Source organism: Juglans microcarpa x Juglans regia, chromosome 2D (genome assembly GCF_004785595.1).
Source record: "Juglans microcarpa x Juglans regia isolate MS1-56 chromosome 2D, Jm3101_v1.0, whole genome shotgun sequence".
Lineage (NCBI taxonomy): Eukaryota > Viridiplantae > Streptophyta > Magnoliopsida > Fagales > Juglandaceae > Juglans > Juglans microcarpa x Juglans regia.
This window is the reverse complement of record NC_054596.1, coordinates 27,156,055-27,228,143: the sequence shown is the minus strand read 5'-3', so window position 1 is coordinate 27,228,143 and position 72,089 is coordinate 27,156,055. Positions and strand designations below refer to the sequence as shown.

The 72,089-nt window shown below is 37.9% G+C and overlaps 1 protein-coding gene and 1 long non-coding RNA gene across 4 annotated transcripts; one reads left to right on the top strand and one right to left on the bottom strand.

Annotated features, from left to right (window-relative positions):
- Positions 1–33,606: 33,606 nt before the first annotated feature.
- Positions 33,607–62,475, bottom strand: LOC121248715. The gene is made up of 4 exons (XR_005937503.1): positions 62,462–62,475; positions 45,029–45,035; positions 35,564–35,568; positions 33,607–33,762 (listed from the first exon to the last, which is right to left on the bottom strand). It is a non-coding gene; the product is annotated as an uncharacterized LOC121248715 (long non-coding RNA).
- A 1,831-nt stretch (positions 62,476–64,306) lies between these two features.
- On the top strand, positions 64,307–68,395 carry LOC121250722 (two-pore potassium channel 3-like). Of its 3 annotated transcripts, none has more exons than XR_005937843.1 (3): positions 64,307–65,481; positions 67,316–67,624; positions 67,904–68,395. XR_005937843.1 is itself a non-coding variant. In XM_041149918.1 (3 exons), the coding sequence occupies exons 1-3, from the start codon at positions 64,436–64,438 to the stop codon at positions 67,458–67,460; spliced, it is 1,071 nt and encodes a 356-aa protein (XP_041005852.1). In that variant the 5' UTR covers positions 64,308–64,435; the 3' UTR covers positions 67,461–67,850. The 3 variants fall into 3 exon arrangements, 2 of the variants coding, with proteins under 2 accessions (XP_041005851.1, XP_041005852.1); XM_041149918.1 differs by lacking the exon at positions 67,904–68,395 and having other exon boundaries at positions 64,308–64,917; positions 65,038–65,481; positions 67,316–67,850; XM_041149917.1 differs by lacking the exon at positions 67,904–68,395 and having other exon boundaries at positions 67,316–67,850.
- Positions 68,396–72,089: the final 3,694 nt, after the last annotated feature.

Sequence of the window (72,089 nt, the reverse complement as noted above, 5' to 3'; positions counted from 1 at the left end):
GAGTTATTGAGATCTTTGCAAACATAGTTATAGTTAACTATCTATGCACAGTAACATTAAATTGAAATAAAAAAAGAATTCTTGAGATGACTACAGATCATGATAACCAATGCCTTCAGGTTCAAAATGGATTGAGGGCGTACAATCTACGCTGCAAGTGGGGAAACCTGTATAAATATGTTTTGAAAAGAATGGTATGGTATGGTACATGAAATTCATAAACCGATACACAAAAGATATAAGATGAAGTAGACACACTTCTTTATGATATGTTTCAGAACAAAAAAATGAGTTGAAACGCATTGTTTGGATGGAAGACTGAGTATGCAGAAAAAGAAACAAATCACAAAGATGAGAGAGATTTGGTAGTAACTACAGGTAGAGCTGGAGTAACAGTAGCATTATCTGTCCAATTTTTTTCACCCCAGTGCCATAACATACTCTCCCAGAAGCAGAAATCCTCAAAACATGTCTTCAAACGCTTGTCTTTTATCTTAATTTTCCAATGACCATCAGTGTAATTTCCTTTCTCAACTTCCTTCGATCCCACTCCAGTGCTGCCTTTTGCTTAGACCGCAGCAAACAAAACTTCTGCAATTTTTTTGGCATGGCATCATGCACCTTCCACCACCTTTTATGCGCAACATCACTGGCAAACTCCAAAGTGCATATAGAAGGGCTGAGGTACTCCTTGCGCTTCTCCAACATCTCAGACGCAGATGAGCCAATGTAAGGGGGAGGAATGTAGTCGAAATGGGGTATTTTGGGCACGAGAAAATCATCTTCTTCTTCGAGTGTGTTTTGGGTATGGTTATGGGATAGCTGGGAGAGGCAGCGAGGCCGCCGCAGCCAGAAATGTCTTTGAGATAGTGTTTTTCGGAAGATCCTCTGCATCTTCTTCTTCTTTAGTGCTACTGCAAAAGAGGAGACATAGAGCGTTTGAGATGAACAAGAAGTGCAGAGGGGAGAAATGTAGAGGGAGGAAGAAGAAGGTCAAAAACAATTGATAGAGAAAGAGAGAGGGAATGAAATGATAAGGAGTTAAAAAAATAAAATTTTTCATGAAAAGTAGCGCCGGTTGCACGGGATTCTGCAAGGGCGGTTATAAGTAGAGTTTCTGTTTTATTAATAACAAGCTGAAAAATCATATACAATACTAGTTAGAATCCTTGCTCAAGAAAAACCCTAACCAAGTGTTCATGTGTAGTATTTCTTATACCTTTCTCTTTCCAAGAAAACCAAGTTTTGAATCCTTCCCTCTTTAAATCCAAAACTTGCCTTCAATATAAACCCTAGCTACTACTTACTAGGGCCGTGACCCACTTTCCTCAAACATGAACCTTCTTCTTCTAGCTCAAGTATGCGTGTGTGAGAGCATAAGTTCTAGATGAACTTGACTCAAAACCAAGACCTCTCCTCCTTGATGCCGTGCATGTGTGTGTGGGTAACAAAAGAGAAGTTGCTTTCATACCTTCTAGGTCTTCTGCTTGCAAGTGTCCCTTCACTTTACTTACTCTCAATGGGTTGTTTGGATGGTGATAAAGTGATGGATACTTAGAAGAAAAGGAGGTGACCGAAACTTACAAGAGCAAAACACAAAGATGGCCAAAAGGGTCCTAGGTTTTCAGCTCTTCGCTTTTTGTAGGCACTCAAGGGCTTTCTTGCATGAAGCAAGCTCGTGCATGATTGCCAAGTGGCATGTAGCCCTACTATCTTCTTCCTCTAGCTCATCATTAGCTCAAGTTGGAAACCCTACAATGTCACCTAGCATGTGGCGTCCTCCTCTCCCCAACCGAACCTCACTTCCTCTTTTGCCCTCTCTTTTCTTGTCTTGATTCAATGTATCTTATGTCTAAAGGGTCTTTTACTAAACTCAAATTTCCCTCCATCTCTTACAATGGTGCATGTGTGCCAAGTGGCATGTGGAGTGTGTGTGCATTGCATGGGCTACCGAAACCCTACACTTCCCTAGAAGATTTGCTTTTCCCCACACTTTTGGACAAACAAATGATTGATCCTTTTTGGCACAAAGACCCTTGCCCTAGCCGTCCACTTGAAGGGATTTCTTACATAAAACATCCTTCTAGAAGCCTTGGGCGGGTAGCCTCACTCCAAGCTTGATCTTGCTCCTTTCCAATTAAAACTTTTTACCTACCTTCATGCATATAAGACACTTGGCAAAAAGCAACCTTTTTTGCTCCCCCATTATTGCCGTCCTTGGCCTCTTGGCCTTTCCTTGTTTCATTTTCCCATATTCCTAATCATTTCCTTTTAGGTTCTTTCCCCATAGTGACATGTGCCAAAGGCCTCATTCCACAAGCAATGATCTATATGCATGCATGACACATGGCAAAAAGGTGCTAGCTTTTCTTATGATAGGCGTGTAAGCCAAAATTAGCACCTTCTCACTTCTTTTCCCTTATTTCCATCTAGATTCATCAAGTCCTATACATGACCTCATTGGATGTCAAGTACCATGCATAAACCTCAAGTTGGGTGTGAGCCCTAGTTGCATTGGGCTTTAAGACCCTAATTTCCTACAAGGGCCGAAACTCTCTTGGGCCTTTTTTTTTTTAAATAAAAAAGCCTAGAAAGTCCTAGTCGTCACATCCTGCCCCCCTTAGTAAAATATTTTGTCCTAGAAATCGACATCATGTTTATACCAAAAGAAATTTGCAAGGGGAATTTGAATCCATCCTCTTTATTACCTCTTGCACTTGCGGCTGTGGACTCCTCAGATGAAGATGATTGGGGCACATTGCCTTCTCTGATTGTCACTGAATCTTCAAAAAAATAAAATATCATGTCCAAGTCATAGTCGTAATACATGTTTACTCGCATTTCATTCAACGTATGTTCAATTTCAAGCTAAGTGTCTTCTATAGGTTGTCCTTCTTCACAATAACGGATACGATCAACAAATGTATCTATGGTTTCAAAAGGTTCATGTCTTGGAACGCGAGTTTCTACAGCGTGATTGGATTCTGCCTCAGGATTAAGCCTAAAGAGGCGTAACCTATTAGCCTCTCTCCATAATAATGGGTCATGAGGAGGTTGCCTCTCTTTGAGGAGATATTGTTTTGAGAATCCATGTCTAACACATGAGTACGGTGATGTTCGAACTTCTCCATTTGCTACCAATTTTCTCTCATCAGTTAATCCCTTTTTATTTGTTTATTTCGGTGACTACGTTCACGTCTTCCTCTAATCTGTGCTACCGAAGATACAAACATGTGAGAGGTATTCCTATTACAAGCCATGCCCTGTGTACGAGTATGGTAGATACACACATCATTAAAAGATTCATGAATAACATAAGGAAAAACATACACAAGAGAACAAGATGCACTCATCAATCATTAATAAGCAAGACTTGTGAATACATAAGTTCTAAGTTACAAACAAAAGAGGATATTTAGTCCTCATTGCATCCTCTCTTTCCCATGTTGCCTCTTGAAAGGCTGGGTTGTTCCAAAGAACCTTTACCAATGATATCTTTCGATTCCTTAGTTCTTGTTCCTTGTTATCCACAATCTGCACAGACCATTCTTCATAAGACAAATTTGGTAGTAAATGTATGCTACCAGCATCCATTACTACAGGCTGTCTTTCACCAAAGCTCTTCTTTAAAGACGACACATGAAAGGCATTATGCACCCCTTGCATTTCAACTGGTAGATCCAAACGGTATGCGACTGCGCCGACTCTTTCCAAAACTTTGAATGGTCCTACGTACCTGGGACTCAGTTTCCCTTTCTTTCCGAACCGTATGACTCCTTTTATGGGCGATTCCTTAGCGTACACCCAATCTCCAACATTAGATTCTAAGTTCCTTAGTCGCTTGTTGGCATAACTCTTTTGAAGGCTCTAAGCTACTTTCATCCTTTCCTAAATCAATTCCACTTGCCTTTGTACATCTTGCAAGTATTTTTTTCCAAGAAACTTTCTCTCGCCTACCTCATCCCAATATAATGGAGATCTTCACTTTCTCCCATATAATGCTTCGTAAGGTGCCATTTGTATTGTAGCCTGAAAGCTATTATTGCAAGTGAATTCTATCAATGACAAGTGGCTTTCCCAGTCGCCACTTTGATCGATTACGCAAGCACGTATCATATCTTCTAGTGTCTGGATAGCTCATTCCGTCTGTCTGTGAATGATAGGCACTATTAAATTTCAGTTTTGTGCCTAACATTTTCTATAAACTTTGCCAGAAATGCGAAGTAAAATGCAGGTCTCTGTTAGACACTATGGACTTAGGTACTCCATGAAGTCTGACTATTTCCTTGACATAGACTTGCGAGAGCTTTTCCAACAAATCTGTATTAGCAATTGGTACGAAATGCGCACTCTTGGTCAATCGGTCAATTATAACCTAGATTGTATTCTTTCCTGACGACATTCTTGGCAAACCTACTACAAAATCCATAGACACATCTTCCCACTTCCACTTTGGCATTGATAATGGCTGCAACTCACCTGCTGACCTCCGGTGCTCAACTTTCACCAATTGGCAATTTGAACATTGTGTGACAAACTCCGCCACGTCCTTCTTTATTCCATCCCACCAAAATTGTCCCCTCAAATCTCAAAACATTTTGGTGCTGCTAGGATGAGCAGTATAAGGTGTACAATTGGCTTCCTTCATAGTCATTAGGAATCATTTTCCTCTCCTTATAACGTAGCATCCCATCCTTACCAATCAAAAAGTGTTGTGGTCCTTTGGACTTCAAAATTTTCTGTCGAAGCTTTTCTACTTTATCATCCTTATTCTGTCCTTCGATGATATCCTTGTCACTTAATTGTACGATCTCCTGTACTAATGTTAACCTCGTATCTCTTGGCGGCTTCCCTATTAGCCAGAAGTGACTGCATATCGATCTGGTCCTTGCGACTAAGGGCATCTGCTACCACATTGACCTTTCCTGGGTGGTACTTAATCTCGCATTGGTAGCCACTAATAAGTGTTATTTTTATGTGATTTTTATCACTATTTTATTTATGAAATGTGTCATTTTCCCTTCAATACTATTGATTTTATTTTATTTCTACATATTTTTATTTATTTTCTTGAATTTGAAGGAATGATAAGTTTTAGTGCAAAAGAAAAGCATTTTGGTACAAAAGAAGAGACTACAAATCTAGACTGATGAGAGGCAGCAAGATCTGAAGAGAGTCGATGAGATTTGGGTGAGAAGCCATGTCCTGTGGGTAGCAAAGAGATTTCTCTCGTCCAAAGGCGAGAAGACTTACCACTCGGTAGGCGAGGAAACTCGCGACCAGAAGGCGTGAAGACTTGGTGACAAGGCTCTAAGCGGTTAGATTAGGCAACTAGTCTAAATGATCAACTTAAGAGACCAACATAAATGATATCGTGTGCAACAACTAGAAAAGGCAAGATGAGTCTTTCATCTCGGTCGGGAGTCTTTCCACTCGGTAGGCAAGGAGACGCTTGTTCATTTGTGACATACATGCCCGTTCATTTGTGACCTTCACGTCAGTTATATTCAGTGCACATGGCTACCGGGTGGGACCCTTCTGAGTTCATCAATCTATTGATGACCAAATCCTCCCAAACTCCGCAATTCAAGCCGCATGTCACTGAATCTTCCATTTTAGATAATTTTGATATTCTTGGGATAATTTCCTTTTATGTTAACATCTATCTTTATAAACTATTTTTTTAGATTTTTAGACTAGTTTGTAGCCGATTTTGTTTTTGGATTTGAGTTTTGACATCTATTTAATCTCATCTTGTGGGATGAATAGGGAGTCTTGGTTCTTAATCTTAATTTTATGTTTTAGAGTTTGAGTCTGAGTTTAGAATTCCAGAATTTATTCTTTAAGTGTTCTTTCGAGAAAACGTAATTGGAGGGCAGAGGTAAAAGCTGTATGCTTCATCAACTGATTTCAGCGAAGAGCATCGGTTTTATTCTTTTTCTTTTCAATTTCATTATAAACTAATTTTATTTTCTAGAGTTTTGATGTAGCCTCCTAGCATTGAACACATAGTTTATATTCTAAATTATTTTATTTTCAATATTTCCATGATTGAGTGTTTATTCCTTATTCTTAATACTTACAATTTTCTAACCAAATATTGTTCGATCTTTTGGATTGCAATGAGACTGAGAGGTGATTTGTGATTAAATCTCTAGGATTAAACACCATTAGTTGAGCGACAGCATAAATGCTTTACCACGACTAGTGTGATTTTCAAGAAAAATCCTAAGAACTTAATGAGTCTCCAATTAGTTCAATTTATATAGAGATATGAAGTTATTAGTTGGAGATATTCTTGGTATTGTTCGAGAGAAAATATTGAATAGTTAAGGGATTTTTATCATCAACTTAGGATAATTGAGATTCTATAAAAATGAAGAATAAATTGTGTAGGATTTGCTAGGTGAAGTCGAATGCTTTAAATCCATTCTTATTATTTTTAAAATCTTAATTTTAATGTTCTTTTCTCCAGTTTAATAAACCATTCTTCACATTTTACTTTTCCAAATAGTAATTAATTTAGTTAATTTCAATACTCAATAGCATAATTATTCCATGTGGGTTCGGTATTTGTTTTCTTTACAACACTTTACTACTTGTTATGATTCTGTGCACTTGCAGATATATTTTTATGCAAACAGTCATTGATCATCTTGACCCATCTCCTTTGTCTCATATTCAAGTTCTTCTAATTTAACAAGTACTTAAGACTTCTATGGTCAATGTATATTTCACACTGTTCTCCATAAAGATAATGTCTCCAAATTTTTAATGCAAAGACTACTGCAGCAAGCTCCAAGTCATGAAGTTGGATAGTTCCGCTCGTGATCCTTAAGTTGCCGTGAGGCATAAGCTACGACTCATTCTTCTTGCATCAAAACTCACCCTAGTCCCATCTTAGAGGTGTCACTATAAACTACGTATGACTTATGTGGCTCAGGCAAAGCCAACACAGGCGTCGTGATTAATCTTCTTTTGAGTTCTTGAAAACTTCTTTCACAGTCTTCACACCATCTGAATTTGGCATTCTTCTTTATCAATGCCATTAAAGGACCTGATAATTTAGAAAATCCTTCAACAAACCTTCTGTAATAATCTGCCAAACCTAGAAAACTCCATATTTCGTGGGCATTGGCTGGTTTTTGCCACTCCATCACTGCTTGTATCTTACCGGGGTCTATTGCCACACCATCACTCGAAATGGCGTGTCCAAAAAATTTTACCTCTTTGAGCCAAAACTCACACTTGCTGAGTTTAGCGTAAAGCAAGTGTTCTTCCAAGATCTTTATTACTATCCTTAAGTGATCCTTATGCTCTTCTTCACTTCGGGAATAAATAAAAATATCGTCAATGAACACTACTACAAAACTATCTAAGTACTGCCTAAAAATTCGGTTCATCAAATCCATGAATATTGCTGGGCATTTGTTAGTCCGAAAGGCATTACTAGAAACTCGAAGTATCCATAACGAGTCCAAAAATCTGTCTTGGGTATATTTTGATCCTTAATCTTCAACTGATGATACCCTGACGGTAGATCTATCTTGGAAAATACTGATGCTCCTTACAACTGATCTAACAGATTGTCAATTCGTGGTAAAAGATAGTTATTCTTAATTGTTACTTTATTCAAGTCTCGATAGTCAATGCACATCCTCATTATCCCATCCTTTTTTTTTTCACAAAAAGGATTGGTGCACCCCAAGGGACGAACTTGGACGAATAAAACCCTTTTCAAGGAGTTCCTCGATCTGCACCTTTAGCTCCTTTAACTCAACTGGGGTCATTCAGTACGGTGCCTTGTACATTGGGGTAGCGGCTGGCTCCAATTCGATCACGAACTCCGTTTCCCGATTTGGGGGTTACCCAGGCAAATCGTTAGCAAAAACCTCAAGGAATTCTTCTATCACAGGAATCCCTTTGACTCCTTTAGCTCCCTTTGCCATACTAGTTATAAACACTAGATAAGCAATGGCTCATTCCTTCAGAGCATTCTTTACTTGTGCTACCGTTAAGGTTGACAGAGTGGTCTTCACTACTTATTCACATTGATCTTAATTAGAACTTGCCTTATCAGAACATATCACAAGATTTGCATCAAGTGATTCTTATCATATCACGAGATTTTCATCAAGTGATCCTTATCTTATGAGCTCTTATCATTATTCAAATTTTTGACACAACATGGTTCCCTTTAGCACCGCGTGTTCCTACTAGTTACCGCACCATCAATTATCCGTACACCGTGATGAATATGTCATAAACAGTGATTCATAATAACTCGACCTTACTTCGTCGGGTTACATGCCTTATGCACCCACTAGCGTTTGGCGCTTTCTCGCTTTAGCATTATTTGAAAAGAATCTTTTCGAGGCTCGTTGACGGTACTTTGTCGAGCCAGGGGTTATCACTCCATTCTTAAGCACTCTAGAGTGGACATAAGAGTTCTACTAGGACATTCCCCTGCCCTAGCACTTGGAGTCGTGATAAAATTTTTAACCATTTTCTTTGAAAACACATTTCTCCCAAATGCATGTGATATGAGACTTATAACATGCTTACTTACACTTGACATATGACATGCGAAATGCCGTGCTTGAAATAACCAAGCATAACATGTTCATTTCATAGCATGATAACATAAACTATATGAGATATCAAAACACATACATGGAGCCATGAGAACTTGCTTAGGCCGAAACTCATAGGTACAAAAAAATGAAGATTCATTACTTAAATATGTTCCAAACTTCAAGCATATAATATAGAAATCAAGACATAGTGAAACAAAGCATAAAATCATAGGTTTTTTTACCAAGGTCCGAAACTTCCAAGACATGTTCAAACTGAAACATCATGTTGCTTAAACCATCAACCTTAATCAAGTGAAAACCGAAACTTATAGAAGTATTTCATGGCATTTTCATCACAAATCCGAAGCATATAATTCATTCCATAGATTTACTCAAGATCATATTAGCATATTCAAACAAACAATCAAGAGATAGCAAACGAAGCAATCGAAACAATGAAAGGATTTACACAAATATACACAAGGATTAACCAAAAGTAAGTTAAGTGTATACTTACAAAAATCTACGAAATGAAACAAATAGCAAGTTGTAAATCGAAATATAACTAATTAGAATATGGGTTCCAAAACCCTAATCCCTATTCTTGAGTGTGTGAGGGTTTCTCGGGTTATCACTAAGGCTTAAGAAGTCCCAAACCAATCGGCTTTTAGGATTTTGAATCAAGAAACCCTTCAACTTGCTTGTATATTCGACTAATCTCGAATAAGTATGAAAATACATGAGTGCGGTCGAATGTATAGAGGATTTTTTCCTTCAAACTTCCAGTTTTCTACACTTTTAGAAAACCCTAATTCGTTTCCCATGAGCAAGTGTGGAAATTGTGTGTGTTTCACAATATTCGAACTCCTTTGAGGTTCGAATCTCATCTTGAGTTGAATATGTGATATGTGTGTGTGTAGAAACAAAAGGAAACTGAGTTCTTACTGTGGTTCCTCCTTGTAAACACCGAAATCCCTCTCTTGAAACAAGCCTCCCTTGTTTGGTATGAAGGAAAGTGTGAGAAAGTGGAGGAAATCTCTAAGTGGTCATGTTTGAGAGTGTGGAGAGAATGAGAACATGTAAAATTCAAGAATAGAAAAAGAGAAAAGCCCTTGGGCGTGTGACTCATCTCCCTTTATATAGAGTTCTCCAACAAAATCCCATTGGTTGCTAGTGACCCATTGCATGAAGGACAAGTGGTGTCTTTTCTTATGCATGTAGGACAAGTGGCATCCTTCCTGATGCATGTAGGATAAGTGGTGTCTTTTCTGATGTATGTGGGACAAGTGGCGCCTTTTCTGATGCATGTGTGACAAGTGGTGCCTTTTGCTAGAATATAGGGAACACAAAAGTATTCTTGAAAAGAATAATCTTGCCAAGTGGCATGGCTCCTTGAAAATTCGAAATCCTCTTCACTTTCGTAAGAAATCTAAGAATATCCTTGCATGGACGCCATGTGTCAAAGTCCCTCCTTTGTCTCTCCTTGGAAGATCCTCTGCATGAGTGACATGTGGCATGGCATCTTGTCAAAATTCAAAATCCGAAGAGGCTCCTTGGGTATGCTCCCCCATATGGTCCAGATTCAATGAATCTCTAGGACAAAATTGACATTTGATAAATCCTAACCCTAAGGTTGAACCTTGTAGACTTGTACATGCTTTCCAAGTGGCAAAAGGCATGTAGGATGTGGGTGCATGTTCCCCATGCTTCCTTCCCTTTCTCCATGCGCCTCTTTCTTTTCCCATGTGTCTTTTCCTTTTCCCATGCATGTCCCTTACTCTTCCCTAAGCAAGAAGCTTCTTCTTCCTATACATGTTCCCTAGGTGGCTCTCTCACTTCCTTATGCTTCTCAAGAACTCAAAACATAACATGTGGCAATGTGGTGATCAAAACCATAGGGGTACAAGGGTAATTTTCATGCATTGTCTCTTTCACTCCCTTCTAGAACCTTTTCCTCTACTTATGCATAAATGACAAATGGCAAAATGTCAAAAATTAACCTTGAGTGGGCATGTGGCTTAGGGATCCAAAAATCTCTTGGTGTTCCATTGTAAATACTTTAGATAATCTCACATTTTTCTTCCCTATGCAAAAATCTTCTTGGAACTCTTCACTAAGAACAAGTGGCGTGCACAACTCCTTGGAACTCACAAAAATCTTGTTGGTGCTTGTGTAGTCCATTGGGGTTCCCAAAACCATGTCCCCTCATGTTTCTCATCCATTTTTACATCTAGGTTCAATGGATCTAGATGTGAGGTGTGCATGTGAGACATGTGGCATGTGGGTAGGTGCAATGGGCATGTGCCCTAGGTGTGTGCCGAACCCTACATCCTCCTCCATCTCCTTAGCTTCTTCTAGAAACCTTCAAGCATGCTTGCTAAGTGGCACCAATGTGCTAACCTAGGTGCTTCTTCCCTAGGTTACACTTCCCTATGCAAGATTTTGCCCTTTCTCAAGACAAAACTCTTCACTTTTCATTTGCATAAATGACACTTGGCCAACTCCTCTAGAAAGCCGAATCCTCCCTTGCTTCTTCCATTTTTTCCTTCTAGAAATCCAATGCGTGCTTGACAAATCTTATCCTTGTCTTTTTGTAAAGTTCCAAATGAGAAGTGATTTTCCTAAAATGACCAGAAGCTCTTTCTTGAAGCCAAGTTGCACCATCTCCTTGCCTAGAGGGTAAACTTGAGTCTTTCAAAGCTAAAGTCTTTAATGGGCCGAATTCCTATGGGCCTTTTCTTCTATTTTTCTTTTGTGGGCTTTTTAAGTTAGAATTCCAAGATCCAATCCAACAAAAATAGAAAGTGGCCTAAAGAATTCTTCCAACACTTAGCCAATAACCCAAATAAATAAATAAATAAATAGATAGATAATATCCACAAGAATTACGAATGGAATCTTAACGAAAATCCAGGGCGTCACAATAATAGATCCTGTCTTTTGAGGGTAATTCGAATATCACATTTCTTCTTCGGCAGTCTATCTTAGCGTAGTGCTCAGATGGCCAATCCATTTCTAAGATCAAGTCGAATTCCATTAAATGGAAAACAATTAGATCTGCCTTTAGAGTCAATCTTGCAACTTCCAACAGACAATCCTTAACTATTCAAGTACATCCAATTACCTTCCCATTCGGAATAGTTACCAAAACCTTCTGGGAAAATGTTTTCATGCTCAACTTACACCTTCTTACGCAGTCATAAGATACAAAGGAACGCGAAGCTCTCGAATCAAAAAGGGCACAAACCAATTGTTGCATCAATTTAACATTGCCTACAAAGGTAACTAGGATTATTTAGGGTTTCTTAGCAACACAAGCTACCATCCATAGTAGGGTTAGAATGTTACCAGTAATTACTCCAGCGTCAGTAGCCTCTTCAGCTTCCAAATCTACCTCTCCTAGTGTGATCACATATACTTTAGCTTTCTCTGGGTCTTTCCCTTGTTTCTAGGTATAGATGCTCCTCCTGTTGCATGATATGGACAGTCTCTAATCATATGGCCTTTTTGACCACATCCAAAACATGCTCCAGTGGCAAATCGAATTTCACCACTGTGCTTCCATCTGCAACTACGACAGGGTGGTGGCGTAATAGGCACCACGTTTCTGATCATCGTTCCCTTTCCTTTATTTGGGGTGTAAGGGGCCTTCTTCTTTCCTATATTCCTTCCTGGTGAGTAGGGAAGTCCTCTTTTACGATCTTCTGAACTTGAGTAATTAAATTCCGTTGCTCTGCCTCTACTATTGAAGCGACATTTACTAATCCCTAAAAGCTTTCAATCTACAAGGAAGCAATCTGGTTCTGAATTCTCGGCTGCAACCCATCTTGGAATTTTCTCGCTTGCACTTTCTTCGTGCCAATCAAATGTGGGGTGAATCTGCCTAGTTCCATGAAACGGGCTGCATATTGCTCCACTGACATACTTCCTTGGGTCAAGTTTGTAAATTCAAACGCCTTCTGCTATTTGGCTGTTTTCGGGAAGAAACGACCGTTGAATTCCTTCTTAAAACATTCCCAAGTAAGAGTAGTGATATCGCCTAGTCTTGCGTTAAAACTTGTCTCTTTGTGTCCCACCATATGCCAGCCTCTCCCTAAAGTAAGTGTCCGGCATACTGGACTTTCTGACTTTCGGTACACCCACTGATGTCGAAAGTCCTGTCTAAATCGATGAGCCACTTACTGGCTTTCGAGGCTCCTTCCATTCCCATAAAATTTGGGTATTGGTACACCAAAAATTTCTCAAACGGGCATCCTCGGTTTTGGCCTTTAGGCAGCTCTTGTCTCATATTTTGCCCTTGCTCCATTTGGTGTCTTACTACCTCGGTCATTTGTCATATGGCTTCTGCAATAGCTCAGCCTCCTTCTAACGGAGGGTTCCTAGCCTCTCGTTCTAGCGACCTTGGAGATACATTGTCATGTTGTCTGTGCACCATTGGTCCTCTTCTCCTGAAATGCCCAAACCAATGCATCAACATTCACTGTTCTTGAAGCAAAGTTTTACTCTCTCTTTACTTTACAATAGTGATCAACCGCATACTCAACCTTCAACTTTCTCCTCTAAAGGTCCAAACCTATAGCTACAGAATTCAAGCCCATAACTATCAGATTCCAATCCTATCATCAGGTACCATGCATTCCTAGGACAACTTATGGTTTTACCCAGAGACGTAATCACTCTGATACCACTCGCTGTGGCGCCCCCAACCCTCGCTTAGGATTTGATGGAAACTGAAAAGCCAGGACATACAACACTAGGATTACCTGCCCCTCGTACATGACAGATTAGATGCAATGCACCTATTGATAGCTAACAGTATGCAATATATCGCAGGGGGAAGTCAATCTTAAGTCAATTATAAGGAAATATTAATAATGGTACCGAAACATAAGATCCCAATTCTTTTGCATAAACCAAAAGAGTCAACATAGTTAATATGAGTTCCTAAAGAACTCCCAAAACACAGGTCCAAATATTTGAAAAATTAAACAGATGATCCTTGCCCAAAAGTGGTCCCATTATATTATCTTGATCTTCAGTGAGACTTGAGCCTCACTCACTTTTCTAAAGTCGGTCCTTGTCCCTATTGTGGGACCTTCTAAATTTTTCTATATCTGCAGTTATCTCATCAATTGCTCTATCAATTGATTCGAGATGATCCAAAATGGAAGGCTTAGACGAGCCTATAACTATCTTAGGCACAATCCTCTCCGGAGGAAGCATTGTCTTCTTGCGTTGGCTAAACGTATCACAACTTCTATCATTCCGAATGAAGAATGATAGTGGGTAAATACAACAATGAGATTTCGAGAAATCATAGTAAGTAAACAAATAACGTGCAACATATATCATAAGCAAATGCAGCAAACTTAACAATGAATGCATGGACATGGACTTGTACATATGCATCTTGACCTTTCAAAGACTTTGTATAAAAACATGATTTGACTTTTGAAAGCCTGTTTTCATCATTTCATACTTATGAGCTCGTAACGTTTCTTGACTTATAACATATCATATCATAGCGTAACGTTGGATACCTCACGGCTTCCCTATGCATTGTGTGTTCCTCGCGTCACCTTATCTATTCATTTTGATGGAAGAGGTCTTGACCAGGTTGATAAAGAAACAGGTTGAATTAGGCAAGATTGTTCCTTTTTCTCATCCAAGAGGCACTCTTGTTATTTCACATCTCCTCTACGCGGATGATATTGTTTTGTTTTCAAATGGAGGAAAGGTGTCCTTTAGGGCAATTTCAAATGTCTTCAAGGTATATGAAGGGTGGTCAGGTTAGGGTGTAAGTAAGAGTAAGTCCTCTAACTATTTCTCTAAACAAATTTCAGCATCTCGGAAAAGAAGCCTGTTTAGAATCTTAGGATTCTCGGAAGGAAACTTTCCTTTTGTGTACTTGGGAGCTCCAATTGTTTCAGGGAGATGATTGGTCAGGCATTTTGATTTTATGATTCAAAAGGTCCGCGTAAGGTTGGAAGTGTAAGACCTAGTGAGGTGAGGCCCAGTCCCGCGATCAAGGCCCAACCTTTCTTGGAGAGCTTGATACAGAGTCGTTTTGGGTGAGCTTTTCTTCTTCATCAATCTCCTTCCCGATTGTTTCTCCCCCCTCTTTCTCTTTTCGGTTTTCTTTGTTTTTCTTTTCTAGCCGTCTCTCACTCACCCATTACCCATCTTTCCCTCCCTCGATTCTTCTCTTCCTTTCGTTTGGTTCTGTTTTGGTGAGTCCAAGTTTCATGCTTGACTATTTCTCCATCTTCTTTTCCCTCACAATCGGTTTTTCTCTCAAAGTCGACGCCCTCTCTCTTACTCCTCTGTTTTTCTGCATTTTTGCTTGGAAATTTTAGGTAATGAGCTACGATTTTTCCCTCACTGATCTCCCCTTTAGATGCTCATTCACTCTCGTTTCTCTCTTGTTCTCTCTTGTCTGCGAAGTGGATAACCTCAGTGTTGAGGGGTTGATGCCGAGCCCTGTCGAGCGAAGGTAAGACCCTCTCTTTGTTTCACCAACGCCACACACACTCTGACTTTGTTCTCCCTTTTCGTCGTCCACTCTCACTCACCTGCGATTTTTTTTTTTGTAGTTAATTCCTAGTGCTGCGTTTTTGGGTGGAAAAGAAAAATTAGACTTGTTGCCGAGAGTCCCTCGAGTCGGTAAGTTTTCTCTTTTCTCTTTTCCTCCCGAAGAAGAATGAATTGTGATTTGTGGTTTTATGCTTTGGAAATAAATAGTAGTGAATCTCGCTGGGTGCCGATTAACATTTAGAAGTGTTGGATTATCTTTTGTGGAGTTGTGAACGGAAAGAAACGTTTAATGTGTAAGGCTGTTTTGGTTAAATTATTGGTGAGTTGTTTTTGAAGAAGATTTATAAAGAGTGGCTGTTGAGTTTGACGTGGCTGTGTGGGAGGAGTTTTGTAGCTGTTCGGGGTTGTTGATGGCTGTTTTGAGTGTTTATATAGACTATTGAATTGACGTGATTTTCTTGTGGGTTATAAGTTGCGGTCTGAGTTGATATTGGTAGTCAAGACTTTTTTTTATGGCTTGTTGTGTGTGACGAAGTGTGTTTGACTTTGGTCTGGTGGATGTATCGGTCAATATTGAAGTTGGTATATGGTATTTTGGGTTGAAGTGTGGGCTGTCCAGATTATTATTTGGCTATTTGAGTTGGGTTATTTTGCTGTAATAAGGGTTGGAATCATGAGTTTTAATTATTTTGGATCAAAGTTGTGTCAATGGCCTTTCAACACTTAGTGTATATTTGTTTTCTATCAATAGGTGATGAGATTATTAGAGGTCGAATTCAAGACATAGATAATACGCTGCAGGAGTTATTAAGACTGAGGTTGATTTTCTGAAAACTTTGCATATTTTGTGATGAAATGAGAACTTGGGAAAAACCAACCTCGGTCACTTATTTGTACTACTCATGAAATCTATATGAAAAAGGAAAAATATTTTCTGACATGCATTGTGTAGACATGAGCTAAATTTTGTCATGCTGTCTCTGAAATCTGAAAAGGAGCGATATTGAGAATCTGAAAAATTGTGCATTGATTTAGAAAGATGCTCTGACTTTTGTTTTTCAGTATGTGAAAATGATCTGATTATGTTTTGGTACTCTGTTTTATTTTGATATAACATCTAAAAACCTTTGGCATGGTATACTGATTTTTGTATCTGACTCTATCTCTGCTTTGCTCTGTTATACTCTGCTCTGTTTGGGTTGGTACCAACTTCTCTGTCTCTGAGTGTACCCACTTTGGAAACAAAGTGGTCTTATTGTGGTCTTTCCTGTGTGTACACTCGGGGCTCCAAGAAGAATAAATGAAAGATTTCACCTCTGTCTTTGCCTGGTTTGGCCACCGGGGTTAGCACAACCCTACCATGGGGGTGAAACATGGTATTTGCTCTATGAGATGTTCTGTTTTGATGTGATGATGATACTCAGTTTATGTTATGCCAAAGTATTACTTGTCTTAAAACCATCGCTTGGTTACTTTTGAAAACATGTTTTGTTTTGCATGATAACTCTGGAAAATATTTTGTTCTGCATGTTGTACTTTGTAAATGCTCATGTTTTGCACACTAGCATATGTCCTCTGCTTACTGAGTTGTTGATAACTTACCCCCTTATCTTCATAATATTTTCAGATGATGTGGAGAGTCTAACTGAGGACCTGGATTAGAATGGTGAGCATGATAAAGCTGAGGAGAGGGTGTTAAAAGAAGGAATTCTGATATCTTTTAGATTTGATGTTTTTTAGATTTAATTATGTTTTTGGGTTTAGTAAGACTTATGAAATTATCAGTTTGGTATGTTATGACTACTGCGAGATTGTGGACCCCTTGGTTTATTACTATTGCAGTAATGACTTTGCGAAGTTTTTAATGTGTTTATTTAGAAGATATGAGATGGATTTTGCTTATGAAGTATTTTGGAGATTCTTTTTTCTTAGATGTGTTGGGAGACATGTTTATAAGTGACAGGTAATAATTCTCCAACCCACCCGGGTATGGGATGTTACAGGAAGGTTGGAAGGCAAAAATGCTATCAAGCGGGGCTAGGCTGTTGCTTATTAAACATGCTATCCAAAGTATGCCAATTCACTTGCTTTCGGTGTTGAACACTTAGAAACATGTCATTAATAAACTTCATTCCATAATGAGCACCTTTTTTTGGGGTAGCATTGATGGCAAGCCAAAGAGGAAATGGTACGCTTGGAGGGAAATGTGCAAACCAGTATCTGAAGGAGGCTTGGGCATCTGGAATTTATATGATGTCCAACAGTCTTTACACATGAAATTGGCCTGAAATTTGCTATCTCAATCATCTCTTTGGGCAGATTTTTTTTCAAAAAAATATGTAGTAGGTAGGCAAATAACAGAAATTGATTCGAATAAAGGAACAGATTTTTGGAGAAAGATTTTGAGATGTATTCCTTTGGTTTTGGAAAAGCCAAGATGGATGGTTAGAGATGGTAAGATCTCATTTTGGAGGGATAACTGGTCGGGTTTGGGTTCTCTGGCTGTTACGCAAGAAATCTCGTAATCGTCGAATCTGTAGTTGGAGGCATGTAAGGATGAAAGAGGATGGAATAAAGAGATGCTTTCCAGGTTGTTGGGTAATGAGCAAGCTGCAGAGATTGTTGAGAGGCTTGGCAGAGTTAAACTAGATGTTGATGCCCTATTTGGCTCCCAAACAATAGCGGTAATTTCTCAACTACTAGTGCACTAGAGTGCATTCATACTCAGGTTCCAGAGTTTGCATGGGCAAAGTGGATTTGGCATTCGGCATTACCAAAGAAAATCTCAGTTACAATGTGGAGAGCTTGGCATAATTGTTTACCAGTTGATGAGGAGGTTCGATGATTGAATATCCCCATGGTATCAAAATGCCACTGTTGTTTAATTGGGCAGGAGGAAAATATTGATCATATATTAGCTAAAGGAGGGCTGGCTGAACAGGTTTGGGCGAGATTTGTTTCAGTAGTTGGACTGCCTTCTTTGCAGGGAAAGCTATGGAGGGAGAGAGTTGAGTTCTTCCATATAGAAGGGTGAAAATGTCTTTTAAGGGGGGTCAACTGATTGGTATCTTGCCTACCATTATTTCTTGGAGATTGTGGTAGAGAAGATGTCGAGAAAGAATGGAGGATAGAAGAATTTCTCTTGATTCAGTAATTGCAGCGATTAAATATTGGCTGGTTTGGGTGGCTTTGAAAGTTAAGGAGTCCAAGAAAATAAGTGCATGCGATGAAACTGTTTTGAGGAATTTGCAAATTCCTTTTACATCTCCGATTAATAACATAGTAAAATTTGTTCAATGGAGGAGACCGGCAGTAGACTTCGTGAAATTAAATATTGATGGTTGCTCTATGGGGAATCCGGGTGAGGCTGGTGCTGGTGGGGTGATACGGAGCTCTAATAGTAAATTATTTGTGGTTTTACTAATTTCCTAGGAGAACAGTCTAATAACGCTACAGAGGTACTAAGCATCTTGCATGGACTTCGAACTGTGAATCTAATGGGGTTTAGAAAGATGGAAATAAAAATGGACTCAAAACTGGTGGTGGATTGGTTGAAGAAGAAACGTTGTAGTTTATGGTATTTGGAGGATTTTTGGAAAGAGATAATGGAGAGATTGGAGGGGATTCAGTTCTCTATTAATCATATTTTTAGAAAATCTAATGCCGTTGTGGATGTTTTAGCAAAAATGGGTGCAAAAGGTTTGAATAAGTTATGGGTCGGTAATGTTGAGATTCCAGCTTCAATCAAAGGTTTAATTAGACTTGACATAGAAAGTGTTCCTTATATTCGTGTTTGTTCATAATGATTCTTGTAATTTTTTTTTCATTGGTTGTCATTGATTATTTTAGGGGAAATAAGTTTTCCGTTGGGTTGATGTTTTTTTGGTTTTTTATTCGTAAGTCCCCAACATTGTTGAACTGTGTATATGATATTCCTTAGCCATAAGTAAGGACTTATTAATAAACTTGGGCGGGAATCACTCATGGACATGTGATCACTCTCTCTTTAATTTAAAAAAAAAAAAGTTCAAAATCAAAGGCTTCAAAAAATTGGGTATTTACAAAAATACCTCTAAACTTTCAAAAATTGTCATTTAGGCGTTAAATTTTCACTAATTGCAAACGAACTCCAAATTTAACCAAACTTCATGGACTTCATATTTTTGGCATTATAAAATCATATGTGCCCTTATATTTTCAAAATTCAAAGTGGAACTTGTCCAATTAGTCCCAACCCGTAGCATGCATCCTAGTTGATGTCTATTTGTATTTTCAACTATTGATCCCTATGAATGCATGCATACGAGATTTTCTTTAATCATTAATGATCACTAGCATCTTTAGGAACATTATGAAGTCTAATTCTTGAATAATCAAGTTCATCCCAATACTTAATCAAAGCTAAGAAATCCTTAATCCCTAATATGCTTAAAACTGATTCAAGCTTGATAATCAAAATAAGATAGATTTAAAACCTATCATGGCATGTTTCTAATCACAAATTTAACCTTCCATAATAATGTTAGGAAAATTTTAGATCATATTAGTTCATGCTTAGGACATGTCATAGCTAAATTTCTAATTAAAAACATTCAATCATTCAAACCTTCCTTTAATTGACCCGGTTTTACATTAAGCATCATAACCTTCTCAAAACTCAACCAAATTTCATAAAAACACTTGGAAACAAAGCTTGACATGCTAGCTAAGATCAAAATTAAGAAAACTTACAAATTTCGTGGTCTTCCAAGCACTCTAGACTGCCTTACACAAGAACACTAAAAAACTTATCAAAACTCACTCGGTTTGCACTCTTTTGATCTCTAAGAGGGGGAAATGCTCTCAAGGCTCAAGATGATGCTTGGAGCTGTGGTGTGGGTGAAATGAGAAGGTGAGGGAAGAATTTATAGGTGGCCAAGGGGTGAGGGATATTGGCTTGGGTGCTTGTCGATTGGGTGAAGTGGGAGATGCTCAAATCTGGAAAATTTTCAGATTTGCTTGCATGAGCTTAGTTCACTTGTGCGGAATGAAATAGTACCCTAAACCACCATCATTTCCTCTCCATAGTAGCTTCAAGGGTCCTATATATGACTCCAGGTCGTGGGGCATCATTTGGATGGCAGAAGATCCCTCAAACCACCCTTGAAAACAGGTGGGTGAAGGTGGTTTTGTGGTGGCAGAAAATCAGTTAGATTTTGGATGTTTTTGGGCAGCAAAAATGAGTCAAAATCCTCTATGATGGTCATGGAACTTCTTGGTGATTGGGTGGAGAAGGAGGTGGCATTAGGTGGTGGTGCAAACCATGGCAGGAGGCTGGTTCAAACTCAATCCAAATGGTTCCTACACAAACTAGACCAAGGTGCACCTAGTTTGGTTCTTTGAGTTGGTTGATTCAACCAATTTCATCCAAGGATCAAACTGAGTTTGGGAGGGTCTCATGAGGTATTTAAGGACCATATTACTCTTGAGGAGAAATCACAAAAATGTTGGGCCCAAGGGCAAAACAGTCCAAGCATTACAAAGGGCAATGCACAAAACCGATTGAAGCATGGTTTGAGCTTGTTATGTCATTTTTCTTAGTGACATGTGGGATGGTTTAGCTAGGATATTAACATGGTCTAATCATGGTTTATGAGAGTATTAATTCAAGAAAAAATTGAATTAAAAAGTTTAAGAAAAGATTGAGCATGACTAAGCTTCAAAGCATGGCTTAAAGTGCACTAACCTCAAGTATGATGGTTAATAGCCTTAGCAAATTTTCAAAACTTAATTTGGGTACTTTGAGTGTGATTTGGGTTTTTGGAAACCAATGGTATGGTATAGTGGGCCTTTGGTCTTTGAATGGTAAAATGAGTCTAAACATGGCTTTGGGCCATATGGGCTTGAAAAGGGCCAAGGATCCAATCTATTCCGAAGGCCTTATGCCTTCCTATACTTGGGTCAAGACTAGCCTTGATTTCCTAAGGGCTTGGCTCAAGGTTTTCTTGGGCTAGACCCATGAATGCACTTGGGTCCTAAACAGTCTAACCAAAATTACTAATGGACTTGCCTCTCTAATTCTTAGCTCATTAACTCTAAGCACCAACATTAATGCTAATCCCACTATCAACCTTAATGAAAGTGATTAACCTATAATTAAAAGCCTAATTTAGAGTACTTAAGGGTTAATTATGCAGGGTGTTACAATCTTGAATCAATTGATAGAGCAATCACCGAGATAATTGAAGATATAGAAAAGTTTAGAAGGTCCCACAGTAGGGACAAGGATCGAGCTTTAGAGAAGCGAGTGAGGCTCGAGTTTCACTTAAGATCGAGACAATATTATGGGACCACTTTTGGTAAAGGATCGTTTGTTTAAGTTTTTAAAATGTTTGGTCCCGTGTTTCGGGAGTTCTTTAGAAACTCATATTAACTATGTTGACTCTTTTGGTTTTATGCAAAAGTATTGGGATCTTATGTTTCAGTACCATGATTAAGATTTCATTATAATTGACTTAAGTTGACTTTCTGCTACGATATACTGCGTATTGTTAGCTATCAGTAGGTGCATTACATCTTATCTGTCATGTACGAGGGGTAGGTAACCCTGGTGTTGCATGTCCCGGCGTTTCAGTTTTCGTTAAATCCCAAGCGGGGGCTGGGGGCGCTACACTAGCCCTATCAATTTCTTTCTCAGAAAACAAATAAAAAAGTGACTAATTGTGGAGGCAAAAGCAAGGGACGGGGGTATAGATGAAGGGTTGAATTGGTAGGTGGGGGAATGACCATTTGATACGAGGTTGTGTAACATACTAAACGTATATTTGGAACATATAAAATTAAATCATTTAGTTATTATTATTATTATTATTATTATTATTATTATTAAGGTTTTATTTATTGAATACTATTATAAATATTTAACCCAAAATCTATATTAATTTTATCGAATGTAAACACTATAGACTGAGTCTCTAGTAAATTACCAAATCCTCTGTAAATGTGGAAAGCGTGTCTAAGTCAATTTTAACTACACCGAAATTCATTGCAAATAAACCACTCTTCACTTCATATCACCCTTTCGTTATCCCTCTACCGATCACACCAAAAATTGGACTTGGTTAATATTTAAGTGGGTTGGTGTTATTTGAATAATTATGTTAACCCAAAAACTTATAAATGACAGAAAATATGAGAAAATTATCTATGTTATTAATTATTAATTTTTATAGTGGAAGTTCATTAGTAACTAATAAAGAGTTTAAATTTATTTTGAATGCTTTAAGTAAAGTAAGTCTATTTTTATGAAATGAGTTTCCACTATTATTTAATATATTTAAATACAATACGATTTTTATGAAGCGAGCCAGCATTCACCTCCACGCTTCTTGCCACACTTTCTACAAACGAGTAGTGGAATGAGCATTTGTCCTCTAGTCATGATGCCCTTTCCTTTGTCTGCTCTAGTCCTCACCCTCTTATTATCTATGTTTCCACTGCCAATGAATGGGCTATCTCTCTTTCTTGTTGAGCTGGTAAAAGTAGTTGAGCCCCCATACATGGCTTCTGCAATAATTGCCACATTAACCATTTCCTAGAAGTCCTTGATTTGAAGATGGTTCACCATGAGGTGAATCCTTGGCTATAAATTGCCTTAAAACTTTAGTGCCTGCATATCCTTTTTGGCAGTCAAATGAGGCGCAAATCCTTCAAGTTCCATGAACTGGATAGCATATTGTTCAACCGTCGCATCTCCTTGCACTAAAGACTCAAATTCTAGTGCCTTCTGTCATATTACCGATTCTGGGAAAAATCGACTTCCTAACCTTGCTTTGGATCCTTTCCTGATTTGAACAATTATGTTTCCTAATTCTCTTGTCAATAGATGTAGTTGCTGACTTTGGATTAGCTCTTGCTGCAACTTCATCGTTTCTAACAGTTGATGAACAGCCTCTGATACATCATACCCTCTAACCATAGAAAAGTGTTGTCCCCCCGATTATCCCCTTCGATTGGATTTCCTGTCAGGCTATTATGAGCCATTTGCTTCGTCCAACGAAAATAGAGTCATGTGTGTCAGACTAAGAATTTAATATAGCTGCTCCACCATTCAAGCTGATAAAAGCACTAGTAGTTCCATTTAATAATTGATTCACACAATCTTGTCTAAAGTGAGTAACACATCTAAAAGGTTCGAAACCACCTTGACCAACAAATAATGCGCATCTACTCACATCCATCCGATCATACTCTTAGCCTGGCTTAATCATATTCGACACGACCAAAATCAGTAAGTCTTTCCTTAAAGCTAGTTGTACTCCCGTTCCTTGATTTGACAAAATAATCCTCTAAGGTTTACACAATCTATAGCCTTGAATCTTATTAGCTCCATCCTCCTTACTTGTGCTCTTACTAAGATGTCACCTTGTATTAAAGGCATGTGGGTCTGATGCCTTCAACTCTTGTGAAGCTTTGTCTCCTAATGTCTCCTAATGTCACCCATTCAAAAAGTAAATTCAATCTAAGCTCCATTTGCTTAAAGCCATAGACCCATAACTTCAGGTTTGGGTACAAGCACTTGTTGTTGCTGATGTCTAGGCACGTCAGTCAGTAGGCGTATTTGTAACACCCGGATCCAACCAAGCTCTATTTTTATCTATTTATTTATTTTTAGTTTATTTATTTTATTATATTTTCTTCAGATATTTTTTTTCCCGCATATTTTATTTTGTTTTCTTTTCTTTCCGTTTTTATTTTTCTTTTCCCCCTAGGTCTTCCTCTCGTCCGCAGCATGCACGCACACACACGGCTTAGCCTTTCATCCTCACACACGTCTCTCTTATCTCTAAGGTTTCACCTCATATATATATATATATATATATATATATATATATAGACACTCAAAGGTTTTTCCCATGCTATTAAAACCACCCAAACACTAGCCGCCACACCACCTTAGAATCACATGCTCAGCGTCCATCCCCTTGGTCTCATGCACTCCCATACCGAGAGTCACCCCACGTAAGCCAGCCCTCCGTCGTCCATACTGCCGCCACCAGTGCACCCCCCTCGTAAGCCTCTGATCAACCAACCCATCTCCACCGTGCACTGACCAAAATTCACGCTGCCCTCCATACAAATCAACGCAACCGTGCATGCATTGCATCTCCACGGATCACAACTCCACCTCGCCGTGCGTCACCTCCACTTGACCATCACTGGTAGTCCAACTCCTCCGCCGTTCACCGCTGCACCACCACCATAGTGTCGAGAACAACCATCTATGGAGTGATCCGAAACTCCTCTATTTTGCGTCTGAAAAACAGAGCAGTCCTTGCTCAGGCCGTTGCACTGAGCTCCTCCGCCAGCCTCTCCCTCTCCTTGTGCCCCTCAATTTTTCAGCCACGTTACACGACGGAAACCACTGCATGTAGCTCCCGATCACTTGTACACCTTATCGCTATCCCACGGTGAGTTCTCTCCCCTTCCGTACGCCATAGTCTCTCTGTCTCTCACTCATACCTTCACTGTGTTTCTTTCTCTCACTCTCCCTCGCTTCCAGTGCTCTGCCGAGATCACCCCCGCTACGTTGCTAAGCCTCTAGCCCCTCGCTGCTGCCGCGTGATTTCCTCTGTGAGTAAGCCCTGCCGTGCATGTTCTGTTGATTTACGTAGGTTTTTGTTTAGTCTTCAAAGAATTAATTGAAATTACCATAATGCCCTCTAATACATGATATATTAATGGGCTTTTAATTTATATTATGTAATACTACACTCTTATATATTTAGGACTACAGAAAATCACTTAAGTATTTTTTTAACATGTTATTAAGTAAAAATTTATTTTAAGAGTAAATAATATTGGAGTAATGTTGTTTTTACACTTTAGATATGATTTTGTCTATTTAAAAATAGTTATGTTTATTTTAAAATATTTTGGGATAATTATATTTTTTAGTATTAAACTTTATAGTTTGTTTTCAATAATAAATAGATCAAACTTTTAAATGTTTTAATCATAGTTATTAAATCAACAGTGACGATTTTAGAAAGTGATTATTTGAATTTTAGGTTTTGAGGAATTTAATAGGCTATTTTAGAAGTGTAGGATTGAATATTGAAATATGAGATTAATTAGAAATTTACGAGAATTATGTGATTATTTTATAAGTGACGATTAATTATTGTTCGACATTTTTTAAGAAAATTCTGAAAATGCTAAGAAGTCCAGGTAAGTGAAGTTCCTATGCTAGACTTTGCATTAAAATAAAATGAATTGAGGTCCTTTTTGAAAAATGTGCATGTTTTGTTATGAAAAGAAATTTGAAACGACTTCAGTTATTTATTCTGCACTACTAATGAGATTCTGTTTAAGAAGAAAGTATTTTCTGTCATGACTGGTATAGACATGAGCTTATTTTTGACATTCTGGTTCTGAACTTTGAAAAAGAGAGCGAATATAAAGATTTGTGCATAAATATTGTAAATATGCTTTGGATCTGTTTTGATTACGAAGATAGTATGATTTTGTTCAGTACTCTGTTTGGATAAAATGTGATCTCTGAAAACCTTTGGCATGACTCTTTGATTCTGAATTTGATTCTGTTTCCGTTCTGTTCAGTACGGCCCTGCCACGGGTTATAATAGTGGATACGGCCCAACCACGGGTAATAATAGTGGATACGGCCCAACCACGGGTTACAATAGTGGATACGGCCCAACCACGAGTAATAATAGTGGATACGGCCCAACCACGGGTTATAATAGTGGATACGGCCCTACCACGGGTTATAGTAGTGGTCTCTGTTTTGAGTGCACACCTTGGTGACAGAGTGATTTATGTTTTGCTTGGTTATCCGCAGATTGGACAACCCTACCACGGGGGTTATACATGACTTCTGTTCTGATATGATGTTCTAATGATGATGATGATCATTTATGCTATGCCAAAAAGGATATTTTTGAATGAAATTATTTCTAAATTTTCGCTCTAATATTTTAATAACATATTTTGCTTCCGCACTCTGAAAATGAAAATGTTTTGTTCTGCATTCTGATTTCTGTAAATGCTCATGTTTACACACTAGTATATGTCTTCTGCTTACTGAGTTGTTGATATCTCACCCCTTATCTCCAATTATTTTTCAGATGATTTTGAAAAATTCAGCTAAGGATCTCAATTATGGAGCATTGGTGAGATGATTATTTTAAGCATGGTGGATTACTCATAGAGGATTTTTGAGAATCGGCTGATTTTATTAAAAGATTTTTGTAGTATTCTGATGTCTTTATATTTTTAGAGTCTGTAAATATATTGAAGAATTGTGAGTTTTAAGTTATAGGGAGTAACTCTTCGATCCCTGCGGGAACGGGGCATTACAGTATTGCTTCAGCTAATCCTCTATCCACTGGGGGGATTCTAATTTTCCTAATTAAGATCTCCCTTAGGGTTCTGAGGTATCCTACCACAAGTCATGTGTCACTTCCTAAAATACACGAGCGTACGTATCGCCACCACGTACAATCCCTTATACTTCAAGAAACTCAAGCCTAATGTTTGGTGCATTTTCTAAGGACATGTGAATTTATAACCCAGAGATGTATTGCTCTGATACCACCTTGTGACGCCCCTAGATTCCATTTGGAATCAACGAAAATCTAAAGCGTCGGGACATACAACACAAGGTTACTTGCCCCTGTTCATGACATATAAGATGCAATATTCACAACGGATTTTTTTTTCTTGGGCAATACTATTCACCAAGCTGATAATATCCCAAATAATTAAAATATAATTTATGCATACTTGACAAAATAAACATCCATGATTACAGTACGAGTCCCAGAAAACTGTAATCTCAAAACATGGGAGACTAAACTCCCTAATTACATTACCAAAATACACTATTAAGCCAGATTGTCGAGTAACTTGCGTAACTCGATTAACGAGGTTAAAATACTGTCCAAAAACTTAACTATGGAAGTTGTAAGCGCCGCATCGCATCTGCGGCGTTTAGTCAACCTCCTTCAGTCTGCTAGTGTTCGCTCCCTGCTCTGATCATGACATATCGCCTATCATTAGGGGGATGGTAGTTGAGACTACCACGGTGATATTTGATTACAAATCTCAACAAATTAACAGTTAACTTCCATACATGTTAATGATGCATGCATAGCAGTAAAGACATGAATGCATAATCGAAGTCAATAACAAGCATAACATAACTTAACATAACTTGATATGAAATAATAAGCACAACGTGACTTGATATAACATGGCATGAGCTGACATAACTTGAACTGAAACTAAAACTTGGCTTGACGTGACATGAACTTAAAACATAACATGGACGCGAACTTATGGCTTGACATGAACTTAAACTTGAACATAACATAACATGAGACATGACTTGAACGTGAAATACATGAACTTGAAATCTTGTTCAATAGACTTAATTAATAAAGTGACCATACGGGTTCTACACAGGTCCCCTTGAGTCGTGTGTCCCTGCCGATTACCGCATCACAACACAAGTATCTACATTAGCTGTGAGTGCGTTAATACGTACTCCATAGTTGTTATGGTTTCACGTATTCTACGTGTCATAATCAATGTGTCTCATGTAGTATATGCTCCACAGTTTTTGTGGCCTCATACTTCATGCTCCACAGTTGTTGTGGTCCCATGAATTATTTATGTAAAATAAAATATGGCTCAATCGGCGTTAAGGCCTGGCGCGCTACGGTGACCAGCTAGTTAGGCCCCATTCATAACCTATTGATTGTATTTCGTCAACCCAGGAGATTTCATACCTAGTTAGACACTCCAGCGTGAATAAAGGAGTTCCACTAGGATATTACCCAATCCTAGCATTTAGGGTCATGATGACATGAATAATTTGACATGACTATTCTAGAATACACATACTGTATCTGAGACGAAATGTGACATGAATACAAAAGGACAGAAGTCCTGATGTAGTGTAACATGACATGAACGTAAGTTGACAGACATGACGTACTTGACAGAAAATATTTCGTAGCATAGCATAATATGTAATAGCCAATATTTCATATCATGACATAACAATATAACAGACAATATTTTGTAACATGGTATAACATGTAATAGTGAATAGTACGTGACATGACATACATGTAACATATGGCATATGTAACATGACATACTTGCAACAAATAGTACTATGTGACAAAATATATTATGTAACAGATAAGTATTTCATGACAATATACATCATGTATAAAAGATAAACATGTAATAACGTGGCATGACATGACATATAAGATAACATATAACATAATTGTAGTTCCTTTACCCATCACAGATACACAGTAAACTGCTAGTAAGTTAAGAGCTAACTTACCTAAGTCTTCGCGTTTTTAAGCAAAATCTCAAGCGCGATTACGAAGAAATGAAATTAGTGATTTCTAAAAGTTAGAACTTAATCACTAACAATTAAAAACGTGAAAAAGAGACGACTTAGAGTCAAATTACCATTTTACCATTTACATGTGAAAAATGACCATTTTACCTCTAACTTAAGGATTTAGCATCCTAACTCGAAAAATCACCAAAATTTACATTTCTCATGTAAATTTTATCCTAAACTCAAATATCAACTTAGAAAAATTTAACTCACTATAACCGAAACATCCATAGGCCATTTCTCTTGATTTTTATGGCAATTTCTTCCCACTTCAAAACTCATGATTAAAACAAAATTTTACAACAAAGATCTTTCTATCCTAAGTTTAAAAACATACTTAAAAGATCCTTTAAGAAAAATCTAATCATCAACACCCAACTTTTTGTAATGACCCAAACTTTCTAACAAAAAGGCAAACCATTGAATTACAAGTTTTGATCTTAATTAAAACATCTCCAAAAATTCCAAAAAATCAAATCTTACAACAAACATATTCATAACAGCATCCTAAGATCAGCCATGCTTTAAATCATCAAACAAAAGTCACCAAAAATCACAAAACAACACTTAGAGTTTTCTATTCTACACTTAGTCCAAAAATAGAAACTTTTCCTTAACTAGTTTTGATCAATCTCTTGATCCATGGTTTAAAATGATGAGATCTTCAAAGTAAAATATCACATGGTTTAAAAAATGTGTTCTAAAGAAGATCCAACCATCAAAATTAAAATCACATGGCTAAAAATCAATAAAACATGGATCTAACCTAAAATATCAAATTTTAGGTCTAACTGAAATCCTCTTGTATAGAAAAAATCATATCTTTGAAACTAATACTAAATATCTTCAAAAGAACATCCTAATATTCATATAAGAGGTTTAAGATCATTAAATAAAAATATCATAGCCATTGGAGTAAGATTAAACCACAAAATACTCAAATTTCTTAAAACAAAAACTGTTTTTTCACTTCCAATTTCTAAGTTTCTATACCTACGAAAATATTTCATCAAAAGCTTTAGTCATGCAACAAATCCTCAACTAACATTCATAAACACATGTTAACAACACTCCATAAAATTTTCGGACCAAGACATGTCCATTAATTTGGTCAAAAACTCCAAAATATAACACACTCTCCAATTTAACTCGCAAAATGACATTTACATGGTTAAAACCACTTTTGACCAACATTCATGAAGGAGTCATTGCGAGAAAATACTTAAAAATGGTTGAAATGTGCCAAGCAAAATGACTCAGAAAATTATTCGAGAGAGCTCTTTTGGGTTTCTTTCTAAGAGCGGGGTGAGGAAGTGATAAAATAAAGTGAAGTGTCTTGCCCAACTTTAGACATCTACAGGGGGGAGGTATGGGCTTGAATGACCTTTGATTGGAGGTGCCTATGTCACATAATTTGAAAAATAGTGAGAGGCAAGGCCTACCTGTTGCTGCCTTGTGATATGGAGGGTGATGAGATAGATTTCCCCTCTCACATCAAGGCACAATTGGATGCAGCCAAAGGCAGTGGATGGCCTGCCATGTGGGGGAGGAAAACTTTTCAAGAAGTTTTGCAAGGTGGCCAAATTCGTGGGCCTTGGTGGGCCTCATCCAAGTGGGTTTCAATTTGGGGTTTGGGATGTTATTAAGCCCAAATCTGATTTTTCTTGACCCAATCAAAATTCCAAGGTTTAAAGGGTTGGCTCATGATGTCATAATATTAATTTGAGGAATTAATAGCCTGTGGAAGTGATTTAATTAAGTAATTAAACACAATGCTAGAAATTGGATAAAAAAGGGCTTGTAGGCCAACTTTAGAGTTTGGAGAAACTGTTTAGGGTTTCAGTTTTCAGCCAAACTTTTGAGATTTCAATTGGATTCCAAACATTTAGGGTTTTACTAGGGTTGAAACCCTCTTTGGTCTGACACAATTTGGTTGATCAAATGGAAAACATGGTTTTGCTTATGTGACATGCTCTCACACCTTGATTCCTTCACAAACTACCTCATTTTTTCTCTTTGTGTTAAGTGTCCAATACTATTCACTAAATGTGGCTAAGATCTTGCCAAGTGTCTAAATAAAACTTCTCTAACCTAATTTGGACAATCCAAACTGTGATTTTGAAAACACTGCACTAGATGCTACTATAGAGGTTACTATTTATTCCGGGAAAGTGAAATATAAATTTTGCACTGTAAAATCCTAAATATGCATACAAACTTAACTGTGCAATTCGTTTTCAAACAAGCATTTCGTCTAAAAACTTAAAATAAGATTATTGAGCCATAAAATCCTAAATAATTAACTGAGTCTAATGGTGCAGACCAAAACTCAATCTGACTCTTCTAACTACATTAAATAAATAAAAAATTACACTTCTGGTACCATAGTGAGTGATAACTCTAGCTATGCTGATAAACTTTAAAACCTAAGTGATTGGTCGAATCGTGAAAACTTACGGTATTTTCACGAGATTCCTAAACCCTATAGAAACTCTACCATTGAATTTCTAGTGGATTGTTACACATATGATCATGTCATTCCACATCATGTTCAGATTTAGAAATTATAATTATGTACGTATTATGTCATGCATCTCACGTCGCATAAGATAATGTTTAATTTGATGGCCATTTAGATGGATGGTACCAATGTAGTTTCAAAGTGAATGTTAATTATGATAAATCTATTATGCATAGCACAAATATCAGCATGAATAGTCATGAATTTTAAGCTCTCAGCATGAAATTTTTTATGAAAAATCCTATATTTCTTATGTTTACGTTGTGATGGATGATGAATACGAGCAAACATGCCAGGATTAGAAGGAGCAGAAGAAGTAATTGTTTTAATTTCAAACTTCCTAAAATAAAATTTTCTATTATGATAAAGATTTTATTTAGTTTATTCATTTAAAATTTTTGGAAGATATTTAGGGCTTGCTTGGATGTTAGAATGCACTCAATTGAGCTGAATTTGGTTCACATTTAAACCACTTCTAACATCTAAACATAGAGTTTGCATCCGTAAAGCACTCAGCTGAGTTTACACTGTTGCGATGTATCCCATCCCTGACATTGCAGGATTTCTGACTTCTCTACTTTTTGCAAAATTAATTACTTTTCGTTATAACTCCTCGCTCTCTCTCCCCCTCTCTCTTTCCCATCATTCTTCTTCCCCCAACCCGTTTGTAACCAAGCCCAAAATTCCATTTCCATCACCGTGCCATCTTGAATGCTAACAGAGGCATCTTCACCGTACCCACTGAAATTGGCATCGCAATCGGCACCCAATTAAACCACTCTTCGCAATCGGAGCCAATTTCTGACTTCGATCATCCCCCACAGTCGAGTGCTTTGATTTGAGGGCCATACTGTCTGTTACTGCTGGTGTTTTGTGTCAAGGAAAACACTTTCGATCGTCAACCCCTCCATCGTCTGCAACCCTCGAACTCCAACAGTGCCTGAAGTTTTTACAGAGTAATTGTCGTCTGAACCGCTGCAGCCCTCTGGCTTCTGCAATCGACGTGCTAAATATATAGTAGGTATCTAAGTAAGTCTAATTTGGTCAAACTGATCTCTGCCCATCTGCATGCAACTTTATTTCCAATCTCTCAACTCATAGGTGCTAGTATAAACCTGCATCTCCTCTACAGGTCTAGACTGTGGTGCCCCTATTTGTTTCTTTTGTATTGAATATCCTATATAATTCCACCATGCCGAAATCAAGATGCCCTACTGTAACATCCCATTCCTGCAGGATAGAGATGTTACTAACATTTATAACATAATGCCCGGTAAAAAGATTCATATCCTGAAATACCTCATTTATTGAAAAGCATTACAATGTTAAAACTGAATTGAACACAATTGTCTCGAAAACTGAAGGTAAAGTAAAAGAATATAAACTAACCCTATGAACCTGCATCTATAAACCTGCATCTCCTCTACAGGTCTAGACTGTGGTGCCCCTATTTGTTTCTTTTGTATTGAATATCCTATATAATTCCACCATGCCGAAATCAAGATGCCCTATTGTAACACCCCATTTCTGCAGGATAGAGATGTTACTAACATTTATAACATAATGCCCGGTAAAAAGATTCATATCCTGAAATACCTCATTTATTGAAAAGCATTACAATGTTAAAACTGAATTGAACACAATTGTCTCGAAAACTGAAGGTAAAGTAAAAGAATATAAACTAACCCTATGAATGACATAAAAGAGATCTAATTCTTGTGTGAATATCACTTATTCCTTCCTAATTCTTTGTACTAAATCTACTCCTGACCATCCAGCTCTGCGTCATCATAATCACCATCTATGAGAATTAAACATAGAAGAAAACAAGAAGACAAACAAAAATGAGTCGAATACTCAATAAGTAGCACATCATACTGTAAAATATAATTTAGCCTAGCATGGACTTAATTTCTGAAGACTCTTCACAACATACTTACAGCATCACAGATTCACAATCATACACGTAACATAACTTTCTGAGAACTTTACATTCATACATATATCGTCACAGATTCACATATCATATATATATATATATATTCATCGTTAACATGAATGGAAGCATACATAATCATGGCAAATGTGTAACATGAATGCGTGATAACCTGTTTATCTTGTCTTAACATGGAGTGAAACACACTTGAGTCTGTGTTTCACCTAACTTGCATTACATGGAGTGAAACACGCTTGAGTTCATGTTTAACTTGTATAACATGGAATGAAACACGCTTGGGTCTGTGTTTCACTTAACTTGCATAACATGAAGTGAAACATGCTTGAGTCCATGTTTCACTTAATTGGACTAGTCAATGATACAATTGGAGCCTCATTGGAACCCTATAAAGAGTAAGAACTTCTCCTTCCCAAGCAATGTGGGGTTCCATACATCACCTACCCTTATCCATATCATATGGGGTATCACAATCTAACCCCCTTAAATTCCTGGCGTCCTCGTCGGGCCTGTCCATTGTAGGTGACACAACTCAAGTCCCACATTTCTGGTTGGGATAGGCTCTGATACCATTTGTAATGCCCCAATGGAAGGCCCAAACCACATGGCCTATACTCCAAAAAGACTAGTCAATGATACAATTGGAACCTCATTGGAACATTATAAAGAGCAAGAACTTCTCATTCTCAAGCAATGTGGGATCTCATACACCACCTACCTTTATCCATAACATATGGGGGTATCACACCCACTAGCATCTTACTATGGAAGCAGAGCTCCTCCACAGTCAAGCTTCACGACTGAAGGCTTACCATTAAGAGATCACCAATCAAAGCTCCAAGGACGCGCTCTTACCGGGTAAGCAACGATCTCAACTTCTTGTTCTCATTTCACCATACATGCATTTCATAAGAATTTTGTCAAACATGTGGAGTGCATTTCGAGTCACTGCCCCCTTTTTAATTGCTAATCAAATTTTGAGTTGTTAACTATGTAAAGTGTGTTGGCTTGTGTTTAATGAAAGTGCTCTTACTATGTTGGCTTGATTATTAGAGGCATTCTACTTTAACCTTTGGGACTCGGTGACTGACCATAAACAGGCACCAAGATTCCCACACTCCATTATAGAAAAAAGCGTTATTTTAAACTCTGGGAGAGAGATATTCACTAAAACCATGTAGCTTTGGCAGACAAACAACCAATTAAAAGGGGCTTTATGCTGATATAAATGCCTTTGTCAGCTCCACCTCTAAATGATGGGCAAGTTGGGGCTTAGGAGTTGGTGTGAGTGAAGGGAAAAAATGGTAACATAAACTGCTGTAAAAGATTTGAGTTGTGGTGACAAGAATGGTTGTATGTATGCATGTATTTCCTAGAATTAAAAAGAACAAAAAGGTAAGATTGACAAGTGGAATGTGAATGAGACGACACACCAAGCAGAGGCCATGTTGCTGAAAAAATTTCCCTCACTTCATTTTCATAAGCTGAATGATCATTTCATGCTTCATGCCTAATTTAGCTTTACAACAATGCTTGGCCTGTCTTCAAGTGCATGCTCTTCCATCTTCACCATTGAATTATGGGTCAACAACATCAACCTTTTTTTTTCCCCCCCTCAATTGTTGTCATTATGTTTGCCAAACTGTTCTTAAAAAAAAATCTTATATTCTCAACCACCCTTTTAAAAAGTTCTTTTTGTGGGTATAAAACTTGGGTGATGAGTTCAGGTGCGTGAAGAGGTAATAACTAGATGTCTTATCACCATTTTAAAATTTGAATATGTGCTTTCTTGGGTTTCAACATTCGTGAAACACATATATCTAGTTTCATGTTAGTTCTGGAAACCCTTTGTGAATTTAAGGGGGTATATTATGGGCAACATCTATGGGAGGATGATGCCACATAATGTAACATCCAGACTCCAAAAGTGTAATTTTAATTATTATCACTATTACTAAATTTAAGATCTGTTTTAAAATAATGATTTTATTAGAATGGGTGAGTTTCTTCCACTGTCTTCACCCATAAGCCTCAGTGTTTATCTCCTAGTTGAATAAGTTTCCAATGGGAAGCCAAACTCCCAACTCCAAACTCTATCCAATCTCCTTATGATCCATGATACCCCTTCTCCTTGTCTATAAAACCCACCCCAACACCTCCAGAAATAAATACAAGAAACCTTATACACATAGCCACCGTAGCAGCTTCTACAAACCGAGAACCCACCTCCCTCAACCAAGTCAGCCACCTCATTGAAAACTATAATAGAAGCTGCCGACGGTGAGCTTTTCCCCCACCTCGATGTACGTCGTTGCCGTTTGAGCCCAACCCGTCGATTTCTCTCTCCCTCTTTATCGGTAGTGACTCTTTGGCCGTGTGCTTGTGCTGCTGTCGCCAACCACGTCGAGGGATTTCGGAGTACCACTCTCAGAGCCAGAAATCACTGACCAGCCCAACCCAAGTAAACCAACTTCCTTCCGGTAAGTCCTCGACGGGATCCCTCTCTCCCTGTGATTTTCAGTTCTTAGCTTAGCAGATCCTCTCTCTCTAACTCTCTCTTCCTCTCTTGGTGTTGCACCACCATAAGGACCTCCCAGTAGTGCCACCGAAAACACCCAGCCACCCAGAGCTGTCATCGCAGCTGATCTTCCTCTCGGTGAGTATTGCATGACACCTCCCCTCTCACAAACATCTCTCAGACTGTGTATTTTGCCCTTGATATTAAAGTGGGCCATGGGCCTTAAGCCCATTCAGCCAGAAGCCTTATAAAATGCTACTCTTCCATAAAAGGCTTTTATCCTTGAAATTAGAGTGGGCCTTGGGCCTTAAGCCCATTTGGCTAGTGCTTCCTTGAGTTGATATTGGGCTTATTTTTTTAAATGAACGTGTTGGGCTTATTTTAGAAACTATAATAATTTAGTGGGTTAATTTTGGGTTGACAGAAACTGTTTTATTGTTTTAAAGTGGGTTGTTGGTGCTTTACAAAGAACAATGGCTTAGTGATTTTAATTCGACTATTTCCTTTAATAGGAGCTGGGCTGGAATTTAAGCTAGCCCAAAGTTTTTATATGAATAATTATGAACCCAAAGACACGATTTTTATAAAAAAAGTATTTAAGGGATTTTAAAGAATATTTTTAAAGTATATTATGGAGCCTATTATTTTAGTTAAATTCCATTAAACGTATTTAATTACGTTGAGTATTATGACACGTTTTGCTAGGAAATTAGTAACATCTAGTACCACGTATAGGTAATGCGCTATAGGTTGGAAATCATGAAGCAACACTAAGAGGTAAATAGTATGATCATATAAATGCATGAGTACTGTGAATATTATTGTTATGTATGAAAATATGATGTGCTTATTATGGTTATCTACGCTACGCTAAGAGATAAGTTAAGGTTAGATTTCCTTTCACGATCTTTGATGAAATATGAGATTATGCTCGAATGAATGAATTTGTTGTTTGATTGATTGAATGTTACTAAAATCATATGGAAGCCATGGGATGCTCACGTAGTAATTCAAGTCAAGTATGCCATGCAATAGAATAGCCAGATTATGCAAGCCATGTCCATGTAATACTTAGATTATGTATGCCATGTTATGTAGTACGTAGATCATGTATGCAATGTTCATGTAGTACTCAGATCATGTATGCCATGGAATTTCATAGAATGTTCAGATCAGGTTATGTCATGTCATGTTATGATATGTCATGTTATGCTATACCATGTACAAGAATATGCCATGTTATGTCATGTCATGTAATGCTAGACCATGTACAAGAATATGCCATGTTATGCCATGTCATGTACAAGAATGTGCCATGTTATGCTATGCCATGTACAAGAATGTGCTATGTTATGCTATGCCATCTACAAGAATATGCCATGTTAGAAATGTTCATGAAGCCTAATAAATTCTCATGCATTAAGAAAGATAAGAAGTTTTAACACAGTGCCACGGACTCAAGTGTAATATCCCGTATTTTTAGTGTATTTTTTTTAGTGAAGGTTTATTTTAATTAATTTAAATATTATTTTTCTTGTTTTAAAATTTATCGGATTTCTCGTTGGATTTATTTTATAATTCTTAAGTTGTGAAATTTACTTTGATCTGCTTTCTTGAAATTAATTAGTATTTGCATTTAAATTACTCTTTGCTTTAATGTATAATTTTATGGTTGCACTATAATTAGTATTATTTTATTTGTCCAATTTTATTTTCCCACGCACGTCACTACCATGCACGTCTTTCCCTTTTCAATCTTTAGGGTTCACTTATCACCCATATAAGATACACTCATCTTATACCATTGAAAACTGCCCTATATTGCTGCAACTAGCCGCAAGAAGCACCCAGCCCTCCTAGTTCGACGCCAACCTCCTTTTCCACGTAAAAACCGACGCCCATCCTTCTACCGTAGGCGGCCATCACCTAGGCTCAATACCTCACAGTGCGCCATCACCTCCTTCACGGCCTCAACCGCAGCAACAGGCCATTACCGTGAGAACGTCCCGCTCTTATGTGAAGATCAGCAACCATTGACAGCCCAACTCCAAGGAAGCAAGACCCTCCGTTGCACCACGTCTAGCCACCATCGCCTGCCCACTGCCCCCACCTTGCACTTCTGCAGTGCACCACCCACAACCAGCAGAGGAAGATCATCAGCACGGGTAGCATCACGTGAGACACTGAGCACGCGGATCGCATGGCAAGAGACTCACCCACGCACGGCCAAAAGCCAGCCTACACCGTTACGATTTTACCCAACCATCTCATGGAAAACGCCGCTTCTCAAGGAAGTCAAGTCGCCGCATGCTCCTCCTCAACGCTGCCATATGCCACCACCGTGACCCAGCCGTGAACCCACCAGTGTAGCCACCGATAGCCTTTCTGCAAAACCTCTATTCCTCATTCCCGAAACAGAGGATGTGTTTCCTCCTACTTTGAGCCACTACAACCATCCCCACCAAGAGCTCCTTCACGTTGCCGCCCCACAGAAATCGCCGACAAAGACTTCTGTCACCCTAGGTCTGCCTCAGGCCTCGCTGCCTCACGAAAATCTCCCTCTCTGTTTCTCTCTCGTGCACCTCTCACTCTCCATTCTCTCTTTCTCGCTCATCACTCTCCTTCTCTCTCACCGTGCACAGCTCGCCAGAGTTTCCACCCCAGCCGCCGTGCCCAGTCGCTTCCCGCCGCTCAAAACTTCTCTCGGTAGGTTCTCCGTTATTGTCCAACCGCGCGACGTTGCTTTGTTTCTAGTATGATTTTAATTGTTCCTGTAAACTTTCGTAGGATTAGGAAATATTTTGATTGATAATTACAGTTTTTCCCCTTAGTATGATACAGTTGTCTGATATGTGGTTTCGTGGTTTTATTTTTAATGGGTTTATGTTTTAATGATTGGGCTTGGATTTTAGTATACATAAAGAAAAAAATGATTATATTGTTAATTTGAACTATTTAGTTTTCAACTGAACTCATTTTCTTTAAGTTGGCCTTATTTTATGGGATTTTTAAGTAGCCATAGTATTCTATTAATCTATAATACGTTATGGGTACTTCAGTATTTTAAAAACACCAGTATTCTTTTATCATAATATTTGTTTGATTACTCTCTTCGATATGGATTCGTTTAAGTGGATACTGATGAAATTAGAAAGTGATGATATTTAGAGTTAAGAGAATTTTAAGTATTGAGGAATTAAAATAGGTACTTCAGGTGTAATATGAGATTTATTTGTTCACTGGAGATTTATTTAAGTTACATGAATTTTTATAGGTGACGAGTGACAATTGTTCAGTACTATTGTGGAGAATTTCTGAATAAGCTAAGAAGTCTAGGTAAGCAGGGTTCATATGCTAAACTTTGCATAAAATAAAATGAACTGAGGTCCTTTTTGAAAAATAAGCATGTTTTATTATGAAAGGAAATCTGAAAACAACCTCAGATATTTGTTCTGCATTACTCATGAGATTCTATTTAAGAAGAAAGTATTTTCTGTCGTGACTGGTGTAGACATGAGTTTATTTTTGACATTCTGTTTTTGAACTTTGAAAAGAGAGCGAATATGAAATTTTGTGCATAAATTATGTTGTGATATGATTTTGTTCTACTCTGAAGATTTTCTGTACTTTGATATGATCTGATGTGATTTCTTAAAAACCTTTGGCATGACCTTCTGATTCTGTTTTTGATATGGTGATTATGATTCTGTTTTGCTCTGATGTCTGGCCCTGTCACGGGATACAATAGTGACCTCTGGCCCGCCATGGGATATAATAGTGGTTTTCTGTTTTGAGTGCAATTGCTTTGTTAACATAGTGATTTATGTTCTGCTTGGCTTTCAGCAGGATGCACAACCCTACCACGGGGGTTAAACATAGTTTCTGTTCTGATATGATGCTCTGATATGATATGATAAGATGAAGATGTTCAGTCATATTGTGCCAAAGAAGTCTTTGAATATGAAAAGTTGGTTTCTGAATATAAAATGTTTGAAAAGTCGCTCTGATTTTCTGATAATGTGTATTTTTGAGATTTGCATATTGATACTGAAATGTTTTGTTCCTGCATTCTGAACTCTGTGAAAATGCTCGTGTTTACACACTAGTATATATCCTCTGCTTACTGAGTTGTTGATAACTCACCCCTTATCTTCATATATTTTTCAAATGATTTTGAATAGTTTAGCTAAGGATTTAGAGTATGGAGCATCGGCGAGATGATTATTTAAGCATAGTGGATTACTTATAGAAGATTTATGAGAATCAGCAGATTTTATTAAGAGATTTTTGTAGTATTTTGATGATTTTATATTTTTGGAGTCTGTAAATGTATTGAGGAATTGTGAGTTTTAAGTTACAGGGAGTAACTCTTCGATCCCTCCGGGAACGGGGCGTTACATCAAGCGTGGTGAAACACGGACTCAAGCGCGTTTTACTCCAAGATAAGTGAAACATAGACTCAAGCGTGTTTCACTGCATATAATGCCAGTTAATTGAAACACGGACTCAAGCGTGTTTCACTCCAAGTTAAGCCAAGATAAATAAGTTATTATGCATTCGCGTTACATGTGTACCATGATTATGTATGCTTCCGCTCATGTTAATGATGAATACGTATGCTATATGAATCTATGACGATATATGTATGTAAAGTTTTTTCAGAAAGTTATGTTACGTGTATGATTGTAAATCTGTGATGCTGTATGTATGTTATGAAGAGTCTTCAGAAATTAAGTCCATGCTAGGCCAAATTATATTTTACAATATGATGTGCTACTTACTGAGTATTCGACTCATTTTTGTTTGTCTTCCTGTTTTCATCCATGTTTAATTCTCACAGATGGTGATTATGATGATGCAGAGCTGGATGGCCAAGAGTAGATTTAGTACAGAGAATAGGAAGGAATAAGTGATATTCACACAAGAATTAGATTTCTTTTATGTCATTCGTAGGATTAGTTTATGTTCTTTTACTTTACGTTTAGTTTTTGAAACAATCATGTTCAATTCAGTTTTAATATTTTGATGCTTTTCAATAAATGAGGTATTTCAGGATATGAATTTCTTTACCAGGCATTATGTTATGGATGTTAGTAACATCTCTATCCTACAGAAATGGGGTGTTACACATAACCTTTTCCCATAAAGTTCTGTATGCCAGCACCCTAGGCTAGTATTGATATCTAACAACCATGGATAGCAACAACATGAAATATATGATGAATGGGTAATTATGTAACAAAAGTCTATGTATTATGATAATTGCATGTCATGTGATTTTGTTATGTGAATGCTTTTCAGTATGGAATATGTAATGAAGCCCAAGTAGTTCGGCCATGTTGAAGGAAGAAATTGAAGTCTGAAATAAAGGCGAAACTGAGCGTTTTGGAGTAGTTTCTAAAGGCAGAAAACGTGGGATTTTAGCTTTTGTTCTAGAAGGCCATTTTGTTATTTTTATGTGATTAGTTTACCATTTTACCCTTTGTATTCAATTTTAGAATTCCAGGTGTAAGCATCTAAGTGGGGAAGTTTGTTACTTCTCTGTAAGGGAATATAGTGGGGGGGTGAGTTTTCATTATGTTTTTACTAAATATTGTCTGAAGCTTTCTCTTAGATATGGAGGTTAGGTATACCTCAAATATACTTGTTATCAATATATCCTTCCTTTACAAATTTCCCTTGTTCAATCATTCTTCATTTACTATTACCGTCCATTAAAATCGGTACATTACAAGCAGTACATTACAATTGGTATCAGTAGCACCAGTCCTCTCTACTTAGACAAATGGCTGACAATACTCGATCCAAAAATCAAGAAGTCCTACAGAGGCAGGAGGCTCAGAAGAACGTATGCTATAACAAGAGGAGAGAATGCATTCTATGCGTGCTGATATTGCTCAACTCACAAAATTGGTGAAAACCTTGGTGACCAACCAAACAGCACAGGTGGTCCACCGTGACCCCAATGGGCAGCATGACAAGGATTTCTAGGATTTCAGGCATAAAGGCCATCGAGGTGTGAAGTTGGACTTTCCCTACTCAATGGCACAAATCCAGCAGGTTGGATTTTCAAAGCCTCCCATTATTTTGACTATAACCAAACACCACCTGCACAGAAACTATTAATGGCATCATATTACATGGAGGGGGTGCCCTCATATGGTACCAAGATGCAGTTGAAATGGGTTAGTTTAATACTTGGGATATATTTTCTAGAGCTTTGTTACTATGATTTGGACCTATGGCATAGGACGACCCCATGGAAGCCCTCACATGACTCAAACAAGTGTCCACAGTAGTCCATTATAAAGCCCAATTTGAGTCTCTCTCTAATAGGTTGAAAGGACTTCCCAAAGCACACAAACTAAGTTGTTTTCTTAGTGGGTTAAAGGATGAAATCCGCCTTCTTGCGAAGATGTTCAATCCTTGACTCTTAATGTAGTGTTTGGTCTCACTAAGATCCAAGAGGGGTACCTGACCAGTTCCAAAAAATTTGTGAAAGGTTGGCCCAATTTCAAGGGCATGGACAGAAGTTGTATAAGGCAGGAAGGCAAATCTCTTCATCTTTGATGGATGAGAAGAGAAAGAGGGGACCGTATTACCATTGTGAAGAAAAATGGAACCCTAATCACGTGTGAAAATCCCCTAAAGTGTATGTGCTTCGAGGCTGTGAGGAGGAGCCGTATGACAAGGGAGAAGGACTTTATTTCGATTCTCAAGAGGTGCAGGATAATGAACTAGTAGCAAGAAAGCTGGAAATCTCACTCACTGGCATCACAAGCACTCCTAACCCCAATACCATGCGAATCTGTGGCTCCATTGGTGGAGAAATGGTGTTAGTCTTGGTGGACTCAGGGAGCAGACACAATTTCCTAGATCCTTCCATAGCTAAAATGGGACAGTTACATGTGGACCATACTCAAAGGCTAAAAGTGCAAGTGGCCAATGGTGACTTGGTGACAAGTGCAGGAGCACGTTCAGAAACAACCCTCAAATTACAAGGTAATCAGTTTCTAGTTCCATTTTATTTGTTGGCCTTGGGTGGGTGTGGTGCAGTGTTGGGGACAAGATGGCTAGAAAATCTGGGAACCATCACTTGGAATTTTCCAAGTTACTCATGCAATTCCAATGGCAAGGCAGATTGGTGGAGTTAAAAGGCCTTCAGCTAGGGAGGCCTTCATTTGAGGAGGGCAGGAGGGTGTTGTTAAACAATATGAATGGGACAAAAGGGTCTTTATCCAGCTCTGTGTAATGAACTCACACCTAAACACCAACCACAGTCCAAACACTACCCTAAACAACAACCTTAACCTCTGTTATTACAACAATATGGGAAGGTTTTTTAGGAACCAGTGGGATTGACACCCAAAAGAACCCATGATCATAAAATCACCCTCAAAGAGGGAACCCAACCTATTTCCACAAGACCATACAGATACCCATACTACCAGAAAACTAAAATAGAATGAATCTTCACTGAATTACTCAGTTCAGGGATGATTCTATCCAGTTCAAGCCATTTTTCCTCCCCTATTTTACTAGTTTGAAAGGCAGATGGTAGCTGGTGCCTTTGTGTAGACTATAGGGCCTTAAATCAAGAGAATGAAGGATAAGTTCCATATTCCCATCATTGATGAGATGTTGGATGAGCTTTTTGGCTCGGTAGTATTTTCTAAAATGGATTTGAGGTTCGGGTACCATCAAATCAGGGTGATCCTCAAGGATATTCACAAAACTGCCTTCCGTACTCATGAGGGCTATTATGAATTTTTTGTGATGCCTTTTGGGCTCACCAATGCACCCTCCACCTTTCAAGACCTTATGAATGAACTTTTTAAGCCCTTTCTAAGAAGGTTTGTTCTGTTTTTCTTTTTTACGACATCCTGGTATATAGCCGAAACATGGAGGATCATGTGGGCCATTTGAAGTAAGTGTTAGAAGTCCTAACTCACAACCATCTCTATGCTAAACTATCCAAATGCAGTTTTGGGGTTCCTGAAGTGGAGTATTTGGGACACATTGTGTCTAGTGAGGATGCTAAGGCTGATCCAAACAAGGTGGCCTCTATGGTAGAGTGGCCCTTTCCTATCAATATAAAGGCCTTGATGGGCTTTTTAGGGCTGACGGGTTACTATCGAAAGTTCATCAAAAACTATGGCCTTATAGTTGCCCCATTGACCCATTGACTGCCCTTTTGAAGAAAAATGCTTTCACATGGAATGCTGCAGCCCAAGAGGCTTTTCAGCAGTTGAAAGAGGCTGCTTCTAAACCCTCTGTTTTAAGACTTCTAGATTTTAGTAAACCATTCATCATAGAATGTGATGCTAGTGGGTGTGGCATAGGGGTAGTGCTCATGCAAGCTGGGTAGCCTATTTCATATTTTAGTAAGGCCCTGAAAGGCATGGCTTTGACCTTATCCACCTATGAGGGGGAATTCTTAGCCCTAGTGACTGCTGTACAAAGATGGAGGCCTTACTTATTGGGCAAGTCATTCACTGTTAAAATTGACTAGTAGGCTCTTAAGTACTTGTTAGAGCAGAAGGTGGGCACTACAGCTCAACAGAAATGGATAACGAAGTTAATGGGATATGATTTTAGAATTGAGTTCAAGAAGGGTAGAGAAAATAAAGTGGCAGATGCCTTTTCTAGAAAGCATGACAAACTTGAGGTAGAAGAAGGACTTCTAGCAGTCATTTCATTCCCAACGACTGACTGGATAGAAGAACTAAGGCAAAGTTATTCTTCTACTCTTGAATTACGAGAATTGATGAGTAAGTTCAAAAACCACCAGGAGGTTCCTAGAGGCTATACCCTATAGTAGGGGCTACTTCTTAAGAAGGGGAGATTTGTGATAGCCCCTAATTCTGCATTCAAGGAGAAAGTCGTACAGTTCATTCATAGCAGCCCACAAGCAAGCCACTCAGGGTTTCTTAAAACCCACCAAAAGCTAAAAGAGATTTTTTTTTGGGTTGGCATGAAAAGGGACATCAAGAACTTGGTAAGGTATTGTGATGTTTGCCAAGCTAACAAACCCTTTACCCAGCAGGTTTTTTTACAGCCTCTACCCATACCAGAGCAAGCATGGGAAGAAATTTCTATGGACTTTGTGGAGGGCCTTCCATTAGCAAAAGGAGCCAATGTCATTTTGGTAGTCATTGACAGACTCACAAAATATGGTCATTTCATGAGTCTGTCACACCCTTACACTGCCAATGATGTAACTTAGATTTTCCTAAGGAAGGTATTCAAGCTCCATGATTTTCCAAAAGCCATTGTCTTAGATCTTGATCCCACATTCCCATGCTCATTTTGGAAAACCCTATTTTCACTACAAGGAACCTCTTTGAACTATAGCTCAGCTTACCATCCCCAAAGTGATGGTCAAATTGAGACCTTGAACAAGGTTGCGAAAGGGTATCTCAGATGTTAAGTGGGGGCTAAACAAAAACAGTGGGTTCAATGGCTTCCTCTGGCAGAGTGGTGGTACAATACTTCCTACCACACCTCTGCCAAGATGTCTCCTTTTGAGGCGTTGTATGGGTATCAACCCCCAAAGTAAACTACATATGTGCCAGGTACAACTTCTAACGAGACAGTGGACAAGATACTTCAATCCAAAGAACAAACAAAGCAGATCTTAAAAGAAAATCTAACATTTGCTCAACAAAGGATCAAGAAATACGCTGACCAAACGCAGAACAGAGAGGGAATTTGATGTGGGGTAGTGGGTGTACCTTAGGTTACAACCTTACCATTAGAGGATAGTGGCTGCACAACACAATCTTAAGTTATTGCCTAGGTTTTATGGACCTTTCAAGGTGGCGCAGCATGTGGGAACTGTGGCTTACCGATTGGAGCTGCCGCCAGAGTCGAGGATTCACCCCATCTTCCACGTGTCTTGTCTCAAACAAAAATTAGGATCGTAGGTACAGCCCCTTTTGTCGCTTCCGCCTATCAACGATGCTAGAGAAGTGCACGGAGCTAGTAATCAAATGGATTAGGGCTTCTGTCGAGAACAACACGTGGGAAAGTCTGAAGGCACTTCATGAATCTTACCCACACCTCATGGGAAAGGCTCTTTAAGTGGGTAGGTTTGTAATGAAGCCCAAGTAGTTGGGCCACGCTGAAGGAAGAAGTTGAAGTCTGAAATAAAGGGCCAGGGCCCATATGCGAAACAGAGCGTTTTGGAGAAGTTTTTGAAGGCAGAAAACGTGGGATTTTAGCTTTTGTTCTAGAAGGCCATTATGTTATTTTTATGAGATTAGTTTACCATTTTATCCTTTGTATTCAGTTTTAGAATTCCAGGTGTAAGCATCTAAGTGGGGAAGTTTGTTACTTGTCTGTAAGGGAATATAGTGGGCGAGAAGGGGGGGGTGAGGTTTTCATTATGTTTTTACTAAATATTATCTGAAGCTTTCTCTTAGCTATGGAGGTACCTTGAATATACCTATTATCAATACATCATTCCTTTAAACATTTCCCCTGTTCAATCATTCTTCATATACTATTACAGTCCATTAAAATCAGTACATTACAAGCAGTACATTATAGAATCAGACTATCTACCTTTGCTAGAAGAAAATGATATGCATCTAATTGAAATACTAATAATTTTAAAAATATCAAGTGCGAAGTTAATTACTTTAGTTGAAATGGCCATTCTAGTCATAGGACAAAAATGTAGACTGGTTGACGGTAAGGTTACTTTTCTTTGGCAATAGATTGTGACCTTTGAATCTAAGTACATGGTAGTTGTAGCCTTGATTATGGCTCAATTATTAGGGAACAACCTTGAAAATTGAAATAACTTGGTTAAGAACTTTTGTGGTTCGTTAACCTAGGAGTTGTGAGTTGCCTGTGAGGTAGTGCTTGCCCGTGAGGTAGTGCTTGCCTACTTGGGGCACAGGTGCTGGGGTAGGGAGCTATGAGATAGAATTATTAGGGAACAACCGTGACCTTCAAGCTACTTTGGCACAAGAGCACCTAGGAGAATTTGCGGTATGTTTGTTGGTGCTTCAATCCAAAGGATTGGGCATCTCTTATAACCAAATGCCAATGCAACTTTGGATTTTCCAAACTCTTTTTGATAACAATAATGCCCCATTAGCCAAATATGGTCCTGATAGGATCACTTGGATCTACAAAATATGTGATGCTTTCAAATCTCTATGCAATACAACTAGAACATTCTTTTTTTTTTTTTTAAATCAAGATTGTTTTATTAATCAACATCGCTACAACAAAGACTGGATATACAGAGGACTGACCTCCATATCTACAAATACATCAGAAATATGCAAAGCATTTTTGGCCAGGACATGTGCTATAACATGTGCTTCTCTTTTAACATGATGGACTGACCAATATGTAAAGTTTTGGAGTTTACTTCTAATATCACTAACAGCCAGACCATTCTTGTTTTTGTTGGGCACTAATGCTCAAATCAGTATGGTTCTGCAACCAAAAATGAGTATGGTTCCGCTAGTACAGTACTCATTTTAGCTAACTTTACCTCCTCTCCCTCAAAACCCTCTTCTTTTATTTGTTATGTTCCCTCCCCCTCCCCCTCCCCCACCCCTACCCCCACCCCTTTTATTTGCGTGCTTCTTCTTTGGAAACACACATCTAGTTAGAGGCCCACGTTAGGCACAAGTACTGGCACTGGCAAAGACTCGACCATTGATCTGGATGACATCAAGATGATTGGCTTGCCTCACAGAGGGGTGCTGCAACTGAGGAACTCTCGTATGGGACATAGGGAATTGGTCGGGCCGTCAATCTCACCAACGCTTAGCAATGCCCTGCAAATAACTGCCACCAGCGTTGCGGCATGGACAAAGTTGGATGCTAAGATGTACGTTGAATGCAGTTCAAAGCAAAGTAGAGGCGAGGGTTCAAATAGTGGGTCTAATGCAGCCTTTAGGAGTATTGCATTCAAATAGTGGATTCAAATAGTGTATGAAGTTTTTGCAGGACATTACCCCTCCGCTACCACCTGACTTTCATCTTCGTGCAACCAAACTTTTATGGATCCTAATATTCTAGCTGTCTTCCAACACATGACTCCAAAGCTGAGATTACAATGGGTATGGTCGTTGTAATGACCACACATCTTGGGTCCCCACAATTTATTTATCGAAACATTTTAATTAGTTCTAGTTTTCTAACTTTGGTGTGTTGCTTGATTTGATTTTCACTGTATTATTAGTTGAGTTGTTTGCTAACACTTATTTCGTGTTTACTAATTTAAGTTCAAACATTGGCTTGCATTTAATGAAAGTACTTGCTAAGTTAATAAAAATATTAATGTTGTTGTTTGTAGTATGTTAAAAAGATATAATATTTATTACATTTAATGTTTGTGTTGACATTCTTTTGGAAAGCACAAAATGGACAATGATAGTTGGAGGAATGATGAGGTAAACATCGAGGAGAACGAGGTGGGCTCCTGTTGTAACCCCTCAAATACATTTGACGCAAATAGATGGGCATAATGGAATGCGAGGACAATCCCTGACAATGGTTTATACGAATAGGTGGCCCTTCTAGCCATGGTCTCGGTGGATCAGCAATATATTGCCCAACCTCCTATGCCCCGACCACAACATAACATTGGCTTGCATGGAAGGGAGTACATCATCGGGGTCTTGAATGAACATCCTAACAACTGTTATGAGACGTTTCGAATGCAGGTATATGAATTTTGAGCCTTATGCGACCAATTACGTAAAGATGTCAGCTGCGTCACGAGAGGTCTCGGTTGAGGAAGCCTTAGGAATACTTTGCTATACAGTTGAACATGGTGTGGTTCAATGAAATGTCGCCTATCGTGCCGGGTGATTCAACCAACTCAGATGATTGGGGTGATGCCTTATATTCAAGGAAATCACAAACATTATCCATGATTCAAGGTAACTTTTTTTACACGAGCTACTTTCGTAGCTTACAAATGTCATAATGTTATCAATACACGAATTTGAAGTTTATGCAAATTTAACAAAAATTTGCAGAAATGTCATGGTGCAATGGATGGGGTCATGATCGACGCATCTGTGCTGGCTTCAGTAACTAATGCATATCTAAATCGGTATCACCGGGTTGCCCAAAATATCTTGTGTGTATGTGATTTCGATATGAAATTCGCATTCGTATACGCCCGGTGGAAGGGTACAACCCATGATGCTCGAGTTTTAATTGATGCGTTAAGGTGTTCGGAGTCCAATTTTCCATGGCCTCAAAACGGAAATTTGTACTTTATTTGCGGCGAGTACGACGTGCCGAAAATAACATTATTTAATTTGTACCTTTACAGTTTGCAGTAATTTCTACCATCTTTATAAAAGATTAACATTGTACTAAATTCTCATGTTATTATTATTTAGTAGATTCTGCATTTTCGTGCACCGAACGATTTATGCCACCGTATCCAAGAGTGAGTACCACAGATATGAACATTATGGCAATCGTACCTTCCAAGAATATAAAGATCTATTTAATTATCTGCACTCATCCCTTCAGAATGTCATTGAACGAACTTTTGGTGTGTTGAAGAGGGTTTTTCAAATTTTAAATTTAATGCCCCCAGACCTTCCAACTCAACAATGATATCTTGTTGTCACATGTTGTACGGTGCATAACTTCATTAGCACGGTTACACTTGATTATGCACTATTTAAATAGTATAATGATCCCAATGATTATCCAGGTATTAATGCTGATCATATCATCCGTGAACAATCTCATGTTCCTGACATGTCGACTGTATCAGCACAGGCGATACAGTCGATGGCCACAACCAAAGATGCTATTGCACTACCTATGTGGGGCGTATAGTACTGGGCAACAAGGAAACATCTAATGTTCAACATGGTGTAGCAATGTTTTTGTTCATGTCAAGATTGAACAATAAATCGTAAATTGGGACAGTTTATTTACATATATCTATGTTTAATATAGAGATATTATTTTTTATTGGAAATGCACTTGTTGTTGCATCGTAATTAAATTTGAAATACAACATCGAATATTGACTTTTACGAATTTACTCATACCAATGCTCTTACTATTTATCAGAAATTCAAATTAAAAACATTTGGGCACTAAAAATGAGGGAATGTAGCTTTTTTTTTGGCATTGGAAGATCTTGCATCATGATAGTTTTTATTTATTACTAAAAACGATGAGTGAAATAACTGTATTGCGCTTGTGTGTGAGTTTTTTTTATTTTTCTGTAGCTGAGTCCACAATTGTTTTTACTACTAATTAAATAATATGTAAATAAATAATGGAATAAAATGTGGGCATGATAATGTTGTATTTTATTGATAATTATTTTATTCTATTTTATAAATTTGGAGTAAGAAAAAATTTGCAACAAAATTCACTCCACCATCTAAACTCACTACTATTTATGGAGAACTCAGCTCAGCTCAGTTCAATATCCAAACACAACTTTTATTAGACAAATCTTATTATGAAATAAATGCTAATTTCATGTTATTAAATATGAGATCTCTTGCCGGGTTTATTTTATGAAAAAAACGTGACACTACTAGTCTACGAGAAATGGGTGTTACAATTTGGTATCAGAGCTGGTCGAGAGATGCCGCAGACTTTTTGGAAAAAAAACTTTTATAAATAATTCTAGATTACCTAGGATGCTCCTAGCTTGCTCGTGAGTAATTGAGGTGTCTTTTAGGGTTGAATACTTTATAACTCTTACTAGTTAGAACCATCATTGTAGTAGTATGTTGTTTTTTTTTTTCTTTTTCGTTGACGTAGATCATTGGCCCTAGCACTAGAAATCACCCAAATCAAGAAGGATCTTCTAGATCTAGCCAGAATGATAACTCGAACCCTCTTGTCACAGCTGCGACCCGATTCTTCCAATCAATGGCTAGTGGCCAATTTATGGCGTCTAGAGCTCCATAGTCCGATTGTACCTTGGAACAATTTTCTTGCTAGCACCCCCTACTTTCGACGACAGATTGAATTCCATAAACGCTGAAAGCTGGATTGAACGTATGGAGCAGATTTTTGAAGCGCTCTACTGCATGAATGATCAGAAGGTGAAATATGCCACTTACCACTTGACTGGCATGGCAAACCATTGGTGGAAGTCAACATGGGCATTGCTTCAATTGGAGTTAGGGGAAGTAGTCCCCATTTATTGGAAGTGTTTTAAGAGAACATTTCTAGATCACTTTTTCCCATAGACCCTTCGGGAATCGAGAGCTCGCCAATTTATGGATCTCACTCAAGGAACAATAACTGTAGCACAATATGCTACGAGATTCATGGAGTTGTCCTGTTTTGCCAATTACTTAATTCCATATAAGGAAAAGAAAGTTGAGAAGTTCAAGCATAGATTGGATCGTAGGATTCGAGAATGTGTACGTACTTTTAGGATTTGGAGTTTCACAAAGCTGGTCACCCGAGCTACCATTGCTAAAGAGGACCTCCAAGAGAACATTGAGTACAACAACCAAAGGAAGCACTAGCAATAGCAGCAACAACTCCAATCAGTGTCGCATAAGGACAAGAGGCCTCACAACGAAAATCATCAAGGGCAACCACTAGTAGGAAACTTACCCCATGTGTCCAACATGTGGAGAAAGGCATATGAGAAAGTGTCTGTACGGCCAGAACGTGTGTTTCAAGTGTGGGAAGTCGAACCATCTAGCTCGGGACTGCCCAATAAAGAGACCCAGGGAACCAGGAAGGAGCGGAGGACAGAAGATAACATCTACTGCAAGAGTATATTCCCTCACCCTTGATGACACTGAAGCGTCAAACAATGTAGTCACATGTACCTTTCCTTATCCTAAATTTAGATATGTATATATTCATAAATATGTATATAGTATGATGAATAAATCATATGATCCTAATAGCTCTAAGTCATTATGACTTTCATATAGGTACATTATCGTTATTTTCACGTCATGCCTCCATTTTATTTGATTCTGGTGCCACTCATTCTTTCATTTCCAATCACTATGCACCTTTGATTGAGAAGATACCTGAGCCACTAGAACCTAGTATGTCTGTTGTTATGCCCTCGGGAGAACATATAATTTGTGATTCTATTTTGATTGGATGTCCGATAGAGATTCAAGGGAGAATTCTACATACGAACTTAATCGTATTTAATATGTTCAGATTTGATGTGATTCTGGGAATGGACTGGTTATTCCAGAACCGTGCCTATGTAGATTGCTTTAATAAGAGAGTAGTCTTTAAATCCACAGATGGAGAGGAGTTTAGTTTACAATCAGTACGAGAAAGTTCCCCTCCTCGTGTAATCTCAGCTATACAGGTCACCCGACTATTAAGACAAAGGTGCACGGGATTCCTAGTGAGTTTGGTCTTACCACCAGTAGATGGACTCAAGGTTGAGGACATAAAAATAGTTAGAGAATTTAGAGACGTGTTTCTCGAAGATCTTCCAAGGTTACCACAAGATAGGGAAGTGGAGTTCGTGGTTGATCTCACTCCAGGAACGGCGCCTATATCTAAAGCACCCTACCGCATGGCTTCAATTGAGTGAAGGGAACTCAAGGATCAGTTATAGGAGTTACTAGAAAAAGGTTTCTATGCTCCAGTGTATCCCTGTGGGGTGCTTCGGTACTTTTCGTAAAGAAGAAGGATGGGTCTATGCGTTTGTGTATTGACTACAGGGAGTTAAATAAGGTGACTATCAAGAACATATACCCTCTATCACGAATAGTCACCTTATTTGATCAACTTAGCATAAGTCTTTTCTAAGATAGATTTGTGATTCAGATACCATTAGTTGAAGGTTAAGGAGGCAGATGTGCAGAAGACGGCTTTCCGAACATTGTATGGACATTATGATTTCCTTGTTATGCCCTTTTGTTTAACTAATACCCCTGCAGCTTTCATAGATCTTATGAATAGGGTATTTAAGGATTATTTGGACGCATTTGTGATAGTTTTTATCGACGATATTCTCATTTATTCTTATAGCAGCATAGAGCATGAAGAGCATGAAGAGGATTGCCTTTGAGACACTAAGAGAAAAGAAGTTGTATGCAAAATTTAAGAAATGCAAGTTCTGGTTACAAGAGATCGCCTTTTTGGGACACACGTGGTGTCAGTAAAAGGACTTTCAGTGGACTGAACGAAGGTTGAGGTAGTGGTAAAATGGGCCAAGCCTAGTAATGTTAATGAGGTACGAAGTTTTTTAGGTCTTGTTGGTTACTACAAAAGATTCGTAGAATGATTTTCAAGTATTGCAACTCTGATGATAGAGTTGATAAGAAAGGATGAGAAGTTCTTATAGACAGATGAGTGTGAGGACAACTTCCAAGAATTGAAAAAAGACTAGTGATGACAGCAGTTCTTACAGCTCCCTCGGGAGATGGAGGATTTGTTATATACAACGATGCTTCACTAAAGGGTTTAGGTTGTGTTTTAATGCAGAATGGAAAGTTATTACATACGCTTCTCGACAGTTAAAAAATTATGAGATGCATTACCCAACCCATTATCTAGAACTGGCAACAGTGGTATTTGCCTTGAAAAAATGGAGACATTATCTTTATGGTGAAAGGTGAGAGATTTATACCGATCATAAGAGCCTAAAATATTTCTTCACACAGAAAGAGATGAATATGAGACAACATAGGTGGTTGGAACTTCTAAAGGACAATGATTGCAGTATTAACTACCATTATGGCAAAGCAAATGTCATAGCAAATGCACTTAGTCGAAAGTCATCCTCTGGTACCCTGGCTCTTCCCAAAAGCATATACTACTAGACATGGAGCGAGCAGGCATTGAGGTAATCCAAGACACTCGATCTAAGATAAATAGTTTGACCCTAGGTTTATCATTGATAGATCAAATTAAAGTTGCCCAAGCTAGTGATACAGAATTGATGAGGATTAAAGGAGAAATATAAGAAGGTAAGAGACTTGATTATCTAGTATTAGATGATGACACCCTGAGATTTAGGTGAAGATTATGTGTACCCATTGATAGAGTAATCAAAGATTTTATTTTGAGAGAAGCCCATTGTTCACTGTACACAATTCATTCGGGGAGCACCAAGATGTATCGGGATTCAAAACAACACTTTTGGTGGAATGGGATGAAGCGAGAGATAGTGACATATGTAGCACAGTGCCTGACATGTCAACAAGTCAAAGCAGAGCTTCAGAGACCCTCAGATACACTTCAATCTCTCCCTATACCAATGTGGACTTGGGATGAGATCAGGATGGACTTTATTTTAGGGTTTCCGAAGGCGATAGGAGGTTAGGATGCGGCATGGGTGATTGTTTATCGACTCTCAAAATCAACCCATTTTATTTCTGTTCAGATGACATACTCCATGGATAGACTGGCAGAGCTGTACATTAGAGAGATTATCAGATTACAAGGGATACCATCTAAGATCATCTCTGACAGAGATACCCGATTCACTTCAGTTTTTTGGAGAAAGGTACAGAAGGAGTTGGGAACTCAATTGTCTTACATCATGACATTTCATCCTCAGATAGATGGTCAATCATCAGAGAGGATAATTCAGATCTTAGAAGATATGCTCATAGCGTGCGTGATGGAATTTAAAGTAGTTGGATTAAGTATCTACCCTTATTGAGTTCGCATATAATAACAGTTACCAGGAAAGTATTCAGGCAGCACTGTATGAAGTTCTCTACGGACGTAAATGTAGGTCGCCCCTCTACTGGGATGAAGTAGGAGAGTGAATGATACTGGGACAAGAAATTATACAAGACATGTGTGAGAAAATATCAGTTATCAAAAAGAAGCTCGCAATAGCACAAGAGCGATAGAAGAAATATGCGAACCAACGACGACGAGAATTAGAATTTGAGATAGAAGACAAAGTACTCTTGAAGGTTGCACCAATGAAAGGGATAATGCAGTTTGGTAAAAATGGAAAGTTAAGCCTGAGGTACATAGGTCCTTTTGAGATCTTGGAAAGAATAGGTGTTACAGCTTACAAACTAGCATTTCCACCTCACTTGTCAGTAATGTATAATGTGTTTCATGTCTCTATGTTATGAAAGTATGCCTTAGATCCCGCACATGTATTGGAGTATGAGCCTCTTCAAATTCAAGATGACCTCAGCTATGAAGAAGTTCCAGTGAGAATATTAGCATAGAAGGTTCAAGTGCTACGAAACAGAACTATTCAAATGGTCAAAGTACTTTGGAGTCATCACAGTGAGAGAGAAGACACTTGGGAACACAGGGAAGACATGAGAGAGAAATACCCCTACTTATTTTAATCGAGGTACGTTCTATCTCAAGGACGAGAATTTCCTTTTGGGGGGAGATTTTGTAATATATTAAACATATATTTGGAACATATAAAAATAAATCATTTAGTTGTTATTATTATTATTGCTATTATTGTTATTAAGGTTTTATTTATTGAATATTATTATAATATTTAACCCAAAGTCTGTATTAATTTTATCGGATGTAAACACTATGGATTGAGTCTCTAGTGAATTACCAAATCCACTATAAATGTGAAAAATGTGCCTAGTCAGTTTTAACTACACCAAAATTCATTGCAAATAAACCACTCTTCACTTCACGTCACCCCTTCGTTATCCTTCTATTTTTGGTGTGATCACCGAGTCCTTCTCCTGTAAATTCCTTGAAGCACTTTGAATGGGACATGTACAAGACGATTTCGATCTATTTATCCCTTCCCACGTCTGTAATTTCAATCACAGAAAAAGTGTAAAGCAACAACACAACTACTCCCATAATTCGATCTGGCCTCCATCTTACTCAGAACCAACATTCATCCATTTACCTCTGTGCTTCATCCTACTTGAAGCTACTGCCACTGTCGACTTAGCCACTGAGAGCCACTGTGCAAGAAGTTTTGAGAGGCCTCCCTTAGTGCTCCACCGTCATCGATCTTCACTCGCTAGCCACCAGCCACGTCTCTTCCACCTAGTGCCAACTTGCGAGCTAAAAACCACCATAAGAGGACGCATACCCGTAAACTGAGACACCCACCAAGAATGTAACACCCGAGTCTAGCAACAAGCCATTTTCTGAAATTTTTGGTTTTTGGATTTATACATAGAAAGAGCCCAGTTAATTTTCGATTATTTTTTTTTGGGTCGGAAGGAAAATATTTTTAAGGGCCGAGGAATTTATGGAACAAGTATATTTGTATTTTTAGGATGAGTCGAGGCCCAAAACTCAGAGAGCAGCCCATTTATTAATAGTTTATTTTTTTTCTTTTTTTTTCACTACGAAACATGGCCAAATATTTGAAATGGCCTAGTGTTTTTATCAGACCCAAGCCCTTGATAACCAAAAATAGGCCCCACGTCAAGCACGTCTCGATGCCAATTGCCATGCACGTCCCCTCCTCTAAGGTTTTCTTTTTATGTTCAATCACCAATATATATATACATACTTCCTACAAAACATCAAGCCACAGCATCGTAGCTCATTTTCTTCACACCGTCCGAAAATCATCCCAATGCCTCCACCCATGCACGTACGTTCGCAACTGCTTACACTGCACCGGATCACCACTTTTGACACACTGCGGCTCAGCCTCCGTCAAACCTTCCACCAAGTTGTAGTTGCTGCTACCCTCTTCAACCACCACTCCACTGCCGCAAATGAGCCAGCCCGAGAAACAACTTGGCGTCACTTTCCATGGCGTTGCTGCATAAGATAAACCAACTCCCGTGCGTCCTCTCCATACGGAACCACCCTACCTAACCCTAGTACAACCACATCGCAACCCAAGTGCACATCCAGGAAGCAACCACCGCGAGCCATTATGGCACGTCCACAAACACCCCTGTTTTAGCTCCCCGAAATAGAGCAAGTTCTTGCTCAAGCCGTCCATCGAGCTCCCCTCCGTTGGCCTCTCACTGGGTGTTGCACCTCGTTGTCTCCTCTGAGCTCCACCGTTGAGACCTCACAGAAACCACTGCCAAGGACTTTCCAGCACCCCCAGTCCTTAACAACCACTCATGATGAGCCATCGCCGAAGCTTACACTACCTTTCTATTCCTCTCTCTCACTCATCTCTCAGTGCCCCACCGTTGTCACCACTGTCGTCTACCGCCCAGCCCATTGCTCTACCGCACGTTTCACTTCTCTTCATGGTGAACCTCCATCACGTACACAACCTCTGTTTTCATTCAAAGAATGTGGTTTTTACATGAGTGTAATTGCATGCTTCTAAGCCATATTTTACACTAACATCGTTAATTACTTCTTTTTTTTTACCCCTTTGAACTACAAATTGAGTTAATTTGTGTTAAAAATTTTTAATATGTGTTAATAAACTTCTTTTTAATTATGATTACAGAAATCATTTAAATAACTTATCATGTTATTAAGTAAAGTTTTATTTTAAGAATAAGCGATAATGGTGTAATGTTATTTTTTACAGTTTAGATATGACTTAGTCTATTAAAAAAAAAAATATATATATATATATAGTTATGGTTTATTTTTAAAATATTTTGGGATAATTATATTATCTAGTATTAAACTTTATAGTTTGTTTTCAATAGTAAATAAGTTAGGTTTTAATATTTTAGCTGGAAAAATTAAGTAAATATTGATGAATTTGGGAGGTGATAGTATTTTTTAGGATTAAGAGAATTTTTAGGAAAAACATGTTATTTTAGTATTTTAGGCTTAAGAATCGAAATACTTACTCGATTGAAATTTATGGGAGTTACATGACAATTTTATAAGTGACAATTGATTTTCATTCAAAACTACAGTAAAAAATTTCTGATAAGCTAAGAAGTTCTGGTAAGCGGAGTTCCTATACTAGATTTTGCATAAAAATTAAAATGGGCTGAGGTTGATTTTTGAGAACTATGCATATTTTGTTATGAAAAGAAATTTAAACTACCTCAGTTATTTGTTCTGCATTACTCATGAGATTCTGTTTAAGAATAAAGTATTTTTCTGGCATGACTTGTGTAGATATGAGCTTATTTTTTACATTATGTTTCTGAACTGTGCAAAAGAGAGCGAATATGTAATTTTGTACATAAATTTTGATTTTGTGATCTGATTCTGATTTTAGGATTAAGAGAATTTTTAGGAAAAACAGGTTATTTTAGTATTTTAGGCTTAAGAATCGAAATACTTACTCGATTGAAATTTATGGGAGTTACATGAAAATTTTATAGGTGGCGATTGATTTTCATTCAGTACTACTGTGAGTTACGAAGGACTAAAGTTTATGGAAATATAGATTAAGTTGGAATTTCAGGTTTAATTACGAAGGTACGGTTTAAGTAGAAATTGACGTAAGCTACATGCCTATCTTATAGGAATTCAGTAGCGTCCCGAAAATATTGGATTAGCGCTACGAGGTAAGTAGCATGATCATACCCTAACACGTATGTACGATAAACGGCATATCTTTTATAAAAATATTTTGCATATATGCCCTTCATTGGAAGCCATTTTTTATGTACCCTAGTCATGATATATATTTATAAAAATCCATGATTTTATGAAAGAAGTTATGCATTAAAAGATTTATGAAAAGTCATGATTTTATATGAGAGTTATGCATAAAAATAATTTATAAAAAACTATGCATGATTTTATGTGAATATTTATACATCACAATATTTATGAAAAATCATGATTTTATGTGAGGAAATATGTATCACGACATTTATGAAAGCATGCGATTTCATTTGAAATCTATGATATGATATGCTAAGTATGTATGCGATTTCTTTTGAAATCTATGATATGACAAGTATGTAAGTATGATTATGATTAAGATATGTAACGGTCTATGTTATGATATGAAGATGGTACCTATGTTAAGGGTATATTGCATTGCCAGGTCGTGCATGCTGGTAGTGCACCCAATATGTCTTCCTTATGTATGAATTCCACAACTTGCGTGTAACGCCCCGTTCCTGGAGGTCCAAAGAGTTAACTCATGTAACTTAAAATCATCTCCCATAATGTATTTATCTCCATAAAATAAAAACTCATTTATTCAAAACCAAAAAAATCCATCAAGACACCAAGTAAATACCTCATGATTTATTTGGTGAAAGGTCATGATATATACCTCATGATATATATTTATAAAAACCCATGATTTTATGAAAGAAGTTATACATTATAAGATTTATGAAATGTCATGATTTTATATGAGAGTTATGTATGAAAATAATTTTAAAAAAATCTATGCATGATTTTATGTGAAGATTATGCATCAAAATATTTATGAAAAATTATGATTTTATGTAAGGAAATATGTATCACGACCTTTATGAAAGAATGTGATTTCATTTGAAATCTATGATATGACATGACAAGTATGTATGCGATTTCTTTTGAAATCTATGATATGACAAGTATGCAAGTATGATTATAATTAAGATATGTAACGGCCTATGTTATGATATGAAGATGGTACCTATGTTATGGGCATATTGCATTGTCAGGTCGTGCATGCTAGTAGTGCACTCAGTATGTCTTCCTTATATATGGATTCCACAACTCGCGTGTAATGCCTCGTTCCTAGAAGTCCAGAAAGTTAGCTCATATAACCTAAAATCATCTCTCATAATATATTTATCTCCATAAAATATAAACTCATTTATTCAAAACCAAAAAAATCATGAAGACACCAAATAAATACCTCAATGAAATTAATTAAAAACTCTACAAAGACTCGAAATTATCTTTAACTCAACACATCAAAATATCTGAAAATAATCAATTTACTAACTATAATTCTCAAAGAAGTACTTGTACCCTCGGACACTTATTCCTCTACGATCATCACACATTGTTAAAACTTTCTACTCTTATTCTCCAGCTGAACCATAAAAAATATTTGAAAAATGTTTGGAGATAATGGGTGAATTATTAACAATTCAGTAAACAGAGAACATATACTAATGTGTAAACATGAGCATTTTCAAGATTTAGAATGCAGAACAAAATATTTATTTTCAGAATGTAGAATAAAAAATATTTACTTTCAGAATACAAAATCAAAACATGTTATCAAAAATATCGGAGCGAAAATTTCAAAAAAAGATTATTATTCAAAAATCCTTTGGTATATCAAAATCTGAGACATCATCTTCATCAATAAGAACATTACATCGGAACAGACATCTTGTTTAACCCACGTGGTAGGGTTATAAACCACCATTATAACCTGTGGAAGGGTTGTATCCACTATTATAACTCGTGGTTGGACTGTATATCATGTTTAACCCTTGTGGTAGGGTTATAAACCACAATTATAACTTGTGGAAGGGTCCTATCCACTATTATAACCCGTGGTTGGGCCGTATCCACTATTATCACCTGTGGTTAGGCTGTATCCACTATTATCACTCGTGGTTGAGCCGTATGCCACTATTATTACCCGTGGCTAAACCGTATCCACTATTATCACTCGTGGTTGGGCTGTATACCATGTTTAACCCCGTGGTAGGGTTATAAACCACAATTATAACCCATGGAAGGGCCGTATCCACTATTATAACCTGTGGTTGGGCCTTATCAGAACATAACAGAACCATCAAAATCAGATTTTAATCATAATATAGAATCAGAATCTCATGCCAAGGTTTTCAGATGCCAGATCATATTAAAAACCAAATACTGAATAGCTTCAGATAATTCCACATGTTTGAAATAAACAGAATCAAAGCATCTATTTTTATTCACAGCAAAAGTTTTAGATCTCATGCATCAGAACATCTTTATTTCATCAAGACAAAACTTTCAAAAAGAAAGACTCATATTCGCTCTTTTTTAGATCAGAAACAAAATGCACATAAAGTAGCTCATGTCTACACCAGTCATGACAAAAATAATCTTCTCTTTCTTACTAATCTCATGAGTAATGCAGAGCAAATAAATGAGGTTATTCTCACATTTCTTTTAAAAAACAAATATATCATGCACATTTTCATAAATCAACCCAGTTCATTTTCTTTTTATGCAAAGTCTAGCATAGGAACCCCGATTTCCTGAACTTTTTAGTTTTTCAGAATATTCCTCAAAATGCAAAATCAACTAAAAGTCATCACCTATAGAATAATCACATAATTTTCATAAATTTCCAATTGAACACGTATTTCAATATTTAAGCCTAAAATGCTAAAATATCCTATTTTAATTCCTCAAAAACCTAGATTCACGTAATCTTAAAATATCGTCACATTTCTAAATTTCTTCGATATCAATTAATACTTCCAACTTATACATTAATATAATTATTAATAAGATCCAATAAAAATGAATATCATTTAACAAAAACCTTTATTTTAATGTAGTCCAATATAGAAATTGGTATCTCTAGAATATAATCCAATTAAACACAGTTTAATTTAAATAAAATACCATCTACACAAAATATAAATTTTTGAGACTCAAAACAAAGTCCATAAAAATATAACTCTGCCATGAATTTATACTAAGGATAAAAATGTAATTAAAACTCTTAAGTAATTTTATAATTGGAAAGGCAAAATTGTAAAAACACTTGAAGGAGTATGAGTTGTGCTATGTATGAACTATAAATCATAAATAAAGCCTTGATGGCATTTCCGTAATTACAAGGAGATATGAGTTATTTGTAAAACAAGCTAATATTCCGAGAAGTTCATATGCGGGCAGAGGCTCACTGTGGAGGAAAGGGGGTTGCGATAGAGCTGGGGTGCGGTGGAAGGTGGTGATTGTGATGGAGCACTAAGAGAGAGAGAGAGAGAGAGAGAGAGAGAGAGAGAGAGCACGGAGGGTGAGACCAACTGATGAGAGAAAGAGACTGAGCACTACAAATCGAGAGAAATCGAGAAAGCAAGAGAGAACGGAAGCTCATCGTGTTGGAAGGAGTTTTCAAAGTGCTGGGAGATGGACAGTGGCTATGTTGGCGACTAGGTGGCCGAGTCCAGAGAGATAGAGTGATGAGAGAGCTAAGGTGATGATCAACAAAAAATGGCCATCTCGGTTTTGCTCAGTTTTTGGACTGCAAAAACATAGTTGTTTAGCTTCAGTTTTGTGTGGATGTCGCACGTGTTTTGTGGTGCAGATCAGTGGCTATGACAGCGTTATGGAGGAGCATGCAGCGGCCTGACCTCTTTAGAAAGCTGTAGTTTACGTTCGATGTTTTAGTAAAATCGTGAAGGTGCAGGCTGGTTGCGTCGTGAATGGTGGGGCTTTGGCTTCTATGATGGTTGCTAAACGTGGAGGAGCAAGGCGGTTCTCGTGGCTGGCTGTTGAGGAGCGTAGATGAGGGGAGACGGTGGTGCGAGTTGGCTTTTGGCTGAGCGTGGGTGATGCGCGCTGATGCTGAGGGCTGAGGTTTCACGTTGGCTAGGTAGTTTCTCTAAGCAAAAGGAAAAAAAAAAAAAAAACCTTTGCTTCTATATATAGGTCAAGTGGTTGAAAAACCCTAGAAGAGAAAAATAAGAGGCATACGTGTATGGAAGTTATAACTATAGAAAGAAAACTGCAAACCTAGAGAAAATAAAGGAAGAGACGAATAACTGCAATGCCAATACATATCTATTATGCATAGTCTTGCCGTGAAGGTCTTGGGGATAGAAACGTGCATGCCAAGGATGTGAAGAATAACTCTAGGGGAGAAAATAGAAGGAAAAGAAAACGTGGTGCAATGGGGCAGGAAAAAATTTTTCACAAATTTGGGCTTCATCTCACATTCTAACTAGCCTTGTTCCACAATCTATTGGGCCAAAAGCTCAAAATAAATCCCCACTTGATCCATAAAATATTAACTGAAAATAATCTAAATATCAAGCTCAATAAAAAGTCCATAATCCATCAATATAAATTATGGGTCCATAACCTATTCCCAAAATTACTCGCTAAAATCCCAGTGGGTTTTTCATCCATATTAAAAAAATTCAAACACAAGTTTCGTTTTGGGCCTGGGTGTTACATCGCGGCCACAGGCGAAATCGGAATCAACTTAGATTCGCTAACCCTAACTCACGGGGTCAATAGTGGGTAACAACCTATAATAAATGAAAGATAAGTTCATGTTCATGTTCATGTTCATGTTATTTAGGTATGTATTTATGAGTATGCATATTTTTTCAAGAAACCTTATGTTTATTATGTTTACTGTATGATGTGTTACTTATTGAGTATCCGACTCAATTTTGTATATTTTTATATTTTTAAACCACACCAGGTGATGATATTTATGAGGATGAGACTGCAGAACAGAACTTGACCCAAGGAGACGAGGCAGAGGCCTAGACAAATTATGCTATGATTAGTTTTATGGTTTAAGTTTTAAATAAACCTTTTTTTATAAGCATATGAGACTTTCGTATGTTTTAAAATAAGTGCTTACGCAGGCTCTATTTTGGATTTTAAGTATTTATTAAATTTTGTTTTATTTATGAAATTTTTTTGCATCTGGCGCGTTGTTGAAAAGAAAATTTTTTAGTCAAGTTTAGTAGCACACTGGCTCCCCGAAAATTCTAAAATATGTTTATTAGAGAGCATGGTGTTACACATAGTATGCTATACTATCAATGGCTTCCCTTGTAGCTGTAGGATGTGGGGACGATGGACAACCTCGCACACAAAGTTAAGTATGTTGGCCAGTTAGATCAGTCAATTAAATCAGATTAGTCAGTTAATTCAGATAAATCTGTCATACATAGCACAAACATCAGCATGAACAATCATGAATTTTAAGCTCTCAGTATGAACTTTTTTTTATGAAAAATCGTACATGTCTTACATTTACATTGTGATGGATTTCTTGTTGAGTCTTCAACTCATTTTAATTTTTTTTCATGTTTTTAACCACATAGGTGAGGATGATGAACACGAGCAGACAAACTAGGATTAGAAGGAGCAGTCTTTTTAATTTTAGAGGTCCTAGAATAAAATTTTCTCTTATGATAAAGATCTTATTTAGTTTATTCATTTAAAATTTTTGAAAGACGCTTGTTTGGATGTTGGAATGTACTCAAATGAATTGAGTTTGGGTCACATCCCTTTTAAGATCCAAACAGGTTGAGAGTTTGCATCCGTAAAGCACTCAGCAAAGTTTACACTGTAGCGATGTAGCCCATCCCTGACATCTCTATTTTTCGCAAAATTAATCACTTTTCGTTATAACTCCTCCCTCTCTCTCTTTCCCCAACCTGTGTTGGACAAGTCGTTCTTAGGAATTGCGGGAATCTATTAGGTTTAAACAGACTAGGTCTAGCCCACTAGGTGACCATCATCAAAAGGAGAGAAGAGAAAAAGTATTGAGTTTTGGGAAATAAAAGAAAAAAATTAAATAAATAAATTATAAAGTTATAATATTGTTATAATATAATTTTTTAATATAATTTTTATTTTGATTTTAGAAAATGTTGAATTTTTTCTTATTTGGTAGTTTGAAAAAATTGTAATGATTAGTCTGAAAGTATTTATATTTAAATTATATTTAAGAAATAAATGAGATGAAATAAAATAAGAAGGGATGAAATAAAAATGGTTTCCAAACATCATACCAAACATGAACTTACTTTTTACAACTACTCCCAACATGTTTGGGTTTTAAAAGTACACAGCCTTAATAAGCTCACGTGCCAAGAGGGGATCTAGCAACTAAAAATTAACATAGGTCGCAAGGCATTTACAACTACCAGCATAAACCGGCGAGTGGCAGTTAGAAACAAAGTTCCGTTGGATGCAACCCCGTATGACTCTTAGATGAGCGAACCTATCCAAACGAAACTTGATTCTTTCAACGCATTGACTTTTAGTTGGACGGAGCAGTACTGCGTTTTTTTTTTTTTTTTTTTTTTTCCCTTCTCCTTTCTCATTGAAGATAACAAAATTAAGAAACCCATGCCTCGTATCATGTAGATTCACCATGGATGAATCTCTTCTCTCAAAGACAGGAGTAGAAGAAGACTCTATTCGGCCATCACCAAGGAGAGAATTTCCTTCCAGCTACCTTGATCTTGGTCTTGGTCCCTCCCGACGCCAATCGGCGGCACATCTCATCACCAGCGATGCCATTATTCCCATCATCACAACCCCCAAGTCCGGTTCCTATGTAAACCTCATAGCCAACTTGAACTTGAACTTGAACAAAAAGAGAAGACTGGCACGGCGCTCCCACTCCGCTCCGTCGGTGTTCACCGACATCCGTGAAGATTTCCATGCTTCCTTCGAGCCCAAACCCACCAAAAGATCAACCCCTTTCATCGTCCGGCAAGCCTTTATCGGCGTGGTTCTGTACGTCATACTCGTAGTTACAATATTTATGATAAGTGGGAATTTCAAGGGTCATACCACATTCAGGCCAGTGGATGCATTGTACTTCACTGTGGTCACACTCTGCACAATTGGGTATGGAGATATTGTTCCAGACTCCACATTTACAAAGCTGTTTACTTGCGTTTTCATTTTAGTTGGTTTTGGATTCGTTGACATTCTACTCAATGGGTTGGTAACATACATTTGTGACAGACAAGAGGCAGTGTTATTGAGCGCAGTGGATGAGAATAAGTTCAACTCCATGGTTAAAGCATACATGGTGGATACAGAGAAAGGGAGAATGAGAATAAGGATTAAAGTAGGGTTGGCTTTGGCGGTTGTGATTGGGTGTATTGCTATAGGGACAATTACGGTACACTTCATCGAGGATATGAGTTGGGTTGACAGCTTTTATTTCTCAGTCACATCCGTGACAACGGTAGGTTATGGGGATTTCGCTTTTACTACGATTACAGGGAGGTGTTTCGCAGTAATTTGGCTGTTAGTTAGCACATTAGCCGTTGCCAGGGCGTTTCTGTACCTGACTGAGCTTAGGATTGACAAGAGGAATCGCAGAATTGCAAAATGGGTACTGCAGAAGAAGATTACAGTTGGGGATTTGGTAGCTGCAGACCTCGATAATGACGGCTCTATCAGGTATTTTTCTGACTGCTTTCAGCAAAGTTAAGATTAACTGTTCTCTCTATCTTGCACATGCTGGTACCCGTATGCAAACTTTCCTCATTTCTTCCCACCAAAATTTTGATAATCTAGTGCATTAAGTCATAGTCCGTCTTAGGTGTTAATTCGGAGTCAGTTTGGTTTGGGGCTAACGCTTAGTAAATCTTTCAAGTGTAGAGATAATTCAAGGTAAGTTGAATACGAACCTACTTTCAGTCAATGTTTTTTAGACTGACATACAAAATTGGTTGATCTGAGACATGATGGATTATCATGGATTGGTCTCAAAGTTAGTCCACTGAATGCATAACATGGACTCGTAAAACTGCTCATGCCTTTAGCATTCTCTGGAAAGATCTGGCCTTTTTTGCTCAGTTAGAGAAAATGCCGTGAGTGTGAATTTCTCACCATCCTGTATTCATCATTAACACAACAGAACAATCAGAGTGAGCATTAGCTACAACAGCTAGTTATACTTCAAGATGCATGGGAGAAACTATGACGTGCTTGGGCATGGAAAGTTGCTAGCTCTATATATATATTGAAGGAGCACGCAATGTACATTGTACATAGCTTAGAGAAGACCACGAAAGTAGTGAAGAAAGGAACAGAGTCAGACAAGGGAGGGATTGATGTAAGTCATGACATTCACAATGAAGTTGGAAGAACCGTACTGTAAGAGTCTATTGGAGTAGGAGAAAAGAAAATGGTTATCAATTATTTTCTTCTGAAGTTCTTATCCTCAGAGAATGTTAACAATTTTTAGCAAAGTCAGAGATGATGAACAATCCAAATAAGAACATCTCTGTGTCCAAAGTATTCTCATTTATATTGGCCTGTATTGGAATTAGTTGGGGTTAACAGACACTATTTAGAGAACAACCTGGAAAGAGAAGTTCCCTATGTCGAGCAGAAAGGTATATACAGTATGCGGAGTGTGCAGGATGAAGCGCATTAGTCATACCAACTAGTTAGAATGCCAAAAACTGCCTTCATAGGGAGTCAAATGGTCATCCTCATCGAGGGAAAGAGGTGCATCTCTAGGTGACTGCCGGTACACAATGAAATGCATTGCATATATTGCTTGGAAAAATCAGGATGAATTTTGAAGAGTAGTTTTGAGAAAACAGAATCGTTGTTTCAAGAAAATTCATCCTTCACGTCAATATCAGGATCTTCAAGTATGCCATTCAGATAAAGCAGGCTGCTTTTATCAAATATTTGGAAAGCCAAGTGTGGATTTACAGATTAACCTTGGAATCTATGCATCCATCCAAAATGAAGTTATCTAAAAGGAGCAGATATGCCAATTTGAGAATAGGCAAGTGGGGATAAGTTAATAATCTGATAAGAGGATGATAGCCAAGCAGAAACTTGATGCAAAGTAATGAATACTAATCCCTTGTGAAAAACCAGATATGATCAGGCACACTGTATACTGTTTTGATTAGGATGGAAAAAGTTATTTGATTCTGTTTTCAGCATGTTCACTATTGTAACTGATAATCTAGAAAACGAAATTACTGAAGAATAGCTACATGATCTGCATGAATTAGTACGCTCAATTTAAATGTCGTGCAAGAGCAATTAGTTTAGTGGATCAGAGAGGCAAGTCATGTTTGACGCTAAAAAGAGGAGCTGAGATCAATCTCCATGTTTACTTTTTACAAAACAAAATTACTTTTTTTTAGTGAAGTGTAGTTTCTGGTGCTTTTCATACGGAATTCCATATTGGTCTGTTCTATTATCTGCACATATTTTCAACACCCTGTGTCAATTTCTGATTTATTTTTCGTGTTTATGACTACAGTAAAGCTGAATTCGTGATTTACAAGCTTAAGGAGATGGGAAAGATATCAGAGAAAGACATCCTGCAGATTGGCAAACAATTTGATTTGCTGGATAGTAGCAATTGTGGCAAAATTACTCTGGCTGATCTCATGGAAGGCGAGTGACTAAAGCATGCATGGATTTCCTAATGGATATATATGAAGGATCACGGCATTGGGATTTTTTTGGTAGCAATACATAGAGCACACTAGGACCTCTTGTACATACTTATTCCTCATCTAATATTTGCAGAATGAGGCAGATGATGATCCCATCGTCCTGAAATGAGGTCAGATGGTTATACCAATTGGAGGCTATTCTTTTGCAAATGCTTTCAAATATATAGGCATGTTTGTGGAGCTAAATTTACAGTTTCCTTCTTAGATAGACAAGTCAGCTTTTAACCTCGATCATCCCAAAGAATGTATACCGTATGTCAATGTACATGAAACTTTCCACAATGTAAATTGCTATACCAACATGAAATCCTAATAAATTGCATAATTGTTTTTCAATTCTAGTTAGAGCTCAATTCATCTTAAAACAAGCTTTGTCACCAACATTACAGGCAATGAGAGAGAACAATTTCCAGCATATTTACTAGAATACACATTAGCATAGCAAAAGTTGCAGGTTTTGGTATTATCTGCCAGGAACCAAGTAAGCACCAAAAGGAACAAAAAATCAAAACAAAACAAAAGCCATAAATTTGCATGCAAATTTGTAACAGCCCTGGAATTGAAGGAACCAAAGGACAGCTTAGAGGAAGAGTCTGGAACTGAAGTATTGAAAGTACGAGGCAGAAGTGAATACATGATTCTGACCATATATAGGGCTCGTGGGCATATTGTGAATTTCCTTATCTTAGTTGATTAAGTGGACCGAAATACGTTAATGGGTTGTAGCCAAAAGTGTTAAGACTTTGTTTAAATTGTTGCTTTGTAAGGTTTCGTTAATTGCTTGTTACGGCCCAGGCCCGTTTTGGGGAGGGCATTACTGTTAGTATTTGCCAACTATATGTACTAGGCGGTACTGCTATGTAAGAATTATCTATAAAGTAATAACAATTTCTTTTTCCTTCATCTTTCCTCTAATTTCTTAGGAGATTTTCTTATCCTCCAAGTGAGGTATTTCACTATTAATATTTACATTACAATGGATTTGTTACATTTGGTATAAGAGAGACACCGATATCTATGCACAAAACTCAATCAGCATGGTAGAAGGTACGCTTGAATCAGCTCCAAGATGGCTCGAATGCTCTAAAGAAGGCCACTGGCACCCAATATCAAAATCTTGAGACAGAGATACTGGCCTTTAATAGGCAAAATGATGTCATGATTATAACACCTGGTCTGACCGTGAAACCCAAGCCCAGACCAGATGGAAGCCTAACCTTCAAGAGAAACAACACCATTTTGGGTAAGTTTCCTCCCTTTCAAAATTTTTTCTTGACCCCAACAGTTACTGCTCTTATCTCTTCCCATACAGTTTTTCACACCTCCGAATCCCTCTCCACCTCGAGTTCCACCTCCCCATGCCTCTATAACCTTTTTTTTTTCTCCCTTTTAAGTTCTCTCTGAACAAACTATTTCTATCCATATCTCTCAAGCTCTCGGTTCTCTCTCTCAGAGTCTCTCTCGTTTCACTGCAAACCTACATGCAGTCCTAGGTCTTCACGTACTACTATGACACTACCAGCCTCTCTGCACGACCGTCCTCCACTCTCATGCACCATCATCAGCAATAGACAGCATCGGACATCAAGACTCTACTATCAGAAGCAGCCCTGTTGCACTCCTTACAAGAGTCACACATGCAACCACCGTAAACCACCCCAAAGTAGAACTCCTCCTCCAACGTTTCTCGTGAATCAGCCACCCCCACGCACGTTCAACAACTTTAAGCCACTGCGTCACAACCTCCTCTCTCTAATCACCATTGTGCCAGCCACCGAAACCTTGGATGAGTGTGCCCCGTTGCACCACGCTGAAACAGGGGAGGTATTTCCCCACTGTAAGACACTGCAACCATCCCCACTGAGAACTCCATCACGTTGAGACCTCACAGAAAACGCCGGTGAAAACTTCTCATCACCCCCTGTTCGCCGCATGCCATGTCAGTCTCATAGTGAGTTGCATCTCTGTCTCTCTCTCACGCTTGGCTTGCTCGTCCCATTATCTCTCTCTCATAACATGGTTTCTCTATGATCCAGGAAAAGAACCTCAACCTATCCAAGAAACACCACAAGCCAACATTACCATACTACCTGGAACCCTAACCAAGAGAAACCCATTTACCTGTCCAAAAAATCAATCAAAATCAAATGAAAGAGAAGAGTGAAAAAGGGTTATGTTATTATTGTAATGTAAAGTGGAATCTAGGGCATAAATTTCAAAATCCTAGAGTATACCTATTGGAAGAGGTGTTAACTGAGAAGGAGGCTGAAAATGTGTAGGAGTTTGTGCCTATAGAGAAGGAAGTGGAAGGACAATTAGTAGAGTTAAACACTATCAAGGAAAACCCATAAATTTCCTTACATGCTAACTAGCTCCCATAATCTAAAACTATGAGGGTTGAGGGTAGGGGTGGGCATTCCGACTCCCCACCCCTCCTTCGGAGTCGGAATGCCCACCTCTGACTAGGGTCGGAGGTCAAAAACCCTTCCGACTTTGATCAGAGTTCGGAGCTTGGAGTTGGAGCTCGACGCTCCGATCGGAGTAGAAAATGGGCTTTTTCAGGCCCAGTTTCCCTACTCAGGCCCCTACTCAAAAAATGGGCTCCGATCAGCCCATTATCAACCCCTATTGAACAAAGTAAAAAAGTAATTGAAAAATATAAAATACTGTAAAAAATACATTAAAAAGCTAAAATTTAAATACAATAGCTAAATCAAACTACAAATCGCAAACTATAAATTTAAATTTAAAACAACAAATTGCAATAAATTTAAATTTATAGCACCAAAATATTAAATAATTTCATAGATTTCATTCAAATATTAAATAGCCACAATGCCCCGCATCAGTCTTGACAGTCCATGCATTTGAGTCGATGACTCGATAGTGATTTCTAATTTTTCTGCATGAAGTTTTATTGATTAGATGCACTATCTTTTCTTTAATCATTTAACTATAGATTTCTAAACCATCAGCTAAGTGATATTATGAACTCACCTTCACCTCTAACTCTGACGAGTTTTGCATGATGGTAATCATCCCACATTGCGTCACTCTCAGACTCTTAGTCATCCACAATTAATCTGGGGTTCACAGCTATGTCTACAAAATCATATAAATTATAAATTAAACAATAAAAATATTAAAATTATGTAAATAGTCATTTAAAATCATAAAGTTAATTGCTTCAAGCATATAACTATCGGCATCAATGGTATTTACTCCAATGGGCATTGAACTTAACCAGTTCTGTGTGCAAATGAGGGTCTCGACGGTGGTTGGAGACAATGAACTCCGATAAGCATCCAAGACACAACCTTCGGTGCTAAACGCCGACATAGAGGCAACCAAAGTGATAAGAATGCCTAGTACATCCCTGGCTATTCGAGAAAGGATTGAAAACTTACCAGAATTCACCTTCCACTAAGTTAATATCTGGAATGTATCACTAGGTGCCTCGACATCTTCCATAAAGTAACGCTCGACCTTAGACTTACACTGCATAATATTTCTTGATGCACGACTTTGATAATACCGTTGTAGCCGCAATAAATTTGAACTTTGTACATGTGTGTCATCCTAGGAAGATGTCAAGCCGGTCAGGCGAGAGGACCCACCACCTTTGGTTGAAGACTAACCATTGCTGTTGTGATGGCTATAGAAATCATCAATATCATATTTAAGCGATCTAATACACTTTTCAACGTCCTCATCAACTAGGACGTCTGTGATGCCCTCAGATTTCGCGTAGGATAAGACGAACATCTAAAGCGTCGGGACATGCAACACAAGGCTACTTGCCCCCTTTCATGATAGATAAAGATGCAATATTCCTAACATGCATCTAGCATTATGTAATATTCGTAGCGGATAATTTTTTTCTTGAGTAATATTATACACCAAACTAAAGATATCTCAAATACTTAAAACATAATCCCTAAACATTAAAGTGGTAGACCTTCTTGATTACATCATGAATCCAAAAGTTTTGTAATCATAAGAGTACTGGAACCGAGCTCCTTAAGTACAAGCAGGAACTGAAGCAACTACAAGGCTAATCTATTGAGTAGCTCGCACAACTTAGTAATAAATGCTATAATACTAACAATAAATGGGAGCAATGAGGCTATAAGCTCTACATCATGTCATCGCTGTTTAATCGATTGTCTCCAGTCGATCATCTTTTGACACGCCTCCTGATCCTGGCACACGATCTACCATTCCGGGAGGATGGTAGTTGAGATTACCATAGTAAAATTTGATTACAAATCTAAGCAAGTTAACAGATAACTTAACATACAGTTTACAAATGCAGGTATGGTAGTAAATACATGAATGCATAATTATAATCATAAATAAGCATGACGTGACTTGACATATAACATGGCATGAACTGACATGATTTGAATTTGAGCATAGACTGAACTGAAACTAAACTTGACATGACATGAACTTAACTGAGACTGACTTGGACATGAACTTAAACATGAACGTGAACATAAACTGAACTTGAACTTAACGTGAATTGAAACCTGAACTGAGTGTGAACTTAAAACATGAATTGGATGTGTACTT

Excerpts from the sequence above, each read along its gene's own strand:
- LOC121250722 (XM_041149917.1), top strand. The coding sequence starts at position 64,436 with ATGGATGAATCTCTTCTCTCAAAGACAGGAGTAGAAGAAGACTCTATT. Across the intron at positions 65,482-67,315 it reads GATAATGACGGCTCTATCAG|TAAAGCTGAATTCGTGATTT; the intron begins GTATTTTTCTGA and ends TTATGACTACAG.